The 72,089-nt window shown below is 36.6% G+C and overlaps 1 protein-coding gene across 2 annotated transcripts; it reads right to left on the bottom strand.

The window, feature by feature from the left end:
- Positions 1–14,096: 14,096 nt before the first annotated feature.
- On the bottom strand, positions 14,097–51,984 carry LOC18425596 (protein-protein interaction regulator family protein). Of its 2 annotated transcripts, none has more exons than XR_016053441.1 (10): positions 51,813–51,984; positions 51,568–51,705; positions 51,396–51,473; positions 51,140–51,298; positions 50,642–50,755; positions 49,348–49,419; positions 16,197–16,280; positions 15,986–16,086; positions 15,519–15,783; positions 14,097–14,692 (listed from the first exon to the last, which is right to left on the bottom strand). XR_016053441.1 is itself a non-coding variant. In XM_006830127.4 (10 exons), exons 1-10 carry the CDS (start codon positions 51,888–51,890, stop codon positions 14,321–14,323), a joined length of 1,281 nt encoding a protein of 426 aa, XP_006830190.1. In that variant the 5' UTR covers positions 51,891–51,984; the 3' UTR covers positions 14,097–14,320. The 2 variants fall into 2 exon arrangements, 1 of the variants encoding a protein (XP_006830190.1); XM_006830127.4 differs by having other exon boundaries at positions 15,519–15,603.
- Between the last annotated feature and the right edge of the window lie 20,105 nt (positions 51,985–72,089).

Raw genomic sequence — 72,089 nt, 5'->3', positions numbered from 1 at the left:
GCAACATGTAAGATAAAAAAACTGAAAACAAAGAAATCCAAAAATGAATCATCATCATTTTAGCCTTTTCCCAATTAATTGAGGTCGGCTACATTAATCATTGTTCTCCATTCCGCTCTATAAAAAGCCATATCTTTAATGAGACCATAAGTCCCCATATCTTTTTGGACTACTTCCAATTACATCCTTTTGGACCCATACCTTGCCCTTTTCAGTCCTTCCACTTTTCGGATTACTTCCAACTACGTCCTTTTGGGCCCATCCCTTGCCTTTTTTAGTCCTTCCACGTGAACTAACTCATACCTCCTAACATGTCCTATACTTGATCAGTGCCACTCACCCATGGCCAACCCACCAAAGTCTACTCTCTCTTATATTATCACCTCTTGGTGCAACGCCTAAATTCTCTCAAATAGATTCATTTCTAATTCAATCCTTTATTGTCTTGCCACTCATCCATCTCAACATTGTCATCTCTGTTAAACTCATTCTATAGATATACTGGTTTTTGTCCATTCAACAATCTGTTCTATAGAGTAAAGCAGGTCTCACTATTGTCCTATAGAACTTGCCCTTCAGCCTCATGGGTATGGGACGACCACATAAAATTATAATTGCACATCTCCATTTCGCCCACCCAGTTCAAATTTTACGTGCAACATCTTCCTCAATCTCTCCATTTTCCTGGATTATCGGCCCAATATATCGAAAGTACAGTCTTTTTTGTATGGTCCTTATTATCAATCTTGACTACTTCCTCATCTCTATTCCTATTATTATTAAACTTGCAGTCTATATACTTTGTCTTAGTCTGACTAATTTTAAAGCCTTTGGATTCTAGAGCATCCTTCCAAAGTTTTAACTTTATGTTGTCGTCGTTTCAGGTCTCGTCAATCAAAACTATATCATCTGTGAACAACATGTACCACGGTACGTCATCTTGCAGGTGCCTAGTTAAGTCGTCCATAACTAAGGCAAAGAGGTACAGGCTCAATGCTAACCCTTGATGTAGACCTATTGTTACTGAAAACTCATTTATCTCTCTGCTAGTTGCTCATACACTAGTTAGTGCTCCATTGTACATATCTCTCACCAAGTCGATGTAGTGTCTAAAGACACCTTTCTTTTCTGACACCCACTAAATCAAACTTTTAGGCACTCTATCATAATCTTTCTCTAGACCAATAAAGACTGTGCGAAGGTCTTTTCCCTTCGCCTTAAACTTCTTAATCAGTTGCCTAAGTATGAAAATAGCCTCAGTTGTTCGTCTTCCTTACATAAAACCAAATTGGTTTTCAAATACACTCGTTTCATGCCTAAGTCGTTGCTCAATGACTCTCTCCCAAAGCTTCATAGTATGGCTCATAAGCTTCATCCCTCGATAGTTTGCACAATTATGTATGTCTCCTTTGTTCTTGTAAATAGGTACGATAATATTTTTCCTCCATTTGTTTCGCATTTTCTTTGTTCTCAACACCTTATTGAACAGCTTCGTCAGTCGGTCAATGCTAATTTCCCCCATGTACTTATAAAATTCCATCGGCATACGATCTAGTCCTCAAGCCTTTCCTATCTTCATCCTTTTTCTATATTTCAAACCTCTATCAGAATATTTTATAATAGTTGTAGGGAAATATACATCCCATAAAGACAAACAAATATAAAAATATTTCCTAAGCGAGCATCTAAGTTAAGATTTTCATTTATAAAGAGGGTTAGTAGATTTTTTTTTTTTTCTCTCCTCTAACGTTTAAAAGTTTATTTTGTTAGTAATATTTGGTCTGGAAAATACTTGTATGCATTTCAAAACAATAATACCAATTTGTGGTTGTTTCCTAAACTATTTTGTAGAGAGAGAAAGCTGTGAGTTTCAATCTCACATTAAAGAGGAGTGAGTTTATTAGGCTGTATTTAAGTGCATGTATTCCAATGCATTATAATTTTAGTATAAAGGTGAGAGAGATGGTACATGTGTGTGTGCGAGGCCGAGGGCGAGGGCGCAAGGGCTCTTGATAGCGCACTTTACACTTCACATTGGCATGAGAGGCGGCCGAGCACATGCACAGATCAGGCTCGAGGCTCGATATATTTTTGTGAGCCAGGTCGTGTGGGACAGCCAATAGTCATCTCGCTGTTGATGAAATTCGAGCATCTGTGCGGGTTGAGCTCAAGGCTTGATATATTTTTGTTAGCCCAGCTCGTGTGGGATAGCCAACAGTCATCTAGCCGTTGATGAAATATAAGTAAAAGGAGGTTGTAACAGCAGCCATTAAGTGAGTTAAGAAGGTGCATGTAACTTGTAGCTGTAGGTAGCGCATGTAACCAACATTATAGTAATTGTGCAACATCCTTATAACTCTATGTAATATAGTCCTTTTGCCATGCGAGATAGGGCTTTTTCTAGCCATTTTGCAACTCTCTCAAAATATCATTCTCTACAATCCCATAAAGCAAAACCAGTGGGCTAACCTCTCTCTCTCTACTAGATTTTATTTATTTCTCTTTATAAACTATCAAGACTTTGGTGTCTAGTGTACGGGTTCCAAACTCAGGTGCTTAGAGCTTAGGGACATCAAAGAGACATCTTTGTTTTCCTGTATCCTGATGACGAAATGTCATTCTTATGCACATAAAAAAGAGCATTTAAGGGGGCAAATATTATCTCTAGTTACTTATCATGCGTGCCTAAAAACACAAAAAACTCAAGCTTCTAATTTTTCAAAATCATATTATCTTCTGCCTTCATTTCACCCACTATTTTCCAACAATTCAAGACAATAATTATAGGTAAAAGAAAGGCGATTGTCATGACTTCCTTGAAATTCATGAAACATGATTTCACAAGACTCGAGCATTTCAACGGACTGAATTTCAAGAGATGACAACAAAAGGTCATCTTTCTAGTCACCGAGTCTATGCCTGCACTGCTACCTCCATCTGATGACTCTACCGAGGAGCAAACTCAAGCTTACAAATGATGGATGAAGGATGACTACATTTAAAAAAATCACATCCTCAATGTCCGATCTATGACATATGCATCGGTTGCCACGTCGATAGTGCTTTGGAAGCTTCTTGAAACCAAATACCTCACGGAAGAGTCTGGTAACAAAATATTTTTTTTTGCTAATTTTCTAGACTTTAAATTAATTGAAAACAAGTCAATTCTTTCTTAAGTATATGAGTTGCATCTTGTAGTCAATGAACTTAAAGAATGTGGAATGTTTTTTAATGCATTCTTTTTAATAGGATTATAATCCACAAGCTACCCCCATCTTGGAAATAGTACTAAAAGAAAATGAAACATAAAAAAGTGGACATTGATTTGGTTCAACATCAAAGATCTCTTTGAATTGAAGAAGAGAATAAACTTAGGGTAAAAAAAGATGAATCAATCAATTTTTATAGACAAACCTTGTTGAGCAAAAATCAAGTCCCCAATATAACAAAAAGTCTTTCGTTCCCAGGGTTCATAATAAAAATTATAAGGACCAAAAGTCTAATGGCAAGGGTTACTCTTATGATGCGATATTTAAGTTTGATTTGGTTAATGAAATAAACAAACATTTTGCTTATATTGTGACTACTTATAATGTATGGCGTGATAGATTAGGACATGTTAATTACGTTTATATTAAATATTTGGTTACCTTAGGATTGATTTCTAATTATGATGATTTATTTAAAGAAAAATGTGAAGTACGTGCACAAGCTGAAATTGTTGGGTTTATGTGGCCTTTAAAGGCCTTATGAGTGTGTAATGAAAAACATTTATTATAGTGAAACATAAACTCAGTGGGAGTGTGGTCACTCAAAGACCATACTAAGCAAATGATATTTACGGATAACGGACTATGCTTGACGATCTAGGCCACTCAGTTGGAAAACCCAAAGTTATAATGTTTTAAAATTCATTTTGTTTAAATTTTAAAATATTTATTAAAAATATGTATATATATATACATGGGGGCCTATAGTGTACATGGGCCCACCATGTGGGTATTAGGTGAGGCCCCACATGCCATACATGGGTGGCACGCCTCACCCTTGGATACCTTATCTTGTTGCTTTATCTTCAAGTTTGTTAAATATGGTAACTACATCTTGTAGCATGTGGTCAAATACTGATTAGGAAATATTGACCATATCTTATCTTGATTATTGAATTAATATCTTGACTTGATATTATTGAAATATTCTTATGGAAAATATGACATGGAATATGCAATTTATGGTATGCACTATATCTTTAATGGATTTAATTTATTTAAATATGTTGATGGAAAAATGGTTTAAGGAAAGAGGGATAATGGTTCATGCACGGCTCATCTATGGAATAGATGGCTCAGATCTCTCACCCCACAAGTCACCCTGATCAATGGTCCATCTTCAATCTCAAGAAAGAGGCAAACTATGGGAAACCCTTAAGAAACCCTATACCTAAATTTCATTATAAATAGGGGTGCTCTCCCCCCATCTCAACACACATCTCTCTCCCATAAACTCTCTCTCTCTCTTCCCTAGGAGCCACGCCCCTCTCTATCTAGTCTCTTATTTTCTCTCTCTCTCCTGGTTACCTAGTTTGGCCGAAATTAGCTTTCTCGGTTCGAGATTGAAGCTAGACCGCTGATCCCGCATCATTGGATGTGGTGACTCGGTGTTGGGTGTAAAAAACCCGGTTAAGGTAATCTCCAACATCTTTTTCTTTTAATTGTTTGTTCTTTTATTGTATATTCTCAAGCACAGTATTAGGTTGTATGAATGGCATCAAGTAGTTGAGATTTATTTTATTAATGTGTTATTTAATTTTTGGAATTTCTATTGTTTGTAAAAAGACCATCTGTGAGTGATCTTGTTGCCAAAATTATAAGGGGTGATTATTATTTAAATAAAAAAAAATTATATTTCCCTGACAAAAAGGTTACATAGGTTTTTCTTTCATTGGTATCAGAGCCAAGTTTTACTTGATTGCCATTAGGAGTCTTTTCTTATTTTTGCTTGAGAATATAAAATAATGGCTGCTCATACCTTCATCTTTGAAATCCTGAAAACCGAAAGGTTTGATGAGACCAACTTTGCTTCATGGAAAAGAAAAATTAAATTTGTGCTCTATGAAGAAAAGTTTCATGAGGTACTCTTTGAGGACCGACCTCATCGTTCAACTGACGACTCATCTCAAATAATCAAATATGAGTACGTCAACTGAAAGAGGAGGAACTTGAGATGCAAGCATATTCTTTTATGTGACATGACTGACTCGTATGCTTCTGAGTACGAGTCAATCTATACTGCAAGTGAGATTTTTGATAAACTTGAAAGAGAGTATGTTGAACCCTCTCTCATGAAGCAAATTATGGTTATCAGAAGGTACAATGATTTAAAAATAGTAGAAGGTACCAAGTTTGTAGATCATGTGCATGTGTTTCGTGCGCTAGTCAAAGATTTGGAAGATACAGGCATGAAGCCTAATGAATCTATGCAAGTGATTCATTTAATGAACTCTCTTCTTAGTTCATGGGAGACTTTCATATCTTCCGTCTTCTAGAAGAAAGACACCAAAATTGGAAGAACTCATCACGACCATTAAATCTGAAGAAGAAAGGAGGAGTTCAAGGTAAACCCCAAGGGATGCTGTGCATATGGTAAAATCTCAACCATCTTTTAAATTTAAGAAAGGAAAGGGAAGAATACTCTTGAGAATAAAAGATATTTCAAAAGAAGAGATTTTGGAAATAAGGAGCAAAGAGAGAGACTCAAACTTGTTTTATTTGTAAGAAGGTGGGCCACATAGCCAATAATTATTGGTCCAACAAATCTGGTGGAACAAACAAGGAACTGGCATGTGTGGTTTTCAAGTCCATGCTAGCTGACCTAAGAAAGCTTTTTGGTGTCTTGACTCGGGGGCTACGGCTCATGTCACAAACACCAATGAAGGTTATCGTTCTTTCACTCCCATGGGGCCAGGACAGCAGCTTATTTATATGGGAGGAAATCAGAAGACTGATGTACTTGGAGTTGGAGATTTTGAGCTAAAACTAAAGTGTGGGAGCACTTTGATCCTAAAACAAGCACTTTACGCTCCTGATATGAGGAAGTGCTTGGTTTTGGTTCCTAAGATGTCTATGGCTGGATTCATAACTACTTTCATTGGGGAGAAAGTGGTGGTCAAGAAGGGAAAAGATGTGATCATGACTGGACGACTTGTAGATGGGTTATTTGCCATTGAAATAAAATAAAACGTTGTCTATGTCTCGTCTCCTAATGAATTAAATGCTACCCTATGGCATATGAGGTTAGGACACATTAATATCAAACGAATAGAAAGATTAAAAACGGACCGGATTCTTCATAATTATAAGGGAGATTTATCGAAAGTGTGTGAGTCTTGTGTGCAAAGAAAACTAATAAGGAAAAATACCACAAGGGCAAAAAGAGCTACTAGCGTATTGGAAATCATTCATAGTGACATATGTGGACCTATGAATGTGACCACAAAAAATGGAAAAAGATATTTTATCTCTTTTAGAGCTGACCACTCACGATATGGCCATGTGTACCTTATTCATGCAAAATCAGAAGCCCTAGAAAAATTCAAAGAATACAAAGCCCAAGTAGAGAATCAAACCAACCTGAAATTAAAGTCCTTAGAACCGATAGAGTGGGAAAATATTCATTTGACCTTTTCAAAGAATTGTGCATTGAAAATGAAATCATCTATCACTACACCATGCCTTATACTCCTGAACAAAATGGTGTAGCTGAGAGAAGGAATAGGACCTTAGTGGAAATGGTAAAGAGTATGATGGGGCATGCAAATCTCTCATTGGAGTTTTGGGGAGAAACTGTATTAACGGCATGTTACATCATTAACCGGACTCCCATAAAAGCTACCCCACTTACTCCTCACGAAATTTCTATAGGTCGTACTCCCTCCCTTGAACACCTGAAAGTTTGGGGTTGCTCAGCCCGTGTCCTTATCCCACATCAAATTAGAACCAAATTGCAACCCAATACTGTCAAATCCATTTTCAATAGTTACCCAGATCATGGTAAGGGGTATCTATTCTACAATCTTGGAACTGGTACGGTTATTGAAAGCCGCGATGCTCACTTCTTTGAGGAAAAGTTCCTTGAAGCAAGGGTGAGTAAAAAACAAGCCAACTTTTATGAGGAGACCAAAAACAAGGATGTAGTTCGAGACCTTGAACCTGAAACTTCTAAACCAACCCAACCTGTTTTTGAACTCCCTTAGGAGTGAACATTTACCTGAACCAAGACGAAGTAACCGAGTCAGTAGACCACCTCTTTACCTAAAACATTTTGTCTACCTTGGAGAACATTTTGATAAGGTTGAGGAAGATCCAGATTCAAAACCTAGAACTCACCGTGAAGCCTTGACCTTTCCTGAAAGGGAATACTGGGTACGAGCCATAAAAGATGAGTATGCTTCCATTAACCAAAACCATGTATGAGAATTAATACCTCTACTTGAAAAACGTAAGGCCATTGGTTGTATGTGGATTTTCAAGAAAAAGTTGAACTGTGAAGAGAATTAGAAAAATACAAAGCTAGGCTGGTTGTAAAGGGTTTCACTTAAAAAGAAAGGATAGATTATGAGGAAATTTTTTCCCCTGTTGCCAAATTTTCATCCATCCGAATCCTTATAGCTATAGCAGCCCATTTTGACTTTGAGGTTCATCAAATGAATGTCAAAACAGTATTTCTAAATGGGGATTTAGAAGAAGAAATTTACATGACCCAACCTGAGGGATTTGAGGAGAAAGGGAAAGCAAATCTTGCATGCAAACTTCATAAATCCCTTTATGGCCTGAAACAAGCATCGCGACAGTGGTACATAAAATTCCAAGAGACTCTTGCTCTTGCAGGATTCTCTACAAGTAATGAGGATTATTGTAAATATCAAAAGGTCAGTGGGAGTGATGTGGTCTTTCTATCGTTATATGTGGATGACATGTTAATTATTAGTAGCTCAATTGTCCTAGTAGTATAGACGAAAAATTTCCTTGATCAACACTTCGCTATGAAGGATCTTGGAGAAGCTTCATATGTGTTGGGCATCAAAATAATAAGAAACTAGAGAGAGAAGACTATCTAACTTTCCCAAACAACCTACTGTAAGAGAATACTGAAAAAGTTTGATATGAGTATGTGTAAGCTCATGTCAACCCCAATTGACAAAAAGATGAAACTTAGTAATAAAATGTGTCCTATCGAAAACATGGATATAAGAGCCATAGAGATAGTGTCATACAGGAGCGCAGTTGAGTCCCTTATATATGCCATGACGGGAACAAGCCCTGACTTGTCCTTCGTCATGAGTCTGGTGAGTCGTTTCCAAAGCAACCTAAGAGAGAAGCATTGGAAAGCAGTAAAAAGAATTCTCAGATATTTAAAAGGAACCATGAACTATGCGCTCACTTAGAAGAGGAGAACTAAAATAGCAATAGAGGAATATTCAGATGCAAGCTATCTCGCAGATCTAGATGATGCGAAGTCTACATCTGGGTATGTGTTTATGCTTGGAGGGGGTGCGGTTTCTTAGAAGTCAAAGAAACAAGATATTATGGATTTATCCACCATGGAATTCGAGTATGTGGCATGCTGTCTTGCAACCAAGTTGGCCGTGTGGATTAAGAAGTTTATTAATCAACTTAATTTCCATCTCGTATGTTGTGAGGCGGTGCGAATTTTCTACGACAACACGGTGGCTATTTGTGTCTCTAAGGAACCTCGGTTACACAAGAATTCCAAGTATATCAAGTCATACTTTTATCACCTGAAAAATGAGGTGAGATTGAAAGAGATTGAGATCAACTACATATCTATATATTTGATGATTGCAGACCCTCTGACTAAGGGAGTTGTCCCTAATGTTTTTGTAAGATATGTGAGAGAAATGGGGATGAGAGAAAATGAAGAAGAGATAATCTAAGGCCTTCAAAGGCCAAATGGGAGATGTTGGGTTTATGTGGCCTTTAAAGGCCTTATGAGTGTATAATGAAAACCATTTACTATAGTGTAACATAAACTTAATGGGAGTGTGGTCCCTCAAAGACCATACTAAGCAAATGATATTTGCGGATAACGGACTGTGCTTGACGATCTAAGTCACTCAATTGAAAAACTCAAGGTATCTAGGCATAAACAATAAACTAAGAAGGGTTTTTGGGTTAGCCCTTGATGAGGTCAGAGCTTATGCCTAGATGAGTGAGCCGAGGGACAATATGACCTTTTGTGTGATTGTAGGCTTACAGGGATGGGGGCCAAAACGTCATCCATGTTCCATCACACGGCATGTATATAGATAGATTGTTTGGGAAAGCTAGATATCCACATTTGGATGATGTATATGCATGTGCGAGAAATACCCTTATGCGTTATAGAGCTGTAGTCGCACTAGGTCGTGGTGACCTTGACTTGTCTAACTTGAGTGAAAATCAAGCTTTTGTTTTCTATCTTTTATGCACAGCAGACATTACACCTACTTCTAAGCAAAGTTCACGAGGAAAATGGTTTGAGAGGCCCGCAACCCTTTCAAAATAAGTTAAAACTCTTTGAAAATTATAGTTCTAGTACTGGAAAACCTTCAAATCAACCATTTGAGCCTTGACCATTATGGTTGTGGAAAAAAAATTAGAATTCTAAGTCCCAAAAATAATGTATATTATAACACATTATCTAAACTGTCTATTTTGCCCTAAAAATAAGTATGTATGGATCTACAAGATCTATACCATTTTTTAAGAAACAAATAATATAATTAATAATGAAAATTGATTTTATTAGCCATCGTAGAGGTTTCCCATTTGAATGACGTTTCGAGGTAGGGCCGTAATTTTATTTTTTTATAATGGTTGGGCCTTATAGAAACTGCATCCCGTCCATTATTTATTTCTCTTTCGAAAAGGGTTAGAGGTAATGGCCCCCTTCGAATAAAGGAGCAAAGACTCAAGACTTCTATCTTGTTTCAAAATTGAAACAGACTTATTGGATTGAGGAGTGAAGAAGGAAACGTAGTCCAAAGGAGTTGAATAAATGAGAAGTAATGAAATGTTTAGAAAGTGCTAACGATAAACGTTGGGAGAAACGCATAGGAAGCATTTTGAATGTGTATAGTATGTGGAAAAGGCAAAAATTTATATGAGGTTCACTTTAAAAATATAGAATTAAAATCCTTCAAAAAAGGTTGTTTCCATGGTGGAAAAACATATAATTGATCATCTCGACATTATATATATATATATATATATGGTAGTCACTGTTGTATGCCCATACGCGAATGGCCCAGATTGAATCTGAGCCAATTTGTAGCCGATCTGACGCTTACGGATGTCCGATAGTATTTGAATTTTTTTTTTTTTTTATACAAATCAAAATCACTTGAAATCTTAGACATGTGTTCTTCTCATCAAGGCGCATCTAATAAAAATATATAAAAAATAATAATTCGTGAAAAATAATTGACCAAAATACCCCCAAAAAGTTTCAGATGTATTTTGGTAAATTTATTGCATGTAAAATTGGTTTTTTATATTTTTCATAGATTCGCCTATTTTTTAAGAATACACCTAAAATTTCAATTGATTTGGATTTGTAGAAAAAAAATTTAAAATTCAAACACTATCGGACATCCGTGATCGTCAAATCAGCCCAGATTGTGACCGTTTACTGTAGCAGCACACACATGGGCGCACAGCATATATATATATATATATATATATATATATATATATATATATATATAGAGCTAAGGCTCTAAACAATCAAATTTGAGCGTACATCAAAACTTTCAGTAGAAGATATTGTTTTGATGCTCAAATATCCTCAAATTGATCATCTCTATATCAAGATGCTCAATCATGAGAAAAAAATGGATTTCAAGTTAGGGAAATAGTGTATCTTGTAACGCATTTTTTTACTATCAATTTTCAAGATTTTCAAGTTTTCATAGATATGTCGATCTACACTATTTTTTAAGCTTTAAACCTTATAAATAAAGATGAAAATATATTTTAAGGCTATCACAAAGATTTTCGGTATTAAAACTGCATTTTTCGACACTATTTGAAGGTAGGCTCTAATTTGATTGTTAAGAGCCTAGGCTCTATACAAAGCGCACCCATATATATATATATATATATATATATATATATCTTGCAACACATTATTGGATCTTCTATTTTCAAAATTTTCATGTATTTATAAATTTGTTTGATTTGAATTATTTTTAAATTTATAATTAAATATAATAACAGATTCTTGCACCATCCTAAAAATTTTGACAATAAAATTGTGACAAAGTTTAGAGATGCATATTACATTGATTGTTTAAGATTACAACCTTATGCAAACTACACCCAGTGGAAAAGGAGTTAGAAGTGTACAGGGGAACCTTCATTTGTTTATAAAGCAAATTAGAAGTATCCAAGGTTCTCAATTACTAAAGGGAGCGTTGGTTTTTTGAAGGTGGATGTGTGGTTGAATCGTAAAAACATTGTGAACGGTGGTACCTGGCGTCTTTGTCGTAGAGGAAGATGGTATTTACTTCTGACCATTGTATTAAGTTAAACTTCGATGGTAGCGGCTTCTGAAATTCAGCACTGACGGCGATTGGTGGTGTTTTTAAGAATTTATTTTTACATGTTCTCCTTTTATTTGCAGGTCCATGTGGCTTTGTGAAGGCTAATGAGGCTGAGTTCCGGGCAGTGTTGCAAGGACTTAAACTCGTCAAAGAGGGATAGCCTACTATACCTTGAGTTGTAGAAGGGGACTCTTTGAATGTGGTGAATTGGCATAGAAGGTGTAGTAGGCCTCCATGGGGATTATTGCCAAGTTGGGCTGAAGTTCATGATTTATGAGAGAATTTGATGGTTTCGTTCCAACATGTTTATCGTGATGCGAATTCAGTTGCTGATGGTCTCGTAAATTGTGGGGCGAGCATGGAGGAGCTTCTAGTTTGTAGTTTCTGAGGAGTTGATTCATGTTTGATTGCATTGTATTAATTTACCTCATTATTAAAATAAAGTAGGTTTTTCAGAAAATAAATAAATAGAAGAATTCAATAAAATATATGAATCAGGCTTGCTAGATGAGTCCCAATGCAGCAGATTTACATAAATAAATACAAAAGACAAATGGATCACATAAGGACCACATCCCTCTCAAATCCTGATCACCTTTATGTGATTTTCTTCCCTTAATTTGCATACAAACCAGAAAATATATGGTCCACAATTTCATGATATTTATGTTTCTAACATCAGGCCAGTCGAATATTATAATTCTTTTAATTTTGTTATATTTTAGGGATGCCCAAAGTTTCAGATACCGAACTACCCAATTACTAGCTCCGTCTGATGATAGAAACATAAACTTATGTAATAAGGTCACATTGCTCTAGAATGATATCTAAAATATCAACTAGCTCCTTACAATTCAATTTTTTTCTTGAGTTCTGAGTGATCCAACTGAACTACAGTTAAGCCCATATTCTTTTGGACCGGGTTTCTATGTTGCCATGCCCATATATGTGAAAATACAAGCCTTTTAATAAATCTATTTTTGAGATGGATTTTAAGACTTAATTTTTAAAGACATACAAATCTCTAACATGGAGATTATGAATATGAAAAAATAAATAAATTTTAAAAACTAAAATTAATACGCATCGGACAAACCAATTTATTTTCCAGTAGAAATAAAGGAGGAAGAAAGTAAAGCGAGGAGAATACACAAGGAAGAGGCTGCAATTGGCGGCATAACCGAGAGAGGATTGTAGGCGTCTTTGGCTGTCCAAATATTATAACTGCGGTTTCGAGTTAAAGCGTCATTCTGATGAAAATGTCCCGAGTTGAGTGGTCTGTTCCCCAAGGATTTAGAACAGGAACTTACTATTGATTTATGAGGTGTCTGATGTTTGTATTTTGATCTCCATCTGCCTACAGATCCTGCAACGATAGTTCGGTATCGCGCGCAACAGATTATGCATTCCCTAAGGGAAAAATTTTATATGGAGCCGAGGCTCTAAACAATCAAATTAGAGCCCACTCTCAACATCAAGATGCATGGATATGAGAAAATTTTGAATTTCACGTTTTAGAGTCAATTTTCAAGACTTTCAAAGTTTTCCTAAATCTGCTGGATCTACAGTTAAAATTTATAATTAAATATGAACATATAATTTAAGGCTATCAGAAATATTTTTAATTTTGAAACCACATTTCTCGACACTTTTTGAAGGTGCACTTTACTTTGATTGTTTAGAGCCTCGGCTCTATACAAACTACATCTTTCACTAACCTAGGTTAGAAAATCCTTGCAAGCGTATGGATCAAAGAACTTGGAAAATAAGAACTTTAGCTTCCCAATAATATGAAAAACCGCTCATTGTCTCGCCATCGCTTATTCCATTTTGATCTCAGCTGCACCAGATTATAAGTGGTTGTGCTCCATTCCAACCCCGTCTACACTGGGGAGAGTGCAATTTTCCTGAACCCTTTACTCTGATAAAGAGTAAATGATAAGCATCATAGCAACTCCTCAACTGTACCAGAAAGGCTTTGAGCGGAGGAACAACAAACCTCATCTGTCTGGTGTTGTTACTGGATGGTTTACCCAAATGCCCCACACACCGAATTGCTCTCATTTTTCACTGAAAATATGCATAAATACTGGCCCAATGTATGGGTCTTTTCTAACCCTCCTACATTGTTAAGGTTATGTACGACATCTGCCGACATGCAGTCCCACTCCTTTACGGCTGTACTGCAGCTTGCGCAAAATATAATTATTTAAGTGGGTAGGAATGAGACGTTATTCGGTCAGACATATTTCTGGCTCCCCATCTACAATTCATATTGCAGAATGACAGCATCCATGGAACCCGATAGGCCTTTCGAAACGCCTCTTCAAGAGCCAAAAGAAGGGGCCATGACTAAATTTCCAGTAACTAGTAGTAAGGGTCATCCCAACGAATCGCAGTTAATGGAAAACATGGCTTCCTGCAACTGTTTATCATCCTCCTCGATACCAAACACCAATAATCCTAACAATTCCAGTCCAAGGAGGGCACAAAAGACAAAAGAAACAACTTACGAGATTGATATAAATTAACAGCATGCCTACATTAAACAAATCGAACTCACGAACTGATGCGTTAAACTACATCAAAATCCGAAGAATAGCATCATATAGAAACACCTGCCACCATTCTCATTAACCAAAAGGGCATTCAAAAACCCAAAGAAGATAAAGCAACATCCAGATGGTGAGCATCTGTTGTCCTACTATTACTAACCAGTCAATTGCTGCCACCTTCAAGGGGAACAGCATTACCTGCATCCTTTATGTCATCATCAGCCTCAGGCTGTTGGAGCACATCATCCATCATCATAAGCATGTCATCATCATCCTCAACATCCTCATCAACTTCCCCACCCCTTGGGATCCTCGAAGTATTCTTGGGGCCGTGGGCCTGCCTGTGACTCTCAAGCTCTTTGTCCATTGTTTCCTGTAAATTTGCTGCATTATTTACCCTACTTGTGTTGCTCCTAGCATTAGCATTCTGCCACCTCTCAAGCTCTGCCTCCACGTTTGCAAGATACTGCTCCTCTATATGCTTCTGATATTCTGACAACTCAGCTCGTCTAGCATCCTTCCATTCCTGGAAAGACTGCATGCAGAAGAACCATGTTACTCTCTATCATAACATGGAATAGTGTCACACAGATTTCTTTTTATATCTTCTTTTAATCAGCAATTGCCATACTAAGAGATCGAGAAACAGCGTTAGTGGGAACCATTGACATTAAAAAAAAAAAAAAGGAACAATGTTATTCAGCAATTAAAAGTAATCAGAAAATATATTGAGGATGCATGGGTCGAGTTGCATCACTTCTGCATAGACTAGACAGTGCTGTGCGGAAAGAAAAAAATGAACACTAGGCCTATGTGCGATTGAATTTGCTGAAGTTTATGAAGGATTCAGCGCTGAAGACTTGGCCCACGCTGAGCCTGATTTAATCCAAGGATTCTTTACCTGCGGGAAACTGAAATGCATCCCAGTAGCCTCATTGCTATTTTAATGGTACCAGGGGTGCATCTAACATTACTTATTGGCTTCATGTTCTTTGCCCCACATCTCCTATGATTCTATCATAATGCTTCCTGTTGTTTAGCATTTTTTTTCCAATTGTGTATAATACTTTAAAGTAATTGGGTTAGACTCGCCATGTCCATACGTATACACCCAGCAACACCTCAGCCATATCTGTCTTTGAACTTTGACAATCAGCAGAAAGTTACCAATATGCAGAAAGACCAAGGAAACAAGTTTCAATTTAAAAGACAAATAGGAAAAAGAAAGGGCATATGATGCAGAAAGTTCCCCATGGAAAAGATGGCCCTTGATTTATTGTGATGATCAATGAATGAGCAACTATCAAGATGCAAAATCTTCAATATTGATCAATGAAAAAAGAAGGTTGGCATCATCATACCCGCTCTTTTCTTTGGTCAACCAAGGTTGGATCACCTTCTAGTGGTTTAGCAGGTAAGTAAAATATTGGTGGCTCAGACTTGGTCCTGAACAAAGAAGACAAAGAAAGTCAAACTAAGAGCATTTGTCATCTTATAACAGAAGATGTCCTCCCAACGAGCGAGTAAAAAAGCCCCTGGTCGTTTGAACACAATATAATGCACATGAACAGAAACTTATCTTTGTTCTCAATAAATATGGATACTTGGGCCAAAATTAAAAATAACCTGCAATTGAGGGAAAACACCACCTTCAACTCAATAAAATGAGGCCCAGAGGAAGAGATATATAAAGACACGAAAAAAGATCCACAAGAAGCCATAAATCAAAATTTAAGCTAGCCTCTTTTCACCATACGCTAGCCTCTTTTCACCATAAGAAGGATTAAACAGCATGCAAATGTCGAGATTGGGATAAAACAGAACATGCCTTAGGAAATTGCAAAGCCTTTTATGATGCTCACTCCAGTGTAGAAAGAGCAACTCCAACTTCTTTTCTTCTGCCTTTGCAGTAACACGTGCTCGAAGGGCCTGTCATGAAATACATGTAACAAAGAACAATGTTTAGCACATCCCATTTGGCAGAACATGAATCTCCATGCCAGAACATAAGATGTACGATCTTACGAGAGAAAACCTACCAGATCTCGTCTTCGCTTTTCTGCAAGTTGTTCGCGCTCTTGCTGCCGCAATCTCTCACTTTCTTCACGAGCCCGTTGCTCAGCCTGCAAACAATTGCAATCAATATAGAAATCACTTAGAAGATCAATCAATAGCCTGGTGATATGCAGAATTATCTCAATACAATCTCTCACTAATCTTTCACAAACAGTGGAAGTCCTTGACATTAATCTATAGAGTAATGCAGGCTGTAACAGAAACGTTCCAGATGCCAACTGTTGTCTTCACGGAAGGAAATGCATACATCGAAAGCTTGGAAAACTACAACAGCACAGCAAACGTTTTAATATGTCTAGATTTAACTTCCAAGTCATGCTGGAATTGGAATTATATGTAGTGCAGTTTAGGTTCATACAGTAATCTTACTTGTAATCAAAACCCACAGCATACAAGGAAAGAACAAAACACATTCCAGTACATATTTATTTTTTTTAATAGAAATACTTTTTGTAAAGTGGGTCACTATTCTCACCCACATGATGGCAAGGAACAAACCTACCACTGGACCATGAGGGATCAATTACTACAATTGACCACACGCCAAAACCATGTTCAGAAGATATTTAACACGTGAATTTTTCGAAACAGCTACTGATTCACCTCGTGATCAATTCATAATACAAATAAATAGTTAAATAAAAAGTGATATTATTGCCCATTGAATAGATGGCCCAGAGTCACAGTCTAAGACCAACAAATGGACAGTTTTTTGGGGGTGGTCAGCATTGTAGAAATTGATAGTGTCGTCCATAGAAGATTCACCTTCTCTTAATTCCCACCCAGTAACGTGGCACCACTAGCCACAAATTGCTTTCAAAATCTACATGCAATCTTTTGTGGGAATAGCAAAAAAACTCACTGAGTATAACAAGTCCTTTTTAATAAGTTGTGCACTTCAGACAAAATATATTCTTCAACATTTGTTTTTCTCTTTCTTTGTTAAGTAAAATGACTGGACCCTTTCTTCTTTTTTTTTGTGATTCAATAAATGAATCAACAAATTTAATTAATACATCTTGCCACATTACATGTAATGTATGGGGAAATTTCAAAATACACCTAAAATTCCTAAATTTCAAAACCCATTTTGATGTGTCATTTGATGGGTATTTGAATTTGATCAAAAGAATGATGGCTTATCTGAAATTAGATTAGAAAATATGGGTGAGATGTTAAATAGTTCATAGCTGAGGTGTAGTTCAATAAATTTCCATAATTATAATTTAGGCCCCTGCCAAGTGAAGTTGCAATATTATATGATGTAAAAGTTGCAATATTATATGATGTAATACAAACAACAAATAAAAGTGAACAATATACTTATATCATTGAACTTGGCTGTAGCAAACCATTTTATCATGGTCAAAAGAAATTCTTTAGGTGGACAAATTTTACCCAGAAATGTTGATTTGGCCACCAAATTACATTTTGTAATGGGCGATGATGCAGAAACAGTGAACAAAGCTCAAAATCAAGAATAGTACGTTTTGCAGAGAATAAGGGCATTGCATTATAGTTTATGCTGTTGGACTTTTCAACATTATGACATGGGCTTGAGTCCCATGCTTGTACTCTTCTAAAGTCTTTGATGTATACATTTACATATTTTAGCTTATATTCATTATGTTTACCATTAAATTTTCAGAGAACCAATTATAAGAATATTTTTCTGCCATTTTCGTATTAAGGGTGTCATGTCAGATAACTTAGAAGGCATCTAAAACCAACACATATTGCACTGTCAGGGAAACATAGAGGTGGAATGAATGGTCGCAACAAGAAACTTAAATTAATTATTAATAAAAAGGATGAAAAAGACAGCCAGCTCAAGGCAAGGCACATAGATTACGAACATTCAGCTTAAGGCCAGGGGTTCTCAGAAAGAGTTTATCTTTCAAGATTAGATCATTCTTTGAACCGTAATTCGATAGATTCCACCTATCTCCTCCTGACATTTAATTGTTAGTTGAAGCACAGATCAGAGGGGGTTTCATCCAAAATTCTCCCCGATTTTGGTTGTAAACTGTTTGGCACCGACCGTGGGGCATGTCAAGCTTTAAATCGCACAAAACCCAGTCAGAAAATGACCCTGAAATTATGTTTCAGAGCCTGTTTCCAACAAATCCAGGAGCTAGAAAACAATCAGAAAAGACCCAAAATTTTCCAGGGTCTGAAACAGACCAACGACAGTGCGTGTCACTGGATTGTATGCCTCCAACGACGTGTATCGCATCGCTGGAACAATTTTGCCTTGGATTGCTCCATAATGTATTCCAGCCTTCCCTTTTTCTGTTTGATTTCTACTGCTTAGTTTTCTTTTTCTTTTCTTTTCTTTTTTTTTCCAGCCTCGCCTTTTTTTTCTGTTTGATTTCTACAGCTTTTTTTTTTTAATTTACTTTTCTTGTTTGAAAGTAAAAATAAATTAACTAAAAAAAAAAGAGTTTCCTCCTTTATAGCTTCAAATTTCAGGTACTTTGATTATCTTCATTTTCTGCCGTATCTTTTCCTCTTTTATCATTACTACTTATCTTCACCTTGATTAAAAAATAAATAGAAGTAAACATATCATATTCGTTCTTCAATTAGATCCTTTTTTTCTTGAATTAGGTTCTTTCAATTCCTTGTTATATTTGTTTTGCTTCATATTTCTTGAATTAGATGCTTTCAATTCTGTCATATTCATCTTTTTCAAGTTAGATTCTTTTAGTTATATTTGTTTCATCTTGCTTGATTGCCGCACCTTTTTGCACCCACCATGTGTTTCTCTTTTCCACACTTCTCTCATACACGATCACTTCAAATTTTATTTCAAAAGCTTTCTAAAACCCCCAATACTGGCATTCAAGTCGTAAGGGAACCTAGTTTTTGTGAACGAGACGTTAGGGATTGCGCACCATCCACGTGAATGCCTCAAAAGCAATCCACAAATAGAAAGACCCTTGCCCCGCCTTTCCTTGGCACTTGGGACTTATGAGGGCACCCATTAGATGTAACCACATTTTCAACTTTTCTTAGCTAGGAACCCTTCCCAACCTGAACCTACCCCTAACTCATTAGCTCAAACCTTTTCCCCTGTGTGTGCGCACTCTTACACTAGAGCAACCATGTAAGTAATTCTAGACGGCTCGATTACCAAGTCCACCACCTCATCTACCAAGGAAAACTAAGATCAACCCTACAACCTTTCGTGGGATGAGCTTAAGTCAGCTTCATCAGCTTCCCATGGTCCAAGCTTATATCCAAGCCTTGGCAACCCAAGGGGGTGGAGTTGAAGGTTCACCCCGGGGTCCAACCCAGAGGCATGGTCAAGTCCCCTTCAAACCCATGGTCAACCTTGTCAAGTAGGTCAGCCCCAGGGCTTTCTTAACCCACAGCATAGTTAGCTGTTACTGGCTGGGGCACACACCCAGTTTCAAGCACCACCAATACTCTGGCCCAAGTCTACCTATGTCAGGCTCAGTCGGTCCAACCGGTTCAACCCTATCAACCCTAATTCTAGCCAAACCTACTGGCCCAACAATACCAGCCAGGGACCCATTTAGCCCGATTTATTCCTCCACCTCAACCTTATCAGCCTCTGGCCCAGCTTAACTCAGTTGCACCACAGGCTCAGGACTATAACCCACAGGGTTTAGCTAATCCAGGCCATGCCGTAGACCCAAACTTACCTCCAGCTGGCTCAATTAGTTCAGGTTGCTTTGCCGGTTCAAGCTTGTCACCTCTAGCGCAGTCGGTCCAGATTGTGCTGAAGGTTCAGACCCATTACCCACCGTCCAGTCCCTTCCGACTATGTGACAAGCCCAGGTTCAGCCAACCCTGGCTGTTCTGCAGACCTGAGTCTATCCCATCCAAACCCAAGCCGTCTCACCAGTCCATACCTGCTCAGCATCAACCCAAGCCAACTCACCAATGTTTGGCAACCATCCGGTTGGGGCAACCACAACCATCCAATCAACTAAGTTAGCTGACCTATACGGCAATTTTAAAACTTTCCAAGACACCTTGGCAAAGATGGGGGGCCCTGACATCTCACCCCTAAAATCCTACCTCAAAGACACATTAGTGGATGTGACAAACCTCCTACCCACGTTCATTTTCCCAGAATTCAAGAACAATTTCAGTGGAAAGGGTGACCCCGAAACTGGTGTCACCACCTATTTGCTGATTGTACCTTCTCTAGAAAACAAGCCTCACCGACTCAAGGCTATATTCCAGTATACCCTATTTGGAAAGCCATTAACTTGGAATAGCAAAGCGATGAATAATTTCCCAAATGAGACGCCCGACAAATCATACTGACGCTTTGTCACACAATATCGCCAGGCTAAGCTAAGATCAATGACCCTCAGTAATTAATTTACAACCTAACAGATCCGGGGGAATCGTTCACAGATTTTGCCACCCGATTTCGAGAACTTGCAACAAAGGTTATTTATCCAAATCATCTCAGATTAGCATGGCCATGGAGCACACACTACCTGGTACAAACTCTTTTTCAACCATGGCACTAAGCCTTACACATTTGAATTCATGCTCGAAATGGTTGCACGATATAAAAGAACAGAGGATAAGGCTAGTTCCATCAGAAGCCAATCACCAACCACATCAGGGAAAAAGCTTGATCAAGATGAAGCTCCAACTGATGAAGAAATTAATGAATTCACAATCAATCAGCCAAAAGCTCATCCCAGGTCTAAATCATCTTCAAAACAACTTAAGGATAGGGATAGAGCTCATTTATATACATAACGAACTTAGGGAACCACACCAAAGAATTCACTCCCATCAAGGAATCAATGCGAGATGTCTTCAAATTGCTTGTCAAGAGTAAAGTTGTTAAGTTGCCTCCAGCTTGGATTCCTCCCTTGCCCATAGTAGACAAATCACAGAGGCGCGAATGGCATCAAAACCACGCCCACGACACTAAGGAATGCCTTACTCTTAGGCAGATCATTCGAGACTTCATTGATAATGAAGTCGTAACTGTTGTAGAGAATGCCAAAAGGAAGGATGCACCTGTCCCCACCTTTGTCGAGGAAAAAGGCACCTCTCTCGATACAAACTTAGATCATACTACTGATACACATCAATAAAAAAAGGCAGTGGTTGATGTCAACTTAATCAAAACCAATTAGTCAATATCCATGCCCAAGCCTGACGATCTATGGCCTTCGGGCACAGGAAGAAGCCAACCAAAGAAGTCAATAAGAGAATATAAGAGAATAAATGTTAAGAATTGCCTTAGTCCTGGGACTCTAATCCAGGGAGAAGCCAAAGAACAAAACACTCAAAGGGGACCCCGATCAAAGTTGAAAATATTGATTGACAAGGCACCAAGCTATCCCCATCCTAGATAATAGAAAAGAGGCAAAAAAACCGAATAATCCATTCTTCCAAGAAAATGTGATAAACAACTGGCATGTGAGGAACAATTAATCAAATCCACAAAGAGTGCAACTCATCCATGTAGAAGAATGTGAATCGATGCATAAGCTCAACCAAGACCATGTGGCTAGGGATCCTCAAAACGACAATTATGGGGATAGCCTTAGTCCAAGTTCCACAATTGAAGAACGGGTTGGAAGAACAAAGTAACCTCTAAAGAATCTCTATCATAATTGAAGATACAGGCCCACAAAAGGACCCAAGATATCCTGGTAATACCTGTGATTACAAAGGTAGAGGACCCAATCATGCCAATCTTTCAAGTAAATGTGATAGACAGCCCACACACCTAGGGCAATGAGACCAAAAAGTCCCGATATGTATGCCTCTCGGATCCGGCTTGTGAAGGACAATATGGGTAAAGTGGAAGAAGGCCTAAGTTCAAAAGAAAGCTCATCCTCTCAAGAATCAGAAGAAAAAGTTTATCCCTTCGAAATTCTAAGGGGACCGCCCACACCATCTTCACAAGATTTCCTGGATGACCAACCAATTTAGGATGAAGAGCTAGATCTCGAAGACCAAATCATGTCATTCCCTCAAAGGAAGAAACTCCAGACGCCAACAAAGATAGGGGCACAACTCCATTGACCAAGGCGCCCTAAAATCAAGAAGATCCAAGGATCTGATAAGCATAGCCTCATTTGATGAAGAAGACCCTATAAGGGCAGCCTCGCCAACCCATAGGCAGGCGGTGAGCTCATACCCTCATCTGATGACTCCAAACATACTACAAGGCTAACAACTCCTGAAAAGCAACATGAAGATATAACTGAGAAGACCACATGAAAGGAGTAGGGTGGTCACTTGCTTACCCCTTTTTGATAGCCCAGTGAAGCATTCACGCGCCGCTTAGGCACCTTACTCTAAAGCATCCACGGTTGAGGACTAACAAAGAAGTATCACCCGTTAATAGGGAATAAAACCAAATGAGCTCAGCCAACCAAGTCAGAGATTAAAGGACTTGGAAACTAAGAGTTATGTCAAAGTCCAAAATTCAAGGTCTAAGTGGGAGAGTTTAAAGCCAAAGTCTAAAATTCAAGGTCCAAGTGGGGAAGTTTAAAGGGAAAAGTTCCGCCAGAATTTAGTAACAACCATCAAGTAAGTGTTGGGTATCAACTTGGGGCAAGGAAAATTCAAGGACAACCAAGATTAGAAACTCCCTAGCACTAGGAAAAAGGGAAAAGATGATCTTGTCTCAAATGGGAAATCAGGAAATTCTTATCTGCTCCTATGGCGAAGTGCCAAAACAAACAAAGCACCATCGCAAGGGAAAAGACGACCCCATCTTCAAGAGAAAAACTTAAAAGAGGAAGCCACCCAGAGTTTCAAGCCAAAAGTTAAAAGCTCAACCACCTGTCTTTTTTTTTAGAATTGTTAACATTGCATTACTAAGACAGTAATAGTTACAAAATAGTAAGGAACCACCTGTCAAATGGACAAACCATTAGCCAACCCCAATCAATTGGGAAAAGGTTATAATGATGATGGATAAAAAATATAAAAAAAATAAACCACGGGATGATAATCCAAAGGGAACCCCAAGCGATGGAAGAAGCAAAAAAGGAAAGAAAGAAAGAGGAAAAAATAACAATACTAATAATAATAATCAAGAGGCGTGCAAAAATCCAAGGAAAGGCACTCAAAATTCCTTGAAAAGTCAAGGGGGCAAAACTCGAAAAAATCAAGAATGTGCCAAGAAGGACAACTTAAGGTGCACAAAGCATAAAGTGAAAGGGCATCAGCTTAACAGGCCATGGTCATGGAACTCTTTGAGTCCAACCTGAGAGACCTCAATCATCTGAACTGCAAAGGGTAGATGGTGGGGAATGAAATTGGAAGTCCCAAGAGATCCCAAGCACTAGGGGTAGTGCCCCGCATCTTTTGAGGTATTGATTTGATATTCTCCTTCAAGTTGTAACACAAGGGCCAAAGATTTGAGGACGAAAGCGTACTTAATGATTTTAAGTCCTAAAGGTACCAACCAATCTTTAAAAAGACGGACTGGTGACTTTGACCACCCACACAAAAAACCGGCCCGCAACGGTGGTCAGTAGTTCGAATCAGTGACTCGGCCAAATCTACCAAATCCAACCTTACAAAAATTCCACAAATAACTAAAACTCATTATAAATGATATTTTTTGGGTTCTCAAGAAAAAATGGGGGTAATGCATTATGAATTTTCACTATCTAGCAAAAATACGTGAATATTGAAATGCCATTTGAATATCGGTTGACCATTGAATATTTTTAGGGCTTTCAAATTGTAAAATTCCTAACGAAGATAACTTCCTCTTCAAAAGATTGGATTTGGCAATTGAAACCGCTCTCCACCTCTCGCCAAGGAACAACGGCAGTCTATAAAGAAGTTCCCTTTCTTTTCTTTTGATAAAGAAGTTCTCTTTCTGTCAAGGAAGAACACAAATTCCCATTTTTCAATTTTATTGATATTTCTATTTTCAAGTAAATCAAGGAATGAGACAATTTTTTGAATTTTTAATTATGAATCTTCATAATTAAAATATTTAGGCTACTGTAAAATATTTTTCATATTTAATTATGAATCATCATAATTAACATATTCATTGCTTCATTGCCAGTCTTTCTCGCTATTTTATACTTAGTTGTACCCATAGTCAATTTCCACAATTATGTTCCTTAATTGGACATTAGCCTTTATTTTAAACCAAGCCTCCATTTTAAATTATTTGGGAAAAGTTTATATAACGTTGCAACCTTAAAATGTAGAATCACAGATGCACCTAAAAAATCTTTCAAAAATGTTGTTTTAATGTTGAAAAAACCCTCTAATCAATCATCTCAACATCGAGATCTATGAATATGAAAAAAAAAAAAATTCAATCTCATAAATAGTGCATCTTGCAACACATTATCTAGACCGTCCATTTTCAAGACTTTCATATAGTTATAGATCTAGTTGATTTTAACCATTTTTGGAATTCAAAATTTTCTAATTAGGCATGAAAATAGATTTTAAGATAATACTAAGAATTTTTTACAACAAAATTACATGTTATGATAAAATTTTAAGGTGCGCCTTAATTGGATTGTTTAAGGTTGCAACCGTATAGAAACCGCACCCATTTTATTTTGTTATTTTTAGGGAATTTAAGCCAAGTAATGGTAACAAGGAGGGGGAGAGGGTTATTTTTAGTGAATTTAAGCCAAATAATGGAAGGAGAGAGAGGGAGAGGGGGGGGAAGCCATGTGAACATGAGTACTACTTAAAGACAAGTATAGGGACCCTTGTTCTTAAATCTCTTTATTGGGAAGTTATTTTGAAGCTCCCCCTGTTTTTACGGTGCTCGGATGGAAGTTTGTTTTGAAGTTCAAATGGGAGGAAAAAGTCCCATTTTGGGGATAAAGAAATAAGAATGGGTGGCAATGAGCTATAAAATGGGCCACAAGAGAGATTGGTTGTCTAGGTCATAGCCTGCCTCCATCCGGAGGTTGTGGGCCATCTATACCACGTATCTAGAAAATATAAATAATAAACTTCAAGAAAATTAGAAATAAAAAGGACAAAAAAAATCAATAGAGGGGGTTGGGCCACACAAGTGCCTAGAATAAAAGATAAAATAATTGAAAATAGAAAAATTTGTAAACATTCATGTAGGACCAATTCCCAATGTTTAAGGGGATTCGGATCGACCTGAATAATTCCTAAACCAGATCGGCTGGTTACGATCCAGATCACCAATTTTTAAGACATTGGTCCTAGCGAAGGTTGGGAAAGCTCATAAAGGTCCACCAAAAGGATCACAAGTGATTAAACTCTAAGACCCAATTTTTCTAAAAGAATTTTCAAAAACATTTTTTTTCGAAAACTTTCTTTTCAAATATCCTTTCTAATAAAATTGTCAGGAAATGCACTACAGTAGCAGGAGCCTAAACCACTAACTAATTTGATTTCCAAAAATCTCGCTCTTTCAAATTTTCAAATTTCGTGTCTTGCGATTTCAAAAATCTTAATTTCTTTGTTGAATAGTATGCCAAGGCACCTGACTCTATTTTGCAAATTTTCTCTTTGCTTTCCAAATTGCTAAAATTGTTCTAAAAAATAAAGGAGTTAACACAACCCGAACATGATGTTATCGAGTTTTCCACCTAATCTGAAGTATTAAAGAATCGGTTGAAAACCAGCAGAAAACCTCCCTTTCTAGAAAAATGCTGAGCCCCCAAAACCTTTTCTTGAAAACTAAAGACCTTAGAATTACAGGCCAAAGGTAAAAATATCAATTGGCCATATTTTCATCATTATCATCTTTATCTCAAATTCATTCCCCATTCAATTGGAAACTGATTGCTAGAAAACATGAACGTTTAAGTTGAAGATGTTTACCCACGGTTCCACGTAGCATCACCATCGTGGCCTCAACAAAATATAACCGTCCTAGAATCAGCACGGTTCTACTTTTTTGTCCTAAGGATACCCAATTATCGAAGACCAATCAACAACATATAACTGCCCCAGACTTAGTGCAGTTCTCGTTGATATCTTAAGTGCAGTTCTCATTGATGTCTTACGGATAATCTGAAAGTATGACTATGTGACCCGAGCAAGTACAAACCGATTAAACTGTTCCTTTCTTTTTCTTTATTTTACCACCAAGATCAATTACAAATGTCCAAATACAATATATCATCATAATCATAGCCTTTTCCAAATACAATATATGAACAACAAAAACACAAAATATGCCAAGGACTGTCACTTACTTGCCATCAAAACGTATTCTCATTCAAAACATAAATCTAAAAATTACATAACACTTTGAACGAATTCAAGAAAGCATGAAATAAAACAATACCGCATACCTTACCCCAGGTTACCCCCAAGGACTCCGCACACCCCACACCAGATCTCCTCCACCAATGGCACATGGGATCTCGGTCTAGCCTCGTCTCATAACTCGGAAAGCCTAGGCAAAACCTCTCGAGAGCATGACATGGGGTACGGTTTTGACCAAGGCTCAACACAAAAACAAATCATAATGCACATAGGCTAGAGCATGCCACCGTTGTGGCCTGGGTGTGACCCTTAGGGTTTCTACCTCCTACCAAAAATGAAAACCTAACTAGAGAAAAAGTTCCCTCATAGACAGTATTTACAGAACAGAGGCTAGTGTTTTGGAGTTTGAGGTTTTTGCCATTCTTATGAGACTCAATCTTGACCTTTGTCATAAAACCCCATAGGGTGAAGAGATAACAACCCTTCATTCCTTAGATCAGCGATCATGATTAAAAGGAATGAAGGAGAACCATTATCCCTCAATTTCCATAATTCTATTCGCATCAAATATTTGTTTAGAGAAAATACTATGCCTTTGAAAATCAATTTTCAATCAGTCTCTACTGGCTTATTTGAAACCAATCAAATCCAGCTCTTATTACTTTCTTTTAGGTTCAAAACAAGTGGGTGGCTTCCATCTAGTGTAGGAAAAATCGTGCGGTTCAAATTCTAACCGCCCAATTAGACCTGATTTGATCAGAACTGGCCACTGGTCGGTTCCAGTTTCGGCCAGTTTTGGTGAACCAGCCGGGTATTTTAAAAAAAAATTAAAAAATTATATAAAATCCCCAAAAATAAGGGATTTTATTTGTAATTCATTTTTTAATATATTTCATCATCTTGGCAAAGATTGGAAATTGTTTTTGCCATTAATATTTATTTTTACATTTTCCCTTTTTTGAAAAATTTCAAAATATCCCTGGGAACAAATCGATTCTTTAAAATCCATTTTTTTCATTAATTTTCAACTTCATTTGGATGTGCTTTATTTAATTATGCTTTAAATATACTTTCCATATTTTATTAGATTTTCTTAGTATTTTTTTTTTTTAACACTTTTTGACTGCCCCGGACTTGCCCGATTGAATCAACTGGTTTACTGATTGAACAGCTTCCGGCCCCATGTCCGATCAACCGTTTCAGTTCGCTTTTTCCTACACTGCTTCCATCACAAGCCACACCAAAAAAACAAAGAAGAGGGAGTGGAGTACCCCACACATGTAGGGCTATCACAACCCCCCCCCCCCCCCCCCCAACACACACATGCTTATATTTTCTTTATAGTGGGACAAAAGTCCGAATGAGCCCCCATACCCAAAATTAAATTTTAAAGTAATAAAAAGAATTTTATAAAGCCGGTAATTATTTTATTTTCCTTTGTGAATAAAATAATGGAAAAAGTTTATAAAGCCGAGGCTCTAAACAATATGGAGCCCACCTCAAAACATTCACTAGAAGAGGTTGTTTTGATTCCCAAATATCCTCAAATTGATCATGTCGACATGAGAAAAAAAGTGGATTTCAAGTTTTGGAAATAGTGCATCTGGTAACATATTTTTGGACCGTCAATGTTAAGATTTTCAAGTTTTCATAGATCTGCTTAATCTACATTATTTTTGAAGCTTTAAATGTTATATTTAAATATGGAAACATATTTTAAGGCTATCTCAAAGATTTCCAGTATTGAACCACATTTCTCGACACTATTTGAAGGTGGGCTCTAATTTGATTGTTTACAGCCTCGGCTCTATACAAACCACACCCTTAAATAAATTCAAAAAATTAATTTTTTCTTATTTTAAAATCCTTTTTCAATAAAATAAAATATCCACTATAATTAAATATATTGAAGATTTGATGGGAATTGGATCCAAAAAGTTAGAAATATAACAAATACACTGAGGACTCCATTCTTTCTAAAAAATCGCATCTCATTGAACCTTCTCAAACTAACCCAATAGATCCCATGACCCAGAGCTCTTCGCAAGGATTCATGATAAGACTATTGGATCCAAAACGTTAGGATATAACAAATACACTGAGGACTCCATTCTTTCTAGAAAATTGCATCTCATTGCACCTTCTCAAACTGACCCAATAGTTCTCATGACCCAGAGCTCTTTGTAGGGATTCGTGATAGAACTATCAAAGTCAACAAATAAATGAAAGAGACACGATCCTAGTCCATGGATTACAGGTCCTTCCCTAAGGACAATCCAGGCCTCATTCTAGCACGATACCACATGGGTCTTTCCAACACAGTCCAATGTTGCAGGGAGTCATCTCTTAGGCACATGTATGCACACACCCTCAACCAAGGGGCTGCTCCCCAGACAATTATCCAGTGTACATGCCGTACGATGACAATAATGAGGATTTTGGCCCTTGTCCTCTCTGGCCAACCATCACACACAGGCGTCACATCCAGTCCCTTGGCCATCCACCCTGGGTACAACTCTGATCTTATCAAGGGATAACCGCACATCTCGATTGACCACAAATGCCCAAGGTTACGCGTTTTAGACATCAACCTAAACCATAGCCAGTCAAAGCCCAGTTGTGTGAAGGCATTAGCAATGCTTGAGAGTCCAAACTGGACCATGCTCCCCCATTGGAGTCAACATATCACTATAAATAATTTTAGCATATGCTCTTATAAGGCCTTTAAATGACCACGTAACCCCTACATCATCCACACAGGCATCCCACATTTTCCCAAGGCTAGACATTCAAGAAAATGATCCTTTACTCCTTTCTGTCGTGTCTCAGGTATCTACTTCGTTGTCATTCACCCGCTGTCAAATCGGACAAAACTTGACTCCAAATAATATAGGTCATAAGCTTTCTAAACGGTCCAAGAATAGCCCAAATCCGACATTCCGTTTGGAAGCAATGGTCCGAACAATTTTGTTCGGAGAATCCATTTTGGTCCCTGTGGAATAGTTTGGTTGGGCAACCAAGGGTGTCGGTGTTCATGTTGCTAACAATTTCCAGGTCAAAAAATTAGTCAGCAAATTTCGGGGTGTTCTAGAACTTTCTAGAAGCTTCTGAGGTGTTATCGAGGTTGGTTCTTGGACACGTTTTGACTGGTCAAACCTTGGAATCAAAGAGACTATTCCTTAAATGTTCCGTAGAACCAAGTCTTGGATACTCCTAACCCATCATTAGAAAAATAATCAAAAAATCATTAGAAAACCCTAAAATCACCAGAAAATTAGGAAAATTGGAAAACATCCCTAGAAAATATTAAAAAAATTGGCCACAAGAGAGATTGGTCGTTCAGGTCATAAGTTGCCTCCATTCGGAGGTTGTGGGCCATCTGTACCACGTGTTTAGAAACTATAAATAATAAAATTTAAAAAATAGAAATAAAAAAGACAAAAAAAAAACTACTAAATTGCCTAGAGTAAAAAATTTTAAAAATGCAAATAAAAAAATTAAAAAATTAAAAATGTACATGTAGGATTGGTTCCCAGTGTTTAAGAGGATCTGAATCGACCCGACTAATTCCCAAACTGGATCGGCTGGTTTCGATCCAAATCACCAATTTTTAAAACATTGGTCCCAACAAAGGTTGAGCAACCTCAAAGGTCCACCAAAGGGATCACAAGTTATTAAACTGTAAGATCCACATTATCTAAAAGAATTTTCAAAACCGTTTTTTTTTCAAAAACCTTTTTTTTCAAAATCCTTTATAATAAAATTTTCAGAAAATTATCCGCAGTAGCATGAGCCTAAACTACTGACTAATCCGATTTCCAAAAGTCTCGCTCTTTTAAAATTTCAAATTTTGTGTCTTGCGATTTCAAAAATCTTAATTTCTTTGTTGAAATAGTATGCCCAGGCACCTAGCACTGTATTTTAAATTTTCTCTCAGTTCATAATTGCTAAAATTGTTCCAAAAAACGAAGGAGTTGAACAGCCCGAACTCGATGTTACCACATTTCCGCCTTATACAAAGTATTAAAGAATCGGTCGAAAACTGGTAGAAAACTTCCATTTCTAGCAAAATGGCCAATTCTCAAAACCTTATCTTGAAAACCAAAAACCTTAGAATTAAGGGTCAATGGTTATTCAATTTGCCAGATTTTCATCATTATCATCTTTATCTCAAAGTCATTCCCATTCAATAGAAATTGATGCCTAGAAAACATGAAGGTTTAAGTTGAAGATGTTTACCCGTAGTTTAGGCAGTGTTTTAAAATGCGGCCGCATCATGCGGTATGCAGTGGGCTCTGCATCAGAACTGACCGCATAGGCGCTTTTGACCTATGCGGCCGCATATGCGCCACATAAAGCCGCATCGTAGCCACATCCCCTTCCGCAGAAATGTTTTGCGATTTTGCCCCAAATAGGGGAAACTGTTTGGGGGGTTATTAAACCCCCTAAACGATGATTTCCAGCCACTTTTGTGGCTTTTTTTGCATCAAATTGAGGGAACAAAAAATTGGCGGAAATTTATTTTTTATTCAAATCTTTGATTTGGCAGTTGTCTGATACTTGGATGTTGATTTGATGCTTGCGATTGTTAATTTGGGGATGTTAGGGTGAATTTGTGATAAGAAATTGAGGGGCAAAAATTGACTTCAAATTTCAAAATTGACTCTCAAAATGGATGATTGTATCAAGTTATTGACTATTAACTTTGTTTGAGCTTGACTTTTGGTTTGTAATATCACTATTTTGGGCTTATGGTTGTTTATGGTTGTTGATGGTTGTGCTTATGGTGCAAATTTGGGCTTATAGTTGTTGATTGTTGAATGTTTTATGAAGCTAATTTCAAGTTTCTAGTTTCCATCAGACGATAGTGGATAACTGGATACAGAATCTCCGACAGCTAATAATTTTGAAGTTAATCATTAAACTAAAACACCTACTATCACATATATCACCTCCATATTTTTTTTCTATGCATTAACTTTTTTTTTTAGATTTTTTAGAATTGTTTTGCATTTATTGCCCTCATCATCATGATGCACCCGCATCCGGGTCGCATCCCCCCCTCACAACTTTTGGCCACATCCCGTAGTTTAAAACATTGGTTCCAAGTAGCGTCATTGTGGTGACCTCAACAAAAAATAATCATCCCAGTATCAGCATAGTTCCTATTTTTGTCCGACATATTACCAATTGTTGAAGACCTATCAACAACATACAACTGCCCCAAACTTAGCGCAGTTCTCATTGACGTCCTACAGATGATCCCCATCAGCATCCCACATTTCCCCAAGGTGATAGGCATTCAAGAGAATGATCGTTTATTCCATTCTGTCATGTCTCAAATGTCTACTTCTTTGTCGTTCACCCGTTGTCCAAATTGGACTAAACTTGATTCCAAATCGTAGAGGATGTCATAACCTTTCCAACGGTCCAAGAATCGCTTAAATCCGACATTCTGCTTGGAAGTTATGGCCTGAACAAGTTTGTTCGTAGATATTCCATTTTGGTCCTTATGCGATAGTTTAGTTTAGCAACCAGGGCAAGTCAATGTTTGTGTTACTTACAATTTCCAGGTCATAAAATTTGTTGGCAAATTTCGACGTGTTTTAGAACTTTCTAGAAGCTTCTAAGATGTTCAAGGTCAATTATTGGACACGTATTGACTGGTCAAACCTAGGAATCAAAGTGAATATTCCTTAAAGTGAATATTCCTTAAACGTTCCTTAGAACCAAGTCCATATAGAACTCCTCACCCTTCATTAAAAAAATAATCCGAAAATCCTTAGCAAACCCTAAAATTGCTAGAAAATTAGGAAAATTGAACAAAATCCCTAGAAAATATTAGGAAAATTTCTAGGAAAATTCCCTTCAAAATTAGGCAACCAAACTTCCTAGAAAACCTTGAAAGAATCCCAAAAAATTCCCTTTAGCCTAAACCCTAGATTTAAGAAACCCTAGGAAACCCTGGGCTAGAAACCCTAATTTCCTAAAAGCCAGATTCCTCCAAAATTCAAATCTCCAATTCAAAATTCTAGGAACAAGATCTTTTAGGATACCAAAACCCCTCCAAGTCCCTTCTATGAGGCAAAAGAGAAGGCATATGGGCCCCAACTTCGGGTAACTCCCTTTTCCCTCTTTCTTTAATTTACTTTTTAGTTAATTTTGGATCTTTTATTTTCTTCATCTCTTTGTCTTTGTTTTGTTTACTTGGTTTCTTTTTAGTATTTGAGCAATTTTAAGCTAGCGCTACCAGCAGCGGAAAGGGCTAATCTCCAGCCCTTTGAGATTAGATCTTTCTTTAAACCATATTTCGATGGACCCCACCTACATTTCTCTGACATTTAATTGTCTAGTTGAAGCACTAATCATTGAGGATTTCAGATGAAATTCTCCTCGATTTCAGTTGTGAATGCCTAACCCTTCATTATAAAAAAAATTCAAAATGTCATAGGAAAATCTTACAAAATTCGTTAGAAATTAGGAAACCTACAAAATCAGGAAAATAGCAAATACCTTAGGAAAATCTTAAAACCTAAACAACCGAGGAAAATTCCTAAAAGAATCCTAAAAATCCCCTCTTGCCAAAACCCTAGGTCCAGATAACCAATAGAAAAACCCTAGGCTAGAAAGCCCTAATTCTCTACAAGCTAAATTTCCTCCAAAATTCAAATCTCCAATTCAAAGCGCAAGGCAAAAGATATCCTAGGCATAAAAACCCTTCCAAGCCCATTCTTTGAGGTGAAAGACATCAAGGTGTAAACAACCAGCAGTCCTGATACAGGCTCCAACTCCCCATTTTTCTTGGGTGTCTATTTTCCATCTTTCTTTAATTTAGTTTCTAAATAATTTTTTATCTTTTTCTCTTTTATTTCTATTTCTCTAGTTTATTATTTCCTTGGATCCTTTTAGGGTTTTACGTGATTTAAATCAACCTTTCTCAAAAAGGGCAATATAGTAAAATATTACCCAACACAAGGGCAATTTGGTAAAATTTCATTCAACAATGAATCCAGGAGTATTTCAGAAGAAACCCTCTCTTATTCGTACTTTCAACTAAAATAAATTTTAGATAGAGATAGGCAAGATCCGTCGAATTACAGTTCAAAAAAATGATCTAATCTTGAAAACCTTTTTTAGAATTACAGGCAACGCTGGCTTAAAATCGTGCAAAAACCAAAAAGAAACCAAGGAAACAGGGAATGAAAAAAAAGAAAATAAAAGATAAAAAATTAATTGAAAACGAAATTAAACAGTAAAAAGAGACCTACCTGAAAAACTGAGAGTTGAAGGCCTATAATTGAACCGCACGTTTTCCACGTTGATGCCCTCTCTTTGGACTCGAATAATGGGCTTGGAGGGGTTTGACGATCCTAAGAGATCTTGTTCCTAGGGATTTGAATTGAGATTTGAATCATTAAGGAAATCTGGTAGGTAGGAAATTAGGGTTTCAAACATAGGGTTTTCAGGATTTCCTAGATCTAGGCTTTGGGCTAGAAGGAACTTTAGGGATTTTCGTAAGAATGTTTAGGATTTTTGGCTTATTTACAAGATTTTCCTACAAATATTCCTAATATTAACTAAGGATTTTATGCTATTTTCCCTAATGTTTTTAGAGATTTTAGGATTTTCTAAGGATTTTTGGATGATTTTTTTTTTATGAATGGTTGGGGGGTTTAGATAGGACTTGGTTCTAAGGAACATTTAAAGAATGTTCCCTTGATTCCTAAGGAAGGACCAAGCAAAATGTGTCCAAGAACCAACCTAGAACACCCCAAAAATTTCTAGAAAGTTCTAGAACACTCGTATAGTTACCAAATTGGAATTTCTGCAAACAAAATTGTTTGGGCAATAGCTTCCAAATCTGTCGGATTTGACAATTTTATGGATTGTTGGAAAGCTTATGACATCTCTACAATTTGGAATAAAGCTTAGCCCAATTTAAGCAAGTTTTAAGGTGGGTCTACCAGGCTAGGACTTTACGATATCAATTTTCAAATTTATGGGTGTCAGATTAATGTTTTGGGTTACCATAGGCTCAAGGGCATCTAGGATGACTAGTTTGGGACAATGGGCAGGTTTAAAAGTCTGGGTTTTAAGTCTTAAAAAGTGACTAATGTATAGGGTTACAGGTTTTGGAAAATTCCCTTGGCCAAAATTTCAAGGGGGATGCCTACACACTTTTTAGTATATCTACACACATGCTAGTGTTCAAAAATGCGGATTCGGCCGCCTAGGCGCTCAAGTGCCTGCCCAAAGACAGGGTACCCTCAACAAAATTGAAAACCCACCCCCACACACACCAAAAAAACAAGCAAAACAAGGGAGTTCTTAGGGCATGGTTTTAAGCCTTAAGGAGTTTTAGGGCAATTTTAGAGCCCCAAACTCCTTGTGAAATAGACGAAAACATAATAGTACAATCACATAACATATTTACGGATATAAGTATGAAAGAGATTGTAACTTGTAAGACATTAAAATCCCAAACGTCATTGTAGGAAACTAGAAGTCTAGACTAGAAAAGATAGACAAAGTCATTTACTATTAGTTTACAAATTACAATAAGACTTAAATGAGTATATAAGATCTTAGTTTCACTTTCACATAAGAATTAACTCATTAAGACATCACGTAATCAATTATTTATCAAATAAAATAAAATAAAAAATAATAGAATATCAAAACATGACACATTGTACAAAAAAGGAATCAACTATTAATAAAAAGAATATGATATATGTTCAATTTCATCGTCCAAATGAGAAAAATTCAATTAATCATAAAAAAAGTAATCTTTTAACTATAAAGATGTAAATATATTGCAAAAAAAAAGAGCAAAAGAAAAACAACATGATTCACAACATAATATATTGTAGCAAAATCAAATCAAAATCCTCTTTCAAATATGATAATACTTTAAAAATAGCAAAATCAAATCCATATCGGTGCAAACCTCACCTATTGGGTCGCCAAAAGTCCTCAAAATCAACTACTAGAAGCTCCAAATCTACCCATGGCTATTGCCTTTGTTTTGGGAAGACGTCAACAAAATAAAAAATTTATCAATCTGTCGATAAATCACAAAAGACTGGTTTTTTGGGAGATTTTCTCACCCTAAAGTCTGCGATTTTTGTTTTGGGGGTTTAGAATACCCCCCAAAACCCTTTTCCCCCCTTTTTAAGGGGGGAATTTACATTTTTTTGACCTTCAATGAGCGTTTTCTTTCACCCATCCGCAAAGTGTCACGGAGCGGCACCTAAGCGGGCACCCAGAGACGAGGCACATAATGACCCCGCCCAGATAGTGCCTAGGAATTTTAAAAAAAATTTTGCCTAAGCGGCCGACTAAATTTTCAAACACTGACATATGCACAACAATAACAACTTTATAGCCCCAAAGTCTAGTAAATAATTGATAAATATTTGAGGGCCATGTAAAAGCATAACCTAGGAATCACTCGAGTCCCTACAGGGAACCGGACCAGGCGGCGCAATTCATTATGGTGAGAGCCAATTGGTTCAAGACAACCACGGTAATTCTCTTCAGGACCATCCAGGAGACGTGAGCCTCCTGGGTCTAAGCAGACTTAGGCGATTCCTCATTGGTTTGCTAGTTTTCGACCACTTCTGCAACCCACAACCATGGAAACAAAAAAAAAATCGTCTCAAGGTGATCATTAGCTAGAAAATTGTCAAGAGGCAAAAGAAAAGAAAAAAAAAAAAAGAGAAAAAAAACCTCAAAATCAAGGATATCAATTTCAAAATTCAGAAACTTTTGAAAATTCACCTAGAATCGAGATCACTTCAAATCATGATCGCTTCATTTTCAATGGGGTCACGCCCTTCCAAATTGTTAGTGGATAGGATTAATCTGTGGTCGAAGAAATTGGGTTTCTATAATAATGTTGTTGCTAACAATGTTGAGGGTAGATCGAGAATTATGCTTCTTTGGAACCCGTCCATCTGTTCAACCAACATTCTCAATGTTAATGATCAGATGATCACTATCGAGGCCACTAGTTTATGTAATGGTTCTGTTTCAATTATTTTTGGGGTATATGCTTTTAATTCTGTATCTCAGAGGGCGTTACTTTGGGATCATATGAGAAGTAGTGAGGCTGCTACTACACTACCTTAGTTGATATTATGCGACTTTAACACTTTATTGGATAGTTCAGAGCGGATGGAATGTAGTGGCTATTTACCTCCGGATTCAGGGAATTTTGCACAAGTTATGTCAGACTGTGGATTAACTAACCTTAGTGCTGCAAGGGGTTGGTTTTCGTGGTCTAACAGTCATCTTGGCAGGAGATGTGTCATAAGGAGATAGGATCGTGCTATAGCGACCACTGATAGGGTGCTGGCATATCCAAAGTCCAAAGTAGAGTTGCTTCCAAAGGGGAATTCAGACCACCATCCTTTGTTGGTATCCATATCAAATTTGGGTCCAGTCGGGCCAAAACCCTTTCAGTACTTCTCGACTTGGGAGAAAACTCCAAACTTCATTGATATAATTTCAGCATCTTGGCAAGGCAGAGTGGGGTGCACACCTATGTTTCATTTTGTTACAAAGCCGAAAAGACTGAGGAGGGTTTTGCGTGCTTGGAACAAGGATGTGTTTGGCCATGTGAGTGACTCTATCTCAGTAGTTCGGCAGAAGTTATCCTCTATACATGATGATTTGTGTAGTGATCGTTCCAATGAAAATTTGATGATAAACGAGAAGGAACATACTACAAAATTACAGCAATTATTAGGCCATGAAGAGAGTATTTGGAGGCAAAAGTCAAGGCAGCAGTGGCTAAAGGACGGGGATTCTAATACAAGGTTTTTCCATCTATCTACTGTAATCAGGAGGAGAAGTGAACGTATTATTTCTCTCAGTGACCAGAATGGCGTTCTTTGGTTTCTGAAGCAGAAATTGATAATCACATGATAGGGTTCTTTGAAGATCTCTTGTCCGGGGAAAGTGACGTTGATACCCATATGGCTGAACAGTTTTTGCCACCTTCTCTGCTAAGCACTCCTAAGCAGGAGAAGTTGGTTGAGGATGTTACCATGGAGGAGATAAAGGATTGTATCTGGGGGATGAAATGTGAGAGTGCTCTGGGCCTGATAACTTCACGGTGGAATTTTATAAATTTGGGTGGGAGGTGCTTAAGAAGGATCTTTTTCTGGCTCTTAATGACTTCTTTAAGAAAGGTAAATTTCTTATACAAATCAATTCTACCTTTATGTCTCATTCCTAAAGTAGCCACCCCTACTGTGAAGGATTTTCTCCCAATTGGTTTATGGAATGTATTGCATAAAATTATTAGCAAAATCATTTCTAATCGCTAACGGGTAGTACTCAATGATTTGATTGATCCTAGACAAGCTGCTTTCCTAAAAGGTAGATTGATTACAAATAACATTCTTATGGCAATTGAACTCATATCTATATGCAACAAAAATTCCAAGAGGCCCAAAATGTGTTTGCAGCTAGATTTGAGCAGTGCTTATGATAGAGTATCCTGGTCCTTTGTTATTGCATGTATGAATGCTTTGGGATTTCCAGATATTTGTATATCTTGGGTTCGTCTATGCATATCTTCTCCTTCTTTCTCTGTGTTGTGCAATGGTATCCCCTAAAATTTAATTTAGGGGAAAAAAAGGTCTTAGACAAGGGGACCCCTTATCTCCGCATCTTTTCTTGCTAGTAATGGATTTTTTGAGCAAGAAGTTGGATTATGCTATTGAGCAAGGTATGATTCCTCGGGCCTTTCCTTCGGGCTGCGATTATGGAGTGTCGCATCTATTTTATACAGACAATGTTCTTAACTTCTATTAAATCGATTATCTCCATTTTTGAGGCAACTACAGGTCAGAAACTTAATATTGCAAAAAGCAAAGCCTTCTTTTTTGGGGTTTCGCAGGGTAATAAATTATTAATTCTCAGGGAGCTTGGCTTTGGTGAAGGATCTCTCCCAGTGCGCTATCTAGGGTTGCCTTTATTTCACAGCCATTTAAAATATAGTCAAAGTCATAGCTTGGCTGGTAAAATTTTTGGAAGGATAGGCTTTAACTTTATCTTAGGCAGGGCGTCTTCAGTTGTTGAAATCAATTATTTTTGCCTCATCTATTTTTTGGGTTCTTTCATTTATCCTGCCAAAACAAACATGCCATATGATCGAACGGCTGCAAAGAAATTTTCTATGGGCAGCGTGGCGCAGAAAAAGGGAGTGCATCTTGTTAAATGAAAAACAGTCTGTTTACCTCAGGATGAAGGGGGACTAGGAGTTCGTGACATAGTAGATTTCAATATTGCAGGGATGATAAAATTGGGCTGGAGAATTTTGGCGAATCCTTCATCTCTATTTGCTCGGTTCTTTAAGCATCGTTATTTCAAGAATTCTTACATATGGGAAACCAAATATAAAAGTTATTCATCTTATGCTTGGAAGGGTATTTGGCTTGGATTATCTCATTTGAAATATAATATTCGATGGGTTATTGGAGATGGTTGGCTTGTGGATTTCTGGGCAGATCCATGGTTATCAGAAAGGTCAATATGGGACTCTTATGGTACAACTATTCATCAAGACCTTGAGATTGCTATGCCAAAGGTCTTTGATTATATTGGAGGCCATCTTCAGTCTTCGGTCTTTCCCACCACTACATCTGGTTTTTTGACTCAAATATGGCAGGAAGTTGAAAGATTTATTATCCCATTACAGCCACATAAGGATATTCTAGTATGGATTCATTCTGCGAGTGGATTATTTTCGACTAAAGAAGCTTGGGAATTTATTCGAAACAAGGGCACCACTCAGTCGATTTTCAAAGCCTTGTGGTCATCAAAATGTCATCCCCGAGAGAAATGGTTCTCTTGGTTGGCACTTCACGAACGGTTACCCATGATCTCTCTCCTGCAGCAGTGGGGGATAGCCATGGCTCCTCCTGTATGTCTGTTTTGTAAAAACAGTGATGATAGTCCCTATCATCTACTGTTCCTTTGTGATTTCTCACAGGCTGTATGGAGATCTCTTGCATGGCATTGTGGTAAACGTTTTATTTCAGGCTCTTCTATTCCTTCTATGTTGAGAAGTTCGTTATCTTTTAGATTCAAATCCCATGGTTCTTTGATATTTGGACTTCTTTATTGTTCACAACTATTTGGCTTTTATGGGAGGAGCGCAATCGAAATCAGGATTAATCAGGAGGGAACAAGCGCTTCGACAAATAATTTCCCCATGTTCGGGAGTTAGCTGATGTTAAAGCCTGGGTATTTCATATCTCAGAAAAAGCAATCATTGATAATATGTAGTTCAATTGGTAACAACAGATGGATCAGTTGGTTGTCCTGATGGTGTGGTCATTTCCTAGCCATAATCGTTTCAAGTTAAACATTGATGGGGCCTCCTTACATAACCTAGGTCAAGCAGGTGGGAGTGGTGTAATTAGAGATTGTGATGGTGCTTTTATTGCAGCATTCTCAAAACCTTTTGGAATCGTTTCCAATAATTATGCAAAATTCTCTACTCTGGAAGAAGGTATAGAGCTAGCCCTTCAGCTAAAGTGTTTTCCTCTTCAGATTGAAAGTGACTCGGCTGTACTCGTCAATGTTATTCATGAACATTGTCGATCTCCTTGGAAGTTATATACGAATGCTACAAATCGTAGACAACGTCTTTCTAATCGCGGGTGGTCCATCTTTCACATTTTTCGTGAGGCCAACATGATGGGTGACATTCTAGCAAAGTGGGCCACATCTCTTTCACAAGCCACTATCTCGCGTTTGCGTCTGCCGAACTTCATTTCCCTTGCTTTACTTCATGATTTGTCACAGGTGCCATGTTCCAGGGTTGTAAAGAAAAGAGCTGTAGTCATCTTATTTTAAAATATTAATAAAAAATGGGTAAGGGGCCTTCTCCCCCACTGACTAACCCAAAAAAAAAAAAAAAACGCCCTTTCAAAGCAATAATGGAAAAAACACAAGAGAATGGTTTGAAGCCATTTTGCTTGAGACAGGCTCAATATCTTTGGTACACTTTTACCAAAGATATACTAATATAGTAGCTTACTCAAAGCTCCAAATTCGAAAAATAATATCATACAAAGAATGGGGCTCAGACCCTACCAGAAGTAGAAAATTATGGGCCCCGGAATTTCCCAACAAATATTTTAAATATTCAAAATACAAAGAGGCCTGGCATAAAGTATTTGCAATTCAAAATAATTATAATTCACACACTTGGTTTATTCAGTTCCAAATGCCAATTCTTGAGGCATTTCCAAACTGGTTCCGAGATTGGTTCATCATTTGGGGATCTGGTTCACAGATTCTCCCTCTTAAGTTGCAGCACTCTCAGCAACAGTTTGTGGAATATAATAATAAGGATCCTAATATTGACCATCATTTATAATTTATGTCCCTGTATCAAATTCCGTGGATTGTAAAATGGGAATATGCAATATCAGAAAATACAACCAATGATTGGGAATACATTCCCAGGCTTGGAAAGAAAATATTCATAAAATGGTGGGACGTGTTTGATTCTAAGTCTCTTGACCCAAAGAAAATCAAAATGAAGAAAATCCCGAGCCAAATACCAAATGAACATCCAAATAGTTTTGCAGAATATGTAAACAAAATGAAAAGGCAAAACCCTCAAGCTACTAAAGAAGAACTGAAAAAGCAGCTGTTACAAATGCTAGAAGAAGAAGGTGATGATGTAACAACTTCATCTCAAAATGAAGATGAGGGCAATGAAGAATTTTTCCAGATACCATGACCCGATGAAATATGACCCGATAAGCATTATCAGTCCACGTGTCCAATTATGAAAGGCTATCGACAAATGTCATAAGAAGCTAGTTGTCTAAAGTAGATAGTTGTCTCACCACCTGACCAACCACTGTAGAAGATTCGCCATCTGTCCACCTTTATGCTCCACCGACGCAAGACGACACTCCACTGACATCCATCTGTCCACCTTTATGCTCCACCGACGCAAGACGACACTCCACTGACATCCATCTGTCCACCTTTATGCTCCACCGACGCAAGACGACACTCCACCGACATCCATCTGCCCTCTTTAAAGATTCGCCACATCGCACGAGGAGCCACCTGTCCTTCTTTATTCCCCAATATCATACTCTCCCATACTAGATGGCCGACAGCAACCTACATCAACTACCTGTACATACCTTTTGAGTCAACATGCAATAATGAAGCCCAGCCTTGCTCTGCCTATAAAAGGGAGGAGCCTCTTCTCAGTCTAGCATCGGGGAAATCAGCAAGAAATGCCTGCTCTCTCTCTCTCTCTCTCTCTCTCTCTCTCTCTCTCTCTCTCTCTCATCCCTCTAGTCTGCTCTCACTCTTTTCCCTCTATCTCTTCGATCTCTTCTAAGTTCTTCACTCAAAGGTTCCAACCAGGAGTTCGTCTGTCCTGAAAACCAGTACCACTCCTACCTTAGTCCTTCTGGGTAAAGTTTGTAATATTCCTCTTCAAGTGACCTCTCTGAAGCTTATCCCTCTTAATAGTTGTATTCTACTCTCTGTTTCTCTGATTAGCCTCTCGGATAGCTTTTCTCTGTTAGCTTCTCTCGGCTAGCTTCTCTCTGTTAAAGCTATTAGACCTAGCTCCTCTACTTCTCTAATTCCTTACTGTCTACTTTTTATCAACCCTGTATAATGGGTGGTGTGTTATAAACCACTCCATGTGTGATTGTAATTTTGATAGCCTACCGAGTTTTTGTCCTAATGAATGGAAGCTATTTACTAGCTTCTGCATTTGTAAATTGTAAGTCAGTTTGCTTCTGTAAATTGTTTGTTTATGAATAATATGTTTGTATCATGCAAATAAAGTTTATACTGTCTGTAAAAGTTAGAAATCTTACTTATACGAATTGGCTTGTATTAGATATTTCTCCTTTTTCTTTATTCATCTTGATAATTGTGTGTTTGTACTTTGGATTAGTTAGATTAATAGTTTAATTCTTAAATCATTGATAAATTATTGATAAGATATTTAGCTTAATAGAAGCTGAGAAATCGGTCCCGTGTAAGTTGGTATCAGAGCCAAAACAATTCTTTATCTGAAGTTTATTATTAAAAGGTACTAAAATTTTAGAGTACAAGGTACTTGATAAAATATCTCATTAAGAGGTTAGTCCGAGAGTTGAGACGTTGTCGCCCAGAACCCGTTTTACCGCTTTAGGCCAGGAAGAGCCGCTTAGGTACCAGGGACGTAAGAGGTTGACTAAAGTCATCATCCGTAACCCTAATGGAGAATTTTATCAAGACTCTGTCCAATAAAACTTTAGCCCCTTCTAATAGTATACTTAGGATAAAAAACAAAGAAGAGATAATAATTGATAATATAGAAAAAAATATACAAAATTGGGATATACCAAAGTACCTATAACAGATATTTATAAAAAAGGCACATTCGAGTTCAAAACTGGATATGCAATAAAAACAGTAGAACAGAGTCTATCAGTTAACAGTGAGCAAGAAAACTTTCGATTACTATCTGATAGAATGATCCAATCTCATAAAAATAAGAATTATAAATTTTTACATATAGGGCTCATACAAATAGCAGTTAAGGCCCTTACAAGACTTGGATTAAATAATTAAATACTACTATGCCTTAGGGATAGCAGACATAATAGGTTTGCAGACTCCTTATTAAGAGTAGTTGAATCTAGTCTTTGTAGTGGCCCTGTACATTTTAATTGTTTTCCCAATTTTTCTGTATCCTTGAGTGATCCAAATTTGCTCAAAATCTTAACACTTACTCTTAAAACCCAAGGATTTAATATGAATCCTGGATCCCAAAACATAACATTAGTATATAGAATTTGTTATAAAGTTATGAGCACATTATGCCCAAATGTCCTACAAATTGATACTAAAGGTCAAACAATATTTTTCCAAACTAATATAGAAAAATCAAATACTGTTGTCCCAAAGTCCATAAATTGGTCACAAATAAGCCTTCCAGAAATTGGTCAATTCAGAATGAAAACCAAACTTATAGGACTCCTGTTAGTCACAACCCAGATCAAATAATTGAATATCCAGACAGTGAAATAGAAATACAATTTAGTTCAAATAGAAAAACTAGATTAAATATAACAGATGATAATATCCTAAGACCCTCCTCTAGAATTCCTGTACCATCTAGGCACTCTACCTCCTCTTCTGTAAGAAATGAACCTATAATCCAAGGATTGAGTAGGAGTACTAGTAATATTCAAAGACCTGTTTATAAACCACTAGATCATAATCCCTTTAAACCAGAATCTAGTAGTTCTAATCTTGACTTCCAAATATTAACTCTCCAGAAAAGAGAAAAAGTTAATATAGAATTCTTAAAAAATGATTATTTATCTGACGAAAATACTGAAATAAGATATTGGTATTTAAAGGAATTCTCTCAAGAATTAATAGTAGATGCTTTTCATAAAAGATATAATAAATTCCTAAAAAAGAATAAGCAAACTATAGGGTTCTTCACCGGGTTGATAGCTATCTTAAAAGAAAAAGATATTCATGTACCTAATTTTGAGCTCAATACCTTAGAATCCCAATACCAAACATTTTATACTAGTGAAGGAAAACCAATACAAAGTATCCATCCTCCTGAACAAAATCTACAAATAAAAGGACCTAATAAAGAAAGCCCAGAAACTAGGGCATCCCCCTTTAAAATGATTCCAACAAAACATACTCATAAGGTAGAGATGATTCCCCATATGATAGAACAAAATAATTATACAAATTTATATTTACAATCTTTAGGAAAACAGGCTACTAGAATAGAAAATATAATAAGAAAACCTCAAGAAATCACAACAGAATAAAAAAAGAATGTTTTATTTAAACCACCACCTGAGATCAATGAAGAAAGATTCCATTTGAGAGGAATGAGAAACAACGAAGGAAATAAAGAATTATTAGATGAATTAGTAAAAAAGTTAGCACAATTAAATATTCAAGATAAAAAAGCAAAAGGAAAAATTATAGAATATGAAGCTATGGTCCTTCAAGAAGAAATAATTTCTATTGAAAATATAAACAAGATGGAAGAAGCCTTTAAAAACAGTCAGCTAAATAATATAGAAGAAGATGAATCTGAATCTGATACTTCTAGTGAAAACACTATAATAGAGAGAATAGAAGATGAAGAATTCATATTTACTAGTTCGGATTCAGAATCAAATATGAAAATAGAAGATTTGTACCTGTAAATCTGTTAATACCTTAACCAATGAAGAAAATCTAATTATAGACTTAATAGATAAATTACCAGATCCAGAAGCTAAAAGAAATGCTTTAACACAATATATCCATATTGCTAAATCAAAAAATAAACCAGCTTCTATCATTAAGCCACACGAAGAATATAGTTTAAATGAAATACTCAAGCGACTTAACAAGAAAAATCCTGTAGAAAAAGAACCAACTGTTTCTGAATTAAAACATGAAATAAATGAAGTTAAAACAGAAATTCAACAATTAAAAAATAGAATTAGAATATTAAAAATGGCTAATGATTTTTCTGAATCAGATATAGGTACTAACAATGAACTAGAATTTGATAATTTATTAAGATACCATAAAAATATTGCTCTCGAAGACTCACCTAAAGATGAAATCCCTGAAACCTCTGATAAAGGTTTACAGGACAATAATTATGTAAATATATTAAATAGAGTAATAACCCAAAAATGGTTTGTGTTAATCAGAATAATTGTAGAATACAGCTTTCAATCTCTTGCATTAATAGATTCAGGAGCTGATTTGAACTGCATAAACGAAGGACTAGTCCCTACAATATATTTTCAAAAGACTACTCAAATATTAAACACAGCTGATGGTAGTAAGTTGATTATTAAGTATAAATTATAAAAGGCTGCTATATGCAATAATGGTAATTGTTTCGAAATGTCATTTATTATGGTAAGAGGTTTGAGTCAAGCAGTAATTCTCGGAACACCAATCCTAAACTTGCTTTACCCTTTAAAAATAGATAGTACTGGAATAGAATCTACAATAGATGGTTATACTGTTAAATTTGAATTTATTGATAAACCTAAAATTAAAGAAATCAATAATATAAAAACATCAATAGATAACAAGGAGAAATTTCTGTGCTACCTCAAAACAGAAATAAAATATAAAAAAATTGAGGAAGATCTTTTAAGACCTGAAAATAAATCAAAAATAGAAAATATTAAAAACCAAATAGAAAAGGAACTCTGTAATGAGCTGCCTAATGCATTCTGGAACATAGAGAAGAATGTAGTAAAACTACCATATGAAGATGACTTTAAAGAATCACATATACCCACTAAGGCTAGACCAATCCAGATGAACGCTAGACTTTTAGAAATATGTAAAAAAGAAATTGATGACTTAATAAAAAAGAAATTAATTAGAAAAAGCTCATCCCCTTGGAGCTGCTCAGCTTTCTATGTAGAAAAAGCAGCAGAAAAAGAAAAAGGAGTTCCAAGACTAGTAATTAATTATAAGCCTTTAAATAAAGTATTAAAATGGATAAGGTAACCCTATACCAAATAAAAAGGATTTATTTGATAGATTAGTTAATGCATACATTTTTTCTAAATTCGATTTAAAATCAAGTTACTGGCAAATACAAGTGGCTGAAGAAGATAGATGTAAAACTGCATTTAACGTACCTTTTGGACAATATGAATGGAATGTAATGCCGTTCGGTTTAAAAAATGCTCCTTCTGAATTCCATAACATAATGAACGATATCTTTAAAATATGAAATTTATAATTGTTTATGTTTTAATTTTCTCTAAAGATATGCAACAGCATTTTAAACATTTAAATGTTTTATTAATACAGTCAAAGTTGCAGGTCTGGTTGTATCTGCAAAAAAGATTAGTTTATGCCAAACCAAAATAAGATTCTTAGGACATAATATTTATCAAGGAAGCATTGTCCCTATTCATAGGGCAATAGAATTCGCTGATAAATTTCCGGACATCATTCTTAATAAAACAGAACTTCAACGATTTTTAGGATGTTTGAATTATATATCTGATTTCTATGAAAATCTAGCTTTAATAGCAAAACCCTTATTTGATAGATTAAAAAAGAATCCTCCAAAATGGACTGACACCCATACTTTAGCAGTAAAGGCAATAAAAATAAAAATTAAAGAATTACCCTGCCTTACTTTATCAGATCCTACAGCTTTCAAGATTATTGAATGTGATGCTTCTGAAATTCGTTTAGGTGGTATACTTAAACGACAAATAAATAATAAAGAACAACTTGTACGATTTACTTCATAAGCATGGAATAGTACTCAGCAAAACTATTCTACGGTTAAAAAGGAAATATTGGCAATAGTTCATTGTGTTACAAATTTCCAAAGTGACCTTTTAAATCAACAATTTCTCATTTGAACTGACTGCAAAGCAGCTAAAGATGTTCTCCAAAAAGATGTTAAAAATTTAGTTTCTAAACAAATATTTGCTTGATGGCAAGCTATTTTATCTGCTTTTGATTTTACTATAGAACATCTTAAAGGATCTACTAACTTTCTCCCCGACTTTTTAACTCGTGAATTTTTGCAGGGGGGACAGGGACCAAGCTAGCTCAGAAAATCAGGCGCAACAACAAATAAACAATATAAATATGAATAATCAAAATAAAGGAAAATGAAAGATGGAAATTGTTCCAACAGAATCTCCTGGCTCACCTATTATGTGCTACCCTCCTTTACCTAACCCAAATAGGCCTATAATAAAATATCCTGAACTAAGTCTTTTCATAAGGAGGCATAGAATATTGAAAACTAGCTCTAGTGTTTCTAGAGTTGAACTTTTATCAAAATTTGGAAGATTGATGGGAGGAGCCCATAGGGATAAGAGTGTAAATCTAGCCCTTGTATCATGATGGCTAATCACGAGTTGATGATTGAGATTATAGCTCTCACCTCTAAGGTTTCCCACTTCCCAAGGAAAACAAAATCCTGAATTCCAAACCATTCCCTACACATGTCTATATAGAGTGACATCCACCACTATAGTCGATCACGATTTTTTTTGTTGAGGGTTTAAGACTTTGAGAATGAGAGAAAGTGGTGAGAGGGCACAGAGCCTTGAGAGAGATTTTTGTAAAGTTTTAGTGAGCGAAAGGTGATGAGACAGGTGTGGTGCTGGAAGAGCAAGGAGAGTTCCAGGAGGGTTGAATGCTCACAAGCGGGAGATGAGAGAAACTCTTGTGGCCTACAACCTCCATCTCGTGTCCTGCCAAAAAGCCATTTAACCACCTTGGAAAAAAGGATATTGTCATCTCTTTGGATGCATCATCGGTCATGGGAAACAAAGGATTGTAAGAAGTTCTCAGGGTGACTCTAGGCACAAAACCAGATTTTTTTTTTCTGGATAATTCAGCTATTTTGGAATACTTGTTTCATCACGGTGGTGGGAAGTTTTCCTCATGCAAGGTACATTTTTCCGATGGACGCCCACAATTTCATAATAAAATCACATCAAATCAAGTACCAACACACACAGAAAGCTTCTAGAATAAAATCACATCAAATCAAGTACCAACACACACAGAAAGCTTCTAGAAGATTTTAGGGAGTTCTCAAGGGAGTGCAATACAATTATGATGCAAAATTTGAGGTTACATAAACCTTGTGGTGAGTCTGGTACATAATGTATATAACCTAGTGAAACCAATGCCATAACCTTCAAACAGTATATCAAATAGACACTGGACTTGGAACGTCGGAATGCTGGTCCAATTTCCTACAAAAAAAAGTATAGGTTACAAGTCATTTGGGTAGAGTTGGACTAGGCTTAGCTTTAACTGAGTTTTAGGGCTTTGAGGGTGTTTTAGTAATCTCAAACCTAGGTGTATAGGAAGTCTCCAAAGTGGGGTCTAGGGCTTCTATATGTGGCCTAGGATAGGATTCAATGATCAAAACCAAGAAATCAATCAAATTTTCAAGTGACTAGAATCATTTAATGTTTTATTTTACAAGGAAGAAGAATAATCATCCAACTTCCACCCTTCAACGTCATAAATTATCGTTAGTTCTAACCAAGAACTCACAAACTTGCACAATTAATTCTCAGATGATATTGATTTTGTTTAAAGTTTCAAGAACTAAAGGATGAAGTGCATTTTCCATTTGCCTGTTGCATAGGGTTCCACTTAGAAATCAAAACCCCTTTTTTATAATAAACCTAGATCATAATCACAATCATTGTTTTAGGTAGGCCGGCGCTCCTAAGTAAATGTAGTATTGCAAACATCAACACTACATTTAGCCAACGCTGGAATCCTTTAATCCTTATAAGGCACATCATGCAACTCTATTATTCCATTTCAGATACAAAATGAAGCACCAATGAATGGACAAAGCTACACAAAGAGAAAATTATAATAACAGTAATCATGAATTCATCAAGACTTCGATGAGATTATAATAGAAAGCTCCATCAACCATCAACATACTAGAGATGTAAATAAACCTTTGCCCATTCTATGCTGAATTATTAAACTGAATGTTCCTAGAGATGACCATTTAACATCCAATCTTTGTTATATATCATCAGAAATACCAATATATGACAAAGAATGCAGTTAGATCATGCTTCACTAATAAACAGAACTCAGGATATAAAAGACCGCAAGGGCTGTTCAATGGTCAAAGAAAGGGTTAAACACAACATTCCAGACAGATATCCACCACTTCAATGAACATGAAGGAAATCCGAGTAATCGACCAGTAGTTTAAACAAGAAATCCATAACCCATAACCCACAAACATTAGCTACCTCATTATAAAGCAAATAAATTTAAGTTATTACTCAATAACTGCAATAACTTCAATTATACAATATAGATTCCAGGAAGATGGCTACGCACTCTTCGCAATGAATCTGATCTGCGCATGTATGCCTTTGTTGATGACAAATGCATGTCTTCCTCCCGAAATTTCTGTTTTGCCAAAAGAAAAGTGTGTTAAATGGCAGCAATTCCCTAACCACCATTCTAAAGTTCATCAAAACAAACACCTACCAGTGCAAAAGATAAAATATAGAGAGAAGTGTGGATTTTATGTCATAATAGACAGTAAAGGAAAATCTTGAACTAAGATTGTTTCAGCACAAGCACTTTATAACAACAGGATATGTGAGACCAATAATTTTCCACACTTTCCTTAGTTATATGCACTACGCCAGTAATAATTCATTATAAAAGAGGAAATAGAGGGAACAATTGGATTTATATTAATATAAAAACATTCAGATTAATCTTAATCATGACAAAAAATTGTGCTCTTTATTTACTAATCACAACAAAGGAGCTGTTTAGTTTTCACCCCTCCTAGTAATTGTGTTCTATTGTACGTGGCCTCTTCACCAATTGTTAATTCATAATACTTCACATGAAGACCATTTTCAGTTCCCAGAAAGTAAAACTGCATTCAAAAATCTTTCGTGTAATATATGCAATCAGAACATACCCTGTGAAGGGAAGCAACTCTATTTGAAAGAACATATTCTTCACGTAAAATCAATTATCGCATCAACAAACACCAAAAATCATATCATTGAGAAATTCAAGAAAAAAGATTGGATCATCTTTTCTTCAAAAGGAAACATGTGCACAAAGGTTCTGTCTTGAGAAATGAACACGAGCATTGTCCCAAAAATAACCCCTACTAAATAAAAACATAAAAGCAAGAGGCTTCTGAATTAAAAGTACAAATCCATTTTCCAAATCATTGAACGTTATCAAAGACAATTAAAAGTTATAGACCAGTTTGCTAAATGTTATTAAAACAAAACTACATTTGGAATGGGTGCGTGTGCCAGTCCTATCAAACTGACCAGTTTGCCAGATCAGAACAAATTGCAATCAGTTCTAAAACTACTTCAATTTAAAGTCAAATTAATTATATTTTACTATATGTATGCATGTACTATTCAACAAATCCACTGTTTTAGTTGGCAGCTCATTTGGAGACCTTCCTCTCTCAAATACAGATGGTACAGGCCTGCCTCCCTCCCTCGCTCCTCATCAAACTAGGCAAAATGTCCAGTGCAATTGAAACTGGATTCACTTATGAAAGTGTAGGGCCAAAAGACCAAGAAAAGACTTGACTTAAAGATATGCGACTCCAGCATCTACAAACATACACAAAAGTTTATTGTACCTCTAATGTTCCCAGCAGCTGTACAAACATCCTTTTATTTCTTTTTACCAAGTTGGGATCCTCATCCTTCGGCAATACTCTAGGAACCTGATCCACAGGCAAAGCTTCAACATCCTGTGCAATCACAAAACTCTAGATCAACAAACCTCGTACGGCAACTAGTACTCTCAGTAGCACTGCTATGAAGAGATTGCATCAAAATTTACTGGCCGAAAATGAAAACAGAAATGAGATTGAAATCAATTCCTCCAAGACCAGAACAATGCAATACAGCAAAAAGAAGATTGTATAGAAATTAACTTTCCCACACACATACAGGGAACTCGATAAAGAAACTAATAATAATAATAATACAAAGCAACATAGCTTGTGTTACTCGCAAACCATAATTCCATCATGACCACGATCAAAACGAATAGCCAGCACTAATATACATAAAAGTGAAGAACCACTGACATAAATGGAGACAAGAGCAAACACAGTTCAATAAGAGATTACCGCCCTAAAGGTCCTGCCACTATCACGCCTTAATCCAGCAGGGCCCTTCTGCAGCCTCTTATCATCAATGAAATTATCCTCTGCACCATCTTCCTTATCTGCTTGCTCGTTGTTGATCGCTTTCTCTTTCGAATCATCCACAAGTTCTCCATCTTTGACCTTTGGGTTGCATAACAAAAAGGCAAGCAAATTGGCAAGGGTTTTGGATGAAAAAAGAGAGAAGCAAATATAAAGGGAGAACCTGCCAAAAGGATACCTTCACAACAGCTGAAGAGAGCCTCCTTTTGGGAGGAGGTTGGTCATCACCCTCGGCATCGGCTCTATCTCTCTCTGGCTGCAAACAAAACGAGTACATCATTAAAGTCAACTGGGTAAGAACAGGGAGAGGTGACAGAGAGAGAAGTAAAGGCAGGAGATTTAAGTCTCACAACTCCTCGTGGGCGTCGAGGAGGATTGGTCAGTGCTGAATGATTGCGGCGCGTGTGTATGCCAGTGGCATTCGCATTCGAAATGTTGGCCGCCAAGCCGCGCCTCAACCCTCTTGGATCGCGTAGACGTTCTGTGATCTGAAAAACACAAAAGAGAAAGAGAGAGATGGTATAAAGAAAAAACCATCAGAATAAAATGGGAGGGACTGTGAGATGATGAAGTGAGAGAGAGAAATGGTTAGTACCTCCCATTGTTGGCGGTTGAGTTCTTCGATCTCCTTGCGGAGCTCTTCCGCCGTCTTCTCCACTGCGGCGCTTCCCATCGAATAACCCCACCTCACCACAACACACGCCTCCGCTCTCTCTCTCTCTCTTCTCGGGAAGGTGGGGGGTTAAGCCACAGAGAGAAGGGTACCTGGTTTTCCCTTCCTACTCTTACATACTTAAAACCCTCGTTCAAGGCACGGCACGGCACGGCACGGCACGGCTCGGCTCGGCACGGCTCGGCACGGCTCGGGGATACGGAAAATGCGGACCTTTGCTTAATAATTTGCACGATGATCTCAGTGACTTCAGTGTTATCCTTAAAGAGTATGGGAATTTTAGGGATCGAGTTTTGGCTTGGACTCGGGCTCGGGCTCGGGCTTGAACGGTTGGCAGTACCGTTATGTTAAGCAATGCTACAGGTCATGTTTGATTCCTACACTAACTATGCAACAAAAATTCTAGAAATAGGTATTCCAAAAGTTCACACTAGCAATAAGTTGTAGGAATCGATACTCCGTAGTTTTGCATTGCTAGTAAGATACACATGTTTCTTAAGTCTCATTAAAATGTTTTACGAAATTTGATTTGCCAGAAATATTTTGAGAGATAATATATTGAATGGTAAAAGATAATACATTGAATAAGAAAATGTGACTATATCCATATCTTTGTGTTGTTAGACGTTTACTAGCGGAATTCATGTGATTCCCACGTGATTTAATTTTTTTAAAAATAAATCAGAAGGTTTTTATAAGAGTGTGGTTTATATAAGGCTGTAACCTTAAATAAGGCACACAATCAAACTTTATCATAAGATGTAATTTTGGCATAAAAAATATAGGTTGTCTTGAAATATATTTGTCATGATGATATGTTGTGTTGCCAGCTTAACTTATGTGATGAGTTTAGATGTCAACAATGAGTGGCTCTATAAATACTTAGTAGAAAACAGTAGTAAAAAATTTTCAATTTAAGAACGTGTAAGAATAACATGTGTAACTTATATTGAATTAGAACAAATGAAACTTAAAAACTAAAATTTTATAATTGGACAGATAAATTGGTATTATACTGATAATGGTATAAATATTTGATGAAGATTCAAAATTCAACTAATATTAATTTGAAGTAAACTACTATATAAAACAGTGGAACGTGTCTTCTTTGTGGTGGTACTATGTTGTGTTACCCCGCTCGACTTGTGTTAAATTATTTTAAAGAAGTATTAATTGTAAGTAAATGATTGCCTAGGGCAATTAAATGTGTCTTTGTTTGGTGCCAATATTTTGTTCTACGCACAACTTTTTAAAGAAATTAACATAAATATAGATTTTATTTTAAATTGGGCACATTGTTTTATGGGTGTGGTTTGCATAAAGCCAAGGCTCTAAAATATCAAAGTGAAACACACCTTCAAATAGTGTCAAGAAATGTGGATTTCATACTGGAAATCTTTGTGATAACCTTCAAATATATTTTTATCTTTAATTATAAAATTTAAAGCTTCAAAAATAGTGTAGATCAGGCAGATACATAAAAACTTGAAAATCTTGAAATTGACGGTTCAAAAATGCGTTACAATATGCATTATTTTCAAAGCTTGAAATCCATTTTTTTTCTTGTCCATGCATCTTGATATTGAGATGATCAATTTGAGGATATGTGGGCATCAAAACAGCCTCTTCTAGTGAAATCTTTGAAGTGAGCTCTAATTTGATTATTTAGGGCCTCGGCTCTATATAAGCTTTTTCATTGTTTTATTATAATGTTTAAATGTAGAAGTCGGTCTGGACTTTTATATGATTTATATTTAGTTTTTAATTTATAGCAGTGTAATGTGTCATTTTTGTGTTGGTACTATATTGTGCTACTTGCTTGACTTTTGTGAAATTTATTTTAAAGAAGTCAATATGAATGTAGAATTTATTTAAAATAGACATATGTTCATTATAGATTTTAAGGGGATATGTACATTAAACCCTACCATAGGGGCTTTATGCTTTAATTTGCGTAGAATATTAGAAGTTTTTTATTTTGGTCCTCGCGTACTATATTGTAAGTTTGTTTGTAATTAATGTTGTATTTTTTAAGACATTTAGATTATTAATCAACTTTTTAAGAGTTTTTCCTAATTAATAATAACTTATAAAATATAATTAAAATTATCACTTATAAAAAATAATTTAAATATTTATAAGTTATTACTTATAATTTACAAATATGTATTTACAACTTATATATTTTTTGGTTACATATTTATAAATTATAGATTATAATATATAAATGACAATTTTAATCTTTTATGTTCAACTGCAATATATGAAAAATGATAAATTAATAACCTTGTATGAATATAATTTACAATATAATAATTTTATTCTGAAATATACATTCTATTGTTTTAAAAGAATTTTATTTTACCATAATTTGGATGCTCATCAAAGATTGGTGTTGAGTTATTTAGTAATCTTAAATAAACTTCTGCTTAGAATAATGCAACACTTCATTTTTGTAGTAGCACGTAAAATTTATTTTAAAGAAGTTAAAATAAATCTATAATTTATTTGAACTTCATATATTTTTTATTATAGAATTTAAATGGGCATGTGTGTTGGATTGCCTCGAAGTTAAATAATAGAAGTTCCTTAATATGGTTTTGCCAGACTACATTGTAGGTTTCACTTTAATTAATTTTACATTAGTACGACATATCATTTTATGGGTGGCACTATGTTGTGCTACCTGCTTAACTTGTGCCAAATTTATTTTTAAAAGTTATCATGAATGTAGTATTCATTTAAAACTGGTTTTAAAAACCATGATTTTAATCTTCCAATTCGATAAGTACTTATTTTCTTACTTAATAGGATTTCGTATTTCTATAATTTAAGGATATATATTTCAATGGATATTTTAAATAACATAATTGAATTTTATTATTTTTAATTATACATAGGATTTTTGGTTGAGGGATCATGTGCATGACGAAATACTTGACATTTTGTAATGATATTATTATTATTTAAGTTACATATGACCATGTAAAATCTTGTACATCTATACTGTAAAGTTAGGTAGATATATGTGCCTATTTATTTGATCGTGAAAGTGCTAAGTAAATAAAGAAAAATGTCTGATCTTTTGTATACATTTTATAAAAATAATTTAATTTATGAATAAAAATCCATTTAAATTTAATTTTGTTTATTAATTATGACATTGGCCAATTATGAAATTTAATTTATATTTATAAATTTAAATTTATTTATTAATTAAATTTGAAATCATTGCTATATGAAATTTATAGTTTTCAAAATAAATATTTAAAATTAATAAAAATTATAAGTTACTTAATTTAGATTGAAATTTTTTATAAAACCCATATTTATTTTAGAGAAGTTCCCTTAATAAAATTATAAGCAGGTAAAAGATTTTGTTCAAAATGATAAAGATTTCTTATATTTTCAAATAAACAATGATAATTAAAAAGGAAGCAACTGACCATGCTGAGCATCCCCAATTCATCATATTGTATAATTATACATTTTAAATTCACTTTGTTTATTAATTAAGATTTTAAGTTTTGATCTTCCAAAATTGCTCATAAAGTGAAATTATTTTATATTTTAAATATTCATAATTTAATTTATAACATACGAGTAATATGTAAGTTAAAATTACTTACAACATATTTGCTTTATAGAAAAATGAATTTTGTTTTAGAGAATTTTTACTTAAGAAATTATAAATTAGTGAAATACTTCATTTTAAATAATTAAACATTTTGTTATCTTTTCGTTGAAATAATGGTTATTAAGAAATTTTACCTTATGTATATTACTGTATCTTTTCAAACAAATGTTAGGAAATGCTATAAATGTAAATTGAGTAAGTTAGATATGATTTTTTATTCTATAGAGTGATGGTTTATAGGGCTACAGTCCTATCAAAATAAGTAAACTCTCACCTCATAATTCATCAAATATTGCACTTCAAGTATTGAAAAACATTTAAATCGATCATCTCGGCTTAAACGTTATGGTTGTGAAAAAATTTGGGATTTTAAATTCATTAAAAATAATATATATTGCAACAAATCATCTAAACTGTCCATTTTACCCTAAAAATAAGTGTTAGCATTTTTTAAGTTTCAAATTATATTGTTGGTGTTGAAAATTGATTTTAGAGCCATTATGAAGATTTTTTATGCCGGGAGCTCTTTCTTGAATGAGGATTTGATATGAGGCTTTATTTTGTTTTTATTAAGCCTAGGCCTTATAGAAACTTCATCCATTATTTTTTTATTTACTCAAAGACTCATTTGACTTTTTCGTTAAAGATGTTGGTCATTTTGTACAAAATACAAAGTAATTATTGTTACTTTTGTCACATTATGTGGCAATAAATGCTATACTCTTTTTGTTTTGAAAATTTGTATAATATGCTCTTATAAGAGCACTTACTATATTATTATTCTATCACAATTGATAAGTATATTTTATATCTAATATTAGAAATTCATTTTAATCACAAATAAATAATTTTAGTTTAAAAAATTAATTTTTTTTTTTTTTGAGAATTATATATATATAGTAAATGATTCTATGAGACCCTCGCACACCCATATTTATAGGACCCCAAATGATCATCATTAAATTTGTCGTAGATATCTAGAAAAGTTATCACATAGGTGTGAGACTTAATTTTTCTAGAGATCTCTGCCAAATTTAATGTTGATCATTTTGGGTCCTACACACATGGGTGTGGGATGGTCTTATAGAATCATTACTTTATATATATATCTATTTTTTAATCGAAATAAAATATACCCGAGGGTACACAAGTAGTTTTATGTGAACTTACTATGTAATAGATATTGCAATATGATGCTTGACCATGTATATCATCACAATTATGTACATGATAAATATAAAAGTTTATCCAAACCAATCTCCTAACCTTGAAAACAATTTATTGATTGACACTTGTTCCCAAACTTGCTCGTGTTTTATATATAGAAGATTTAGTGAAATGACTGATTTATTTTATGTGATATTTTTAATAGTACATAAACAAATAATATAAAGAGGATATTATTTTAATTATTCTTTTTTAAGATCATACTCATAGAGTTAGAGCTAACTGAACGAAGTGGAAATGTGCATCTAGGTTTTTATGTGATCGTCTCATACCAATGAAATTAAAGGGAACTTCTATATGATAGTTGTAAGACCAATCATGCTTTTATGAAACATAATGTTTGGCAGTTAAAAAACAACACGTTCATAGGATGAGTATAGTTTAGATGAGGATGTTGAGATGGATGAGTAGTAAGATAAGAAATGATAAAATTTATAATGAATACATTCGAAAGAACTTATGTGTGGATTCAATACGCAATAAGATGAGGGAAAGTAGACTTAAATGAGAAAAAGAGCCCGAACTTAATTGGTTAGCGCTTGAAGATTTGCAACATTACGTCCTAGGCTCAATTGCTATCAAGGGTAGGGGCCCTCTCCCCATTGACTCACCCAAAAAAAAATTACACTTAGATGGACTGGTCATATGCAAGGCTAATACAACACCTATTATGATGTGCGATTTAGTTCAAGTGGAATGATATTAAAGGGCAAGAGGAAGGCCCAAAATGATACGAATGGAAGTAGTGAGAAAAGATATACTAACTTATAGTTTTCTTGATGGTATAGTCCTTGATAGAGCCAAATGGCATAACAAAATTTATGTAGCCGACCCCAAATAGTTGGAAAAAGGCTCATATGATAATGATGATGAGGCTATTTTCTATATACTTAAGCTATTTTATCTATCTTTGTACTTATAGATTGAGGCAAACCAAGTCAACGCAAAAGAAAATATTTGTATTTCCACTTTCAAAGATTTCCTAATGACATACTTGAAAATAAAGTTCAACGTCTCTATCAAATTTTAAAACTATGGACCTATTGCAAGCACGGCTCGAAAATATTTACACATAATTGTAACGTTCCCACTTGAATGAAACCATGCTACAAAACACAAAGAACAAAAAATACAAACTTAGTAGACCACTGGATGTAATCGTGGTTTCTACAATCTAATACAAATAAAGAGAGATATCCATCATCAATTACAATATGTTCATATAATCACATTTCACAATTAAAACCAAGAAAAAGTCTATAATTATAGGCAAAATCAGTCATGCCGTGATGAAAAACCAATAATAATAGAAGAACAAAGAACCATAAAAACAAATCAAATTCGATAAGCAATATATAGAAATATCTACCAAGTTCCTATTAATGAACTTTAAGATATCATATAAGGATACAAAAAGAGAGAGAAAATGTAAAGAGACTACCATAATAATATGCTTGGTTAGACTTCAATAAATTTTCTTATAAGTGTTAGAATTCTAATTCATAGGTTGCCTTGCCTAGTTAATTTGTTAATATAGTGAGCCTTTAATCAGAATTACCAGTTATTTCTAAATAGAGAAATTAGTTATTGTTAGAAATTTATTTAAGTAGTGAGAAAGTAGTTATTGCAAGAATAGAGTGCGGAAGTAACTATTTAATAGAGAGGTGTAACTCTTCACCATGTAGTTACGACAGTTTAACCACCCAACATCTATGAACACCACAATACGAAATAGTCACCTGACCTACCCTACAATATCTCTAGAGATTCCCTTCTTATTCTTATAACATATATCCATCCCTTCTTGAAAAAGTATTAAAATTCGGTAGACACCCCCCTTCAAAACTCTGGTTAAGGGAATTTTTAGAAACCCTGATTCTAAATCCTATGGACGATACAAACCCTAGTGAACCATAAGTGACCTAGACCCAATGTAGTTGTTCCAAAATTATTGAAAACCCATCTCGAGCTTTAAACAACCCTAAGAGATTTCAAACAGTCTAAAAATTACTCAAATCGAACCCACCAATAACAAACTAGAATCTTGAGAAGATCCGAAAAAATGAACAAAATACCCTTGTGTGTGGGCTGCGTGCCACAAGGTACGTGCGTCGCGCGACAGAGCACGAGTCACACGACTTGATGGGCTTAAGGCGCTGCATTTTTTGCCCATTTTTTGTTGATAAATGTGTTAAGTCAATGAAATTCTGAATATTCTAAAAAAATCCTAAATATTCTAGATCTTTGACAAAATCTTGACTCTAGGATTAAATTGACTTAGTTTTAGTAACCCTAGCTCAACCTATAAATACCCTCTCTAAAATTTGAAAAAATGATATAAAAAATACATAAAACAAATACCCCAAAAGAAATACCCTAAAAATTAGTTAGATAAATCTCAAAAAATAGGAAAAACCTTTAGATAAATCCTAGAAATTTAGGGAAAATCACGAAAATTCCTCAAAAAGTACTAGAAGATCCCAAAATTCACAATAATCTTAGGAAACCCAAATTCCTTAGAAAATTAGGGAAAACCATCTCATATCCTTAAAAAACAATTAAGGAAAGTCTTACATAATATTCTTATACCCTTTTCTATGACTTAGGAACTCTAGATCTAGGTAAAATAACCCCAAATCTAGTAAAATTCAGCAAGAAAAATGCATCCAAAGAGGAGATAGTGGCACGGAAAGAGTAGCCTGATCCGAGCTCGAAACCCTGGGTTTCGAGTCCCCAAAGGTAAGTAACCCTCCTATTATCTTTAAATTAATTATTTTCATTGACTTTATTTTTATTTTTGTAATTCAATTCTTAGGAGACTTATTAAAATTTAAAAGCTTTTTTAAGACCGTGTATATGGATTTTGGAGCTGGTGCTGTCAAATGACCTAGAAAAGGATTGGATCTATATATATTTACAATGTTTCTGAGCCCATAATTTAAGTGACCCCACTCGCCACCGATCTCAAAAAATTAACTTTTTCTACACGAGATTTGACTTGATCTCGTTTAGAGTGTTTTGTGTATTTTTTATGCACTTCTTTCCCCATGCCCATAAAAGAGGAGACGATAGCAACCACAACCCCTAGGTATCGAATATGCATAGGAACTACGAGAGCTCATGCATAATAAGCTTAATTTTGAAGAGCGATCATAATGGTGTCATCTCGGGCCCAAAAGGTGCTTGGGAGCGGCTTTTGACATCCCAAATTCCTTCACCAAGTTTTGTCCCAACCAGACAAAGGCACAAGGCGACAAGAAGAAGATCCAGTTCGGGGTGTTGCGTTTTAACCTATACAAGCTACACCATAGCTAAAACTCCATGAAGGTGATCTTAGATGGTCTCCACATGACCGCAGATAGCTTCAGAAGGCCCAAAAATCCTTAAATATGAAGTTTTAGCTCAAACAAACCTTTCTAGGTCCTACTTTCCGAAAATAGGTAGGCTGTTTACAATTCAGGTGCAGACAAGCGAAACCAATTTGCCTAAAATAGTAAAAAATTGATGCCTCTTCTAAAAAATAGGACAGTCTTGTAACACTCATATCTCATCGAACCCAAGGCGGATTAGACCCAACTTTTGATATGTTGTTCTCCTCAACAAGAGCAAACTTGACATACACCACACACGAGGCCAATAACCAACTCCAGAGAAATCTTATAAAGAAGGTCGCATGAAAAGGCATTATGCAGAAAATCTATGTGGATGACATACTCTCACTCCAATGATCATAACTCAAAGCACCGAGGTGGGATGGACAACACGACAAAGGAATTTCCATTGTAACTCGGAGAGCTTCAATTTGAGGTAAAATATATCACAAAGGAGGTCTGGGAAAGCAGCCGAACAAGGATTGAAAGAAGGCACAATTTTTAGGTCGCTGGAAAGTGGTTTTTCAATGACTTCTAAAAATCACAAAATGGTCAATCAGAAGCCAAATCGTGCACTTTTTTACGCAAAATGATTACGAGCAATTCCCCTTCAATTTACTAACAAAAAAAAGACCATAAGAGCGACATTTTGAGCAAGATTGATTAACAAAAAGAAACTCAAGTTTGCATGTTGACCGGAAATTGAAAGTTTCCAAGAACATGACCAAAACTCCAAGACATCATGCAAATCTTATATCAAAGTGATCCTCTTGGCATGATCTATGTTTTCATGGCAATATATCACTCGAAATGTCACCAAAAAACACAGGAAGAAGGTCCCAAGCCATGTGGATGGGAAGATGCCCCCTTTTTGGGGCTTGGAACTCATTTGCATGTTTTCTTAAGGTCATATATGGTAAATTTTCTTCAATTTCGGATTATATTTTTATTTACTTTATTCTATTTTCCATCCATCCCGTTGGATTTTGAGTGTACACCCATGTTCCAAGGGATAACTCTATATAAACCCTATGCATTGTAAGTTTTAAGGAGGCTTGGAAAAGGTTGGAAAAGTGAATGAAAATAGGCTTAAACTAGGAGAGAGAGTGTGGTTCTCATTGTACCTTGTCGAAAATCTAGTACCCTTGAGACAGGAGAGACTAACCTATGAGAGAGAGTGTGGTTCTCATTATGCCATGTTGAAAATCTAGTACTCTTGAGAGAGGAGAGAGAAAACTTTGTGCTAAAGGAAGAATAACATTCTCCCATCCTACTCCTAAGTTGGACTACCTTTCTACCCATCATCACACCAACCCATACACCCCACCAACTCATACACCACACTTATCCATATATCGCTCCTACCCATACACCATACCTACCTATACTCCATTTAGGTGCCGGCCCTTAGGTATCGGTCTCTCACTTAGATGTCGGCCCTTGAGGTGTCAGTCCCTCCCTTATCTCAACCCTTTACCCAGACCAGTCTTCAAGGAGATTGGTGCCTTGGTTAAGCAATAAGGTAAGACTCGGTGATCACCTTGACCTGGTCTTTGGGATGCTTGGGCCTAGGGCCTAATACCTTTTATGTCTTCAGTATTGCATCCTAAAGGAGGTGATGTCAGAGGGTTGCCAGGTTTATTGAGTGATTCCCTAACCCTCAACCTAGCCTAGCCTAGCACACAATTAACCTAGCCTAGCCTAGCACACCAACCTAGCCCTTTTCTTCTCTCTCTCTCTCTCTCTCTCTCTCTCTCTCCCCTCTCCCTCTCTCACTGATGGCTACGCTGTCGTTCTCTCTCCCTCTCTCTTTGTCCTTCTCTCTCTCTACCTCTTTCTCACCGACGGCTAGGTTGTCGGTCTCTCTCCCTCTCTCTTTCTCTGTCTCTTTCACTTTCTCTCTCCATATATCATCTCTCTCTCTCTCTCCACTCCCATTTCTCCCTCTTCATCATCCATCTCTCTTTCTCTCTCTCTCTCTCCATCTCCCATTTCTCCCTCTCTCTCTCTCAACTTTTCTCTCATCTCTCACCTCTCTCTCAACCATTCTCCCTCACATAGACCAGAGACTGGCACCTTGGTTAAACGATAGGACTAGACTCAACGATCACCTTGGCATGGTCTTTAGGGTGCTTAGGCCTCGTGCTTAGTACCTTTTCCGTCCTCGGTATTACCTGTAAAGGGAGGTGACGCCGGAGGGTTGTCGACTTTTTTAAGTGGTTCCCTAACCCTCAACTTAGTCTAGCCTACCCAATCTTAACCCATCTACCTTAGTCTACCCAACCTTTATCCACCTAGCCTAGTCTTCCCAACCTTGACCCACCTAACCTAAACTTATTTGTAACCCAATCAAGCCTTTTATCTAACACTTCCTTTACAAGCATAAGAGACAAGTCCAAGGGTTCATGCAACCCAAACCATACAAGTGTGCATATTCGAGCCAAAGGTCAATTCCAAACAGAGCTGAACAAAGGCTAGGGGGCTTATCACGAGTGCTTCAAGGTGGTGCCACAATCTAAGAGGGAAACCTCGCCAGGGTGCATCTGACCCCATCCTTGCAAGGTAAGCCTTATGCTCTTGAGATGAAAAATATAAAGGTCTTGGACTTTAAAGCAAGAGCTCTATGCTCCTGACATGAGGAAGTGTTTGGTTTTGGTTCCGAAAATAGCAAAGGTCAGTTTTGTCACCATCTTCTCAGGAGATAGGTAATTGTGAAATACCGCAATGATATTGTCATGACTGATCAATTTGTGGACGATCTCTATCCAGTTGAAATAAAAGAGAAAATTGCTTATGCCTTGTCTTCAAATGCTGTGGATGCTTTTTATGCAACTAGGGTACATAGGTTTTAAGAGAATGGAAAGATTGCGAAAAGATGGAATCCTTCAAAATTATAAAGGAGACTTATCAAAAATGTGTAAGTCATGTGTGCAAGGAAAACTAATAAGGAAAATTCCACGGGAGCACAATGAGCTTCTAGTGTATTAGAAATCCTTCATAACTACATTTGCGGTCCTATGAATATGATTACCAAAAGGTGCAAGAGATACTTCATCACATTTATTTATGACCACTCATGATAGGACCACATATACTTGATGCACATAATATCCGAAGCCTTAGAAAAATTGAAAGAACACAAAGTCGAGGTAGAGAACTAAAAAAAACTAAAAATCAAAGTCTTAAGGACAGATAGGGGTGGAGAGTATTCCTCCGAACTCTCTAGGGTGTGTGGAGCATGATTATTCATCAATACATCATGCTCTACACACCAGAGCAAAATGGAGTGTGGAGAGATGGAATACGACCTTAGTAGAAATGGTGAGAAGTATGATGTGGCACACAAAGTTCTCCCTATATTTTTGGGGAAAAGTAGCATTGATTGCAGGTTACATCCTGAACTGACCTCCCATCAAAGATGCTCCTCTTACTCCCCACGAGATGTTCACTAGTCATACTTCGTCCCTCGATCACCTAAGATTATGGGATTCTTCTGCCCATGTCTTAATCCCATGCCAAAATAGGACAAAGCTAGATCTCAAAACCATCAAGTCTATATTCATCGGCTACCTTGACCACAGTAAGGGGTATCAATTCATCAACTTTGACAATGGGGTGGTTATTGAGAGCTGAGATTCCCACATCTTTGAGGATGGGTTCCTCAAAGCAAAAGTAAGTCATGAGCAAGCAGATCTCTACGAGATAGCTAGTAACAAGCTTGAGTATCAAGAATTTGAACTCGAATCTAGAAGAAGTAACCGAATTAATACACCGCCTAAATACTTTCCTACCTAAAGAAACATTATGAGAGGGTTGAAGACGAACAAATCATGAGCCTTCAACTTACCAAGAAGCCATAACCGGTTTTGAAAGGAACCATTTGGTAGAAGCCATGAATGATGAATTTAATTCCATAAACCAAAACTATGTCTGGGAACTACTACCTCTACCTCTAAACGGTAAGACAATAGGATACAAGTCGACTTTTAAGAAAAAGCTGAACTCGGAGGGGAAATTAGGAAAATACAATGCTCGGCTAATAGCCAAGGGATTCACTAAAAAAGAAGGGGTAGATTATGAGGAAACCTTCTCCTTAGTTGCAAAGTTTTTATCCATTAAAATCTTGATAGCATCCTACTTTGACTTTGAGGTCCATCAAATTGACGTAATGACAATATTTTTAAATGGGGATTTACCAGAGGAAATCTATATGAAACAACATGAGGGATTTGAAGAAAAAGGAAAATTGAACCTTGTGTGTAAACTTAGGAAATCCTTATATGGCATAAAACACGCATCACGCTAGTGGTACATCAAGTTTCAAGATACTCTATCGATGGCAGGGTTTCCTCAAATGAGGAAGACTACTGCAACTATAAAAAGATCAGTGGGAGTGATGTTGTACTCATTTCTTTATATGCGGATGATATGCTAATTGTTTATAGCTCAATTGCCCTCATGCCATAAATAAAGAAATTCCTTGCACAACACTTTGATATGACGGATCTAGGGGAAGCTTCATATGTATTAGGCATTAAGATAATAAGAAATAGAAAATAAAGAACATTCAACTTTTCCAGGCAACTTATTATAAGAGAGTATTGAAAAAGATTGAGATGGACAAATGCAAGCCCATGTCAACTTCGATGGATAAGAAGACAAAGCTAAGCAATAAAATGTGCCCTAGTGACGACAAAGAAAAGAAAACTATAAATAAAGTGCCATATAAAATTGCGGTAGGGTCCCTCATGTATGCCATGATAAGAACAACACCTAACTTGTCATTTACCATGAGTCGATTCCAATGCAATCTAGGGATTGAGCATTGGAAGACGATTAAGAGACTTCTGAGATACTTGAAAGGGACTAAGAACTATACGCTTACAGATGGGGGAAGATCGGAAATTGATATCCAAGGATATTTTGATGCACTTTATCTGGGAGATCTAGATGATACGAAGTCCACATCTGGATATATGTTTTGCTTAGAGGAGGGGTTGTTTCTTGGAAGTCGAAGAAACATGATGTGGTAGCATTATCCACCATGCAGTTAGAGTTACATGTTGCATGGCAACCAAAGAGGCTGTATGAATTAAGAAATTTCTTAATCGGCTTGAGTATGAGCATGTGCGATGTGAGTGCATGAGAATCTTTTGCGACAACACAACCGCGATATGTATATCCAAAGATCCATGATTCCATGAGAATTCCAAGCACATAAAGCCATGCTTTTATCATCTATGTAATGAGGTGTAGTGCGGAGAGATCGAGATCAGTTACATTCCTTCAGAGGTAATGATTGCAAACCCATTTACCAAGGGGTTAAATGCAAATATTTTTGTAAAACATGTAAGAGAGATGGAGCCGAGATAAAGTGAGGAAGAGAGATTGTAAGGCCTTCAAAGGCCAAGTGGGAGATGTTGGGTTTCTGTGGTCATTAAAGGCCTTATAAGAGCTTGTAATCAATATTTTGATATCGTAGAACATAAACTCAGTGGGAGTATAATCCTATTGGATTGAGATAGGTAAATGTTCATTGTCGATACTAAGACTTAGCTTTACATGCTAGGCCAGTGGAGTTGGAAAACCCTTAATTACCTAGGCTAAGTGCATAACCGATGAGGGTCATCCCTTGATGAGGTCGGAGTTGCCCAGGGTAGAGAGTCAAGGGACTATGTGACCCTTGTGTATGATGGTAGGCTTGTAGAGACGAGGGCCAAAGCCTCATCTTTGAACCATTACACGACATGTACATATGATACCTGCATTGAAAAAGCGAATCACCATTGAGGGTGAGACATGTACATGTGCGAGAAATTACCCCTATGCATCATAGGGCGGTGGTTGCATTAGATCTATGGGACCTTGGACTTTGTTGGTCGACCCTTTATATTTGGTGGTTGGAACCCAAAAACCTTTCTCAAAAGACCTCCTCGCCTCTTGCCCTATGAAAGGGTGAGACGAAGAGGTGGCTTGTGTGTGCCACGCCTCCTAGGGTTCATGTGCATGTGTGCATGAGGGTGACCCCAATGCCTGTTAAGATAAGGGTCAAGCAGTTTGATGTGTGTAGTTCAAACCAACAAAGAAAGATTTGTGAGGTAAGGCTTACCTCACATGGTGGGGTCGGACATGCCTAGGTGTATGAGCCCTCTTAGATCACATAGAATGCCCCCGACCTCTTGGCTTGGTTTGACGCCTGCTCCCTCATGTCCATGCTTCACCTTTATGCACACACTTTGAATGGCTCGGGGTCTATGACCCTCGGTTCGTCTTGTAATATTTTTGAGGGTTTAGGCTTGGGAGTTTAAGGGTTTGAGAGGGCTTGAGAAAGTTTGGGACAAGGGTGTGAGGGTCGAGAAAAGAAGAAGTCGCTTGATTAAACTCGATAGCCTTCCGATGTCACCTCCCCTAGGAGGTAATACTGACAGTGGAATAAAGGTGCTAGGCACCAGGCCTAGACACCTCGAAGGTGAATCTTGGGAGAAATACCGGGTCTTACCTTGTCGCTCTACTTAAGAGAAAGCCTCCTAAAAGAGTGGTTAGAGCAAGAGAAAGAAAAGAGTGGAGAAGAAGAGAAGAAGGAAGAAGAGAAGAGAAGAGAGAAGAGGAAGTAAGAAGAAGAACGGGGAAGAAAACAATTTGCACGCCTTACGGCATTGCCTCCCCTTGGAGGATATGCTAGAGACTTAAGAAAGGCGCTAGGCACTAAGTCTAGACACCCTAGGGATGACTCTTGGGCGAAATACTGGGTCTTACCTTGTCACTCTACCTAAGAGTAAGCCCCCTCAAAAATGAGAGAAGTGAGAAAGGAAAGAAGGAAAACACAAAAAGAGGAGAGAGATCAGGGAGAAGAAAGTGAGGATGATGGAAACGATAGAGGAAGAAGGCAAGAAAAGAGTACCCCAAGGACAAATCTTGGGCGAAATACCATGTCTTAACCTATCGCTCTACCCTAGAGCAAGCCCCCTTAGAGTATCACAAGAGGAAAGTAGAATTTAAGGATGAGAAGAGAACATGATGAGGAGAGAAGGAAGAAGGCAAAAAAATAGTACCCCGAGGCCCTATCTTGGGCGAAATACCAAGTCTTACCCTATTGCTCAACCCAAGAGCAAGCCCCCTTAGAGTATCAAAAGAGGAAAGTAGAAGACGAGGATGAGGAGACAAAAGGATGAGGAGAGAAAGGAGGGGAGATAAAGGAGAAGATAGGGAAGAGAAAGGAGAAGAGAAGAGAGAAGAGAGAAGAGAGGCAAGAGAGCATAATTAGCAAGTCTCCATTTAAAACATGATTTTTTCAAACAATCTCCGCGTTCCGTTTAGAACTCTGACTTTTTCAAAAGATTTTCAAAAAATCGCTTTTTTTTCATGGAACCGATGTAAACCCGTACTTTATCTTTTTTAAAAAAAACTTTTCAAAAAAACTTCTTCCCTATAACTTTATTAACATAATAATATTGAATTTTTATTTAAAGATAAGCAAATTAATAGTAGGAGTAAATTAAGAATATTGATTTCAAGTAAAATTTCATAAAATGTTTCACCAATAATTTCCCATAAAAAAGGTTTTCAAAAAATTACAAACAATATATTCCCCAAAAAACAAGTTTTCGGAATAAATTGTATATCTCAAAATAATATGCAGAGTTAGAAGACTAACACAATGAAATATGTTTTTTTTTTTTTTAAACCAAGTGCATTTTTATAAAGAGCATTTTGTGTGAGATTAGAATTTGCTTGAAGATCTTGTATACTAAAGATTTAAATAGTTAAGGATTCAGCATGAGATTCAAATTTGCTTAAACATTTTGTTGCTTTCTTTATATATATAGAAGTTTGATTAATTGTATTTTTTTTTTTCATTAGTGTATACAACATAGCATTTTGGATGGACTACTAGTTTACGTATTTGAGTATGTATTTTGTTTTAGTTAATTGCAATCCTAAACTGAGGGTCTTTTTTGTGTTTTTTTCTTCTTCAAATAATAATCATATATCTTAGTTTACTATTATTGTTATCTACTACTATAGTTATTGTGTTAAGTATTATTTATATTCCATTTTATACTCCAAATAAATCTGTGATATGTTTCGTATTGTGACCACAAATGAGCACAGTTGTTGGACTTATTGAAATTTTAGACAATAAATTGTCAAGTATCACTCTAACGATACTAGGTAAGGTAATAAAATTATTATTCAATGGTTTTAATGTATCTATACTATAACTGCAAATAGTAATCCTATATTATGTCATTTTTTACATATCCAATTTTTTTACTCCGTTTTTGAGACAAAACCGAATTATTCATTACTTTATAACTTACCTCATTTTTTAGCAATACGTATTTTTTACCCAATTTTTTCCACCGACTTTTTAAAACAAAATCAATTCATTATCGATGTTTTGGCTTGCTAACTATGGAAGAGAGAAAGGAGAAGAGAGAAAGGAGAAGAGAGAAGAGGGAGAGAGAGGGAGAGGGAGATAGGAGGTTGGCGGCCTAGCCATCAATCCGAGAGAGAGAGAGCGAAATCGAGAGAGAGAGAGAAACTGAGAGAGAGAGAGAGAATGGCGAGTACCTAAAAAGGAGAAGACCCATGCTTCAAGACCGGCACCTAGATTGAAGCTTGACTGTTCTTGAAGGCCCTTGAGAGAGGTGTAGGATTCAAGGTAGAGGTTTGGGGTGTAGGGGTGTATGGTTTAGTGGTCTAGGGGGCTATGGCTTGGGTGTAGGGGTGTGTGGTTTTGGTGAGCTAGGGTGTATGATCTAGGGTGTAAGGGTGTGTGGTTTAGGTGAGATGGAGAGTGTGGTGGAAGGATATTTTCTCAAAGGAGATAATATTTTTCTCTCTTCTCTCTTGTGTTAAGCAAGGAAGCTCAAGTTCAATCTTAATTCAAATTTATTAGTAAAAATGCCCAACCTTGCAAGCTTTTTACAATCATCAAGTCATAGGATCGGCCCTTGTCTTCTCTAAAAGGTGGGTAAGAGATGAACCTGGAGGCCTGCTTCCCATGGGAGTGAACTTGAACTCCACCATATGTGACTTGGATGCCTTCTTAGGTTTTCGCCCAAGTCCTTGGGGGTATATGTCATTTCTGGTTTTCACAAGAACCCCATATATACATATATATATATATATATATATATATATATATATATATATATATATATATATATATATATATATATATATATATATATATATATATATATTTTGTGGCGCTTTTGCCCATGGTTTTTATACCAATACTACCATTTTATACTTTTACTCACGATGCCCTTATGGGTTTTCATCGTGCCCATTTTTTGTTGACATACTTTGCTCTTAATAATTGATGTTACTATCACGTCCGTCTTTTTTTTTTCTTTTTTTCTTTTTTTTTTTTTTGTAGAGGAAATTTTAAGGTCATGCCGTTGTGACCATGGGGAGGCGTGTTTAAGGTCGTGCCGCCTTGATCATCGATTTAGTGTGTTTTAAGGTCATCGACCAAGACCCAATGGAGGAAAGTTTAAGGTCGTGCCTTTGAGACCGTAAGGTTGGTCTATTTTAAAGGCCATCCACCAAGACCTAGTGAAGGCAATTTTAGGATAGTGCCTTTTAGACTGTAAGGTTGGTGTATTTTAAGGTCATCCATCAAGACCTAGTGTAGGCAATTTTAGGGTCATGCCTTTGATACCGTGCGTGATGCAGTTTAACGTCATGCCACCAGGACATGTGCTATGCAGTTTAAGGTTGTGCAGCTTGGACCGTTGCCACACAATTTAAGGTCATGTGGCTTGGACCGTTGCCACGTAATTTAATGTCATGCATCTTGGACCGTTGCGATGAAGTTTAAGGCCAAGCGGCTTGGACCGTGATGCGATGCAGTTTAACATCATGCGGCTAGGACATGTTCTAGTAGTTTAGGGTCATGTAGCTTGAACCGTGATGCGATGCAGTTTAATGTCATGCAGCCAAGAGGTGTGCTAGTAGTTTAGGGTCATGTAGCTCAGACTTCGATGCGATTGAGTTCAACGTCATGTGGCCAGGATGTGTGCTAGTCATTTAGGGTCATGTAGCTTGGACCGTGATGTGAAGCAATTTAATGTCATGTGGCTAGGACGTGTGTTAGTAGTTTAGGGTCATGTAGCTCGGACCATGATGCGACGTAGTTTAACGTCATGCGGTCAGAGCATGTGCTAGTAGTTTAGGGTCATGTAGCTCGGACCATTGTGTGGGCTCATGATTCATCTTGCATGGAATCGTGCCCCAACTACTGTGAAGGTCTCTAACATTTTGTCATGATGTTTAAGCAAGTCTTCCATTCGCGTTGCTTTGTTAATAATTTTGGCAAATGTGGAGGAACATGTTGCGCTGACGTACATTGACAATTCTTGGTGCATTCTTTCTACACAGTATTCCACTTCTTGAAGCTCGCTTACTGGAGTGGCCAAATTGATGTCCAAATTGTGCCACCTTTTGTTGTACTTGATCACTGGCTCATGTGGCTTTTTCCTTACATCAAGAAGTTCATAATGCTGCACATTCCTTTTGTAGAAGGGCTTGAGGAACTCTCGCTCCATTTGTTCCCATGATGAAATCAAACCTGGTGGTAATCGAGAGTACCACCGGAATGCGGCTCTTGTAAGGGTCCCCACAATTGTCGAAGCAAGAGATGTTCATTGTTTGCGATATTTCCATAAGTAGAAACAAAGTGGGCTACATGATGCTGCAACGAGCCGGTGCTATTGTACTTGGGGAAATCAGGCCTTTGGTAGCCTTGTTGGAATGTAGTTTGGTCAGCATGAGCCAGGTAAGGTTTTTGATAACGATTAAACTCTTCAACCACTGGGACATTGTATCTCATCAATGCTTTGACTACCATACCTTTCACAAGTTCTTTAGTCACATGAGGCGATGGAGAAGAGACTGGGAGTGAGGGAAGTGTGTTTTTGTGGGAGCAGCTCTTCTTTTGATGGCCTTGCTTTAGTGACCTAGCATGGTGGTCGGGAGGCGGTAAAGAAAGTTTGCATGATGAGGGAGTATGCTCAATTTCATGAGATACCAACATCTATTGGTGCAGATCATCTCGGCTTGCAATTGCCTTAATGTGGCCTTAGGTTGCGCAATCTCATCTCCATAGGATTTTGGTGCTTCCTCGATCACCCTGGGATTGACAATGGCCATACGTTCTTCTTCCCTTGAAGGCCTGAGTCGCTCATCATTAAAGAGAGAAGGGAAATTGAAGCTTTGGGGCTGATTGCCTTGAAAGCTTCTTCTTCATTGGGGTAATACACTTCAATAGAGTTTTCTCACCACATGCCTCTTGTTCGATGGAGTTTTTGATCATGGGTTCGACTGCTGCTACTTCAACAACATCATTGATGATGGTCATTGGCTCTCCTTCGGGCCCAATTCATATTCCAAGGCATGAATATCCTCGTCATCGAATGAGAGTGTGAAAATCTCATAGGACGATGAGGTCACATCATTATCATCGAGAGAGCATAAGAATCTTTCGAGACTTGAAGAGCACATGCAATTGTCATCATAAGGAATCATGGCACCTTCAGAGCATGGCGAACCACTTGAGTGAGGTCACCGGTAAAGGGAGCAACTTCTTCCACTATTAGGGGTTGATTTTCCTCGAATGAGAGTGACAAGCTCTCATCAGAGGATGGAGCGATTGGGAAGATGAAGGTAATGGAGGTCGACTCATCTGAATTGGCCAATGAAGCGTCCGGTTTAGCAGATCTCTAAGATTCTAAGATGACTCTTAGTAAAGGTGTGAATGGTGACAACACATCTTCCTTGCTCATGAGGTTTGTCTTGGCAGTGAGGCTCTCAGTCCTATGAAGCGGTTTAGCAATACTGACTTGCTCTTTGATTTCGGTGTGGGGAGCTGGGATGTCGGTGAAGACTGTGGGTGGAGATGGTGGGCCATTTTCTTGTAACATGGTAGTAAAATCAATCTCCTCTTAGTTTAGA

This window comes from Amborella trichopoda, chromosome 4 (genome assembly GCF_054954075.1).
Source record: "Amborella trichopoda isolate Santa Cruz 75 chromosome 4, AtrichopodaSantaCruz75HAP2 v2.0, whole genome shotgun sequence".
Classification (NCBI taxonomy): Eukaryota; Viridiplantae; Streptophyta; class Magnoliopsida; order Amborellales; family Amborellaceae; genus Amborella; species Amborella trichopoda.
Note: the sequence above shows the minus strand (reverse complement) of the source record. Positions and strands in the feature narration are given on the sequence as shown.

What these genes read in the sequence shown, in the direction of transcription:
- LOC18425596 (XM_006830127.4), bottom strand. Translation starts at nt 51,890, where the DNA reads ATGGGAAGCGCCGCAGTGGAGAAGACGGCGGAAGAGCTCCGCAAGGAG. An exon ending in TCTCTTCAGCTGTTGTGAAG is followed by an intron (nt 51,299 to 51,395) that starts GTATCCTTTTGG and finishes TGCAACCCAAAG; the next exon opens with GTCAAAGATGGAGAACTTGT. An exon ending in GATCAGATTCATTGCGAAGA is followed by an intron (nt 16,281 to 49,347) that starts GTGCGTAGCCAT and finishes AATTGTTTGCAG; the next exon opens with GCTGAGCAACGGGCTCGTGA.